The sequence below is a fragment of the Mytilus californianus genome, unplaced genomic scaffold (genome assembly GCF_021869535.1).
Source record: "Mytilus californianus isolate M0D057914Y unplaced genomic scaffold, xbMytCali1.0.p SCAF_7, whole genome shotgun sequence".
NCBI classification, from domain to species: Eukaryota; Metazoa; Mollusca; class Bivalvia; order Mytilida; family Mytilidae; genus Mytilus; species Mytilus californianus.
The window spans coordinates 87,670,343-87,742,431 of record NW_026262723.1 but is presented as its reverse complement, the minus strand read 5'-3'; the positions used below and the strand labels follow the sequence as shown (position 1 = coordinate 87,742,431).

The 72,089-nt window shown below is 32.7% G+C and overlaps 1 protein-coding gene across 1 annotated transcript; it reads right to left on the bottom strand.

Annotated features, from left to right (window-relative positions):
- Positions 1-25,079: 25,079 nt before the first annotated feature.
- On the bottom strand, positions 25,080-46,148 carry LOC127707869 (GTP-binding protein 10-like). The gene is made up of 9 exons (XM_052212615.1): positions 46,012-46,148; positions 40,516-40,718; positions 36,191-36,282; positions 34,826-34,970; positions 34,139-34,212; positions 32,818-32,870; positions 31,081-31,269; positions 29,374-29,497; positions 25,080-25,476 (listed from the first exon to the last, which is right to left on the bottom strand). Exons 1-9 carry the CDS (start codon positions 46,093-46,095, stop codon positions 25,244-25,246), a joined length of 1,197 nt encoding a protein of 398 aa, XP_052068575.1. The 5' UTR covers positions 46,096-46,148; the 3' UTR covers positions 25,080-25,243.
- Between the last annotated feature and the right edge of the window lie 25,941 nt (positions 46,149-72,089).

The window sequence follows — 72,089 nt, the reverse complement described above, 5'->3', positions numbered from 1 at the left end:
CGTTTGATGTCAGTTCTTCATTGGTTAAAATTCAATTATGATGTCAAATGTTCTTCCTTTCCTCTAAATTCCTTATTGAGACGTCACGAAAAAAAGTAACCATGCCTGATGACGTTATGTACAGAAAGAACACATCTTTTTGCAGATCGTTGGAAAAGAATGATCAAGTTTGTCTGCATATATATAATGTAAAAATCATTAGAAAATTAGATCTTACCAACAAATCTCGTGCAATACGATACTTCTCCGCACTCGACAGTTAAATTTAAATGATTTAAAACGTTGTCGAACCTTGCATTTTAACTTTGAAAATTTTAGAAATATTGTATTACACTTGATGCAGTGGTAGAATCTATATTTGTTTAAATATGCTAATGGTTACACCTTTCTGCCATTGAAGACTGTATGTTGATCATGACTTGTTCTTTGGTTTGGGATAAACAGCATTCCTTTTAATTCATCAAATAAAATACACCACTGTTAATCAACCGGTGCATTTATACATTAACATATAAATGGATTATCTGTTAATCCTTCAAAATATATCCAGGCAACTATGTTTGTAGTAAAACAAAGGAAGATAATACTTAAAGCACCGCTCTTCCAAAAAAGGTAAAAAAAATTGTGAGTAATTCATAAAACCATGACTAGCAACATCTAGATGTTTGTACTGAATGCAGAAGTCTGTGCTTCGACTTATTCTAGTCCTACCTTTGGTTTAGACTTTTGGTTGTTTTTGTTAATATAATGCCCTAAAAAGTTTTACATGTATTTCCGGGACAACTATTTCATATCATGGGGTTGGGTAAAAAGGAATGTTTAAACTGAAAAACAGGATCGAAAAATGATGAGGAAAACAGTTTAAGGATACAAACCTACATGGAAATGGTTCTCTTTATTCATAAAACCTATAAACAAAATCAAAATCAAAAACAAATTTAATAATATATGGTAGACGAAATAGAACGGCTTGATGATAGTCAACGATTTTTTTTACATGAAGGCGATGGCCATTATAAAAAAAAAACCAGAAACAGTACAAAAAAATATCAAACTATATGTCTAAAAAGTGTACAACACCCAAAATACTGTGCACAATAAAGTACTTATTTTTAGTTTTTCTAAGACAATTTAGCAAGACGTATACATATATTTTGTTAGCCTTGTGTGTTCACCATCGAAGCACGAACAATCGCAGAACATACGGGAAAGTATAACGAAAAAGTTAAAGAAAAAGCATAGCATGTAGGTGATGTTTTCTATTCAGTGAAGAAAAAAACACTCTGCTTAGTTTTGATCTGATAATTTAGAAACTTCTCGATCACTAACTGGGAGGAAATTATCTTCGTAGAAAGAATTATTAATCAATTCATTATTTAAGGAAATACAAAAAAAACTGGGCAAAACGACAAGTGCAAAAAGGTCATAAAATCCAATGAAACAAAATGTTAAAATTTACTTTTGTTATCAGGAAAATTTTATCATTTTTCATCTGGTAGAAATTATTAAATTTGAAATTCCTGTTGATGTCAGAGCAATAAATCACCAGCAGACACTTTTAATGACGCATATTTATCTTTGTAGAACTTACAAGATACAGTTGGTAGTGACGAAGACATCGTAATACCACAGGGAACATGGCACTGTCTTTGCTACTAAATCACTAATGAATATTATTCAATTTTTATTACAGATAATACTCACTTGCTGAAATTACCCACTACCATGTCGTATATTTAGTTTATCGGTTCTTGTTAGCATGAAACATATGCAATCCAGTTTATGAGTTTATACATTTTTGCACTGTTATTTTTGTCTGACCTAACTTAAGCTGAAAATAGTCATATTTAAACGTATTCGAGTTATACAACATGAGTGTTACCTTTGTGTACATAATTATATGTGTTAGACTAAAGACAATTATATTATGTTTGTAATTAAAAGTGATGATTGGGTTTTTAAATTAAGTGCTATAATTATCATTTTCAATCAGTCAAAAAAGTCCGAAAAGTTTTGCCAAATACAACTTATACAATTTGTTCCTCGGGGAAGAAAAAATCTTAGTGTTTCAAATAATTATTATTTTATAAACTGTAAATTTACAGAAAATGTACGTATTATTGATAATACATGTTAACACAAAAGTGCCGACTACTAGGCTTGTGATACCTTCGGAAACGAAACGTCCAACATCAGTGGCATCTACCCATGCAATGATTGTTAAAACTCATTTAAGATTCCAGGCTTTTAATTTGGTAAGTCAGACGCACATTTAGTCTACATAACATTCATTAGGAACGCTCGATTCAAAACTGTTGGAGGGACAAATCAAATACGAAGCTGAAGAAAAAAAATCCAAAAGTAGTGCTAAAAACTTCTACGGCCATTGATGTCAGTGGCTTTGAACAACCTTAGTGTTTTGAATAATCAAATATTTTATAAACAAATAAAGTACAAAGTTAAAGAACATTGAGGACCAAACATTCCGAAAGGTTTTGCCAAATATAGCTAAGGTAAACTATTGCTGGGATAGAAAATCCTTAGTATTTCGAACAATTTAAGGTTTTGTAAACAGTTTATTCATAAATCTGACAATATCAATGATAATACAAATAAACAAAAAAGTGTTTACTACTAGGCTGGTGATACCCTCGTGGAGGAAACCTTCACCAGCAGTGGCACCGACAGAGTGGTTGTAAACAAAACTCATCAAAGATACCAAGGTTATTATTTTGAACGCCAAACGCGCGTTTCGTCTATGAAAAAAGTAAAATAACAAAAATACCGATCTCCAAGGAAAATTCAAAACGGAAAGTCCCTCATCAAATGGCAAAATAAAAAGCTCAAATATATCAAACGAATGGAACACAACTGGCATATTCCTGACTTGGTACAGGCATTTCCTTATGTAGAAAATGGTGGATTAAACTTGGTTTTATAGCTAGCTAAACCTCTCACTTGTATGCCAGTCGCATAGAATTCCATTATATTGACAACAATGCGTGAGCAAAGCAAATAGACATAAAAGGTAAAAATGTCAAAAATTGGGGTACAGCAGTCAACATTGTGTTATAATCTTAATCACTACAAAAACAAACAACAATTAAAATAAAGAATGGAAACGGGGAATGTGTCAAAGAGACAACAACCCGACCAAAGAGCAGAAATAATGAAAAAGAAAACGGCAAAAAAAGACTCATCAGTGCCACTCGAATCAGAAAAGTTAAAAGGTAAAATAAAGTACAAAGTTGAAGAGCATTGAGGACCTAAAATTCCGAAAGGTTTTGCCAAATCCAGCTAAGATAATATATTCCTGGGGTGGATTTCTAGTATTTCGAACAATTCAAAGTTTTGTAAACAGTTAATTTATAAATATGACAATATCAATGATAATTCAAATCAATACAGAAGTGTTGACAACTAGGCTGGTGATAACATCGGAAAGGAAACCTCCACCAGCAGTGGCATCGACCCAGTGGTTGTAAAAATACCCAATCAAAGATACCAGGGTTATAATTGGGTTTACCAGATGCGCGTATCGTCTACAAAAGACTCGTCAGTGCTTGACGCTCGAATCAGAAAGGTTAAAAGGCCAAATAAAGTACGAAGTTGAGGAGCAATGGGGAACTTAATATTCCGAAAGGTTTTGCCAAATTTGTGCAGACTACTGGGCTGGTCATACCCTCGGAGAGGAAACCGCCACCAGCAGTGGCACTGACCCAGGAATTGTAAAAAAAACAGGGTTATAATTTTGTACTCCAGACGCGCGTTTCGACTACAAAAGACCCATCAGTGACGCTCGAATAAGAAAAGTTCATTGGCATGTTTTGCCAAATATAGCTAAGATAATCTATTCCTTGGGTAGAAAATTATTTGTATTTCGAACAATTTAAAGTTTTGTTAACTGTTAAATTATAAGAACGCCAATAATTTATATATACTAATACCTAAAGTATGCAATATCATTACCCGAAATAACTAAAATAGTTATTATTCATGTAATAGTTAATAAAACATACCAAAATCATTCATTTTTATAAACTGAAAGTTTCCCCATCAACCAATGTTTTACTAGAATTGATAGTTCAGTCTGTCAAAAGAACCATGAATATTCCAATCGACCAGTATTTGCCAATATTGACTACTTCAGGAGTATCTTGAGCAGAAGACGCTGTCGACACACCTGGTCTCGCTCCTTTTGAAGTGCTATTCGCTTAGTCTTAGTTTGTTGCTTTGATTTGTATTCTTAATCGATTAATAAAATATGAACATCGGTAAACTACTAGTGCATAAACTTTTATATAATTGTGTTAAGTTAATTTCAAATTGTTAATTTTGTGTCGTTATACAAAATTGCATTTAAAAAGCTCTGATCATACTGGACGTATTTGCGACGATCAGTTTTACAGCCTATGAGACCTAATAAGATTGATATCATTGATTAGTGTTTAGGTAACATTTGTTGAAAAAGATGTCATTATCAACAAATAACCATTCGTTTTCTACCCTCAGATGATAATGTTAAAATTATTAATAAAACCCTTTTACAGTTGAATTCAGAATTCTTTTACTGTAACCATAATTAACAAATATTATTGTTTTAAAGGCTGTCACTTAAAGCCTTTTTTTGAAGCTACACGAAGCCCTAGTTAAAGACCACGTAGAGATCCACATAAAAGTAAGGCATTAGAGTAAATCAGTACAAACAACATTAAATTTAATTTCCTGCCTTACACCGTTATCTTTTGATGTAATTAAAACTTAATCAACTGCAAAGAAGTGACAGCTCCATTTTATCAGTTCATAGTAGCAGGAAGCATGGTGTTAATAGTTTTGTAATATAACTGTATAAACATTTTATCTTTCTATACCTTTTATATTAAAGTACTTTCATTAGATTTCTATTATGGAGGAAATACGGTTTCCCTATATTTTGGATAATCAGTCAAAGTTCATGAATTTAGTATTCTGACAAAATGTTTCATTTGAATATATTTTTAATTCCTCAGCCTAAATGGGTACATCAATAAAAGCATGGTGTTAATAGTTTTGTAATATAATTGTATAAACAGTTTATCTTTCTATACCTTTTATATTAAAGTACTTTCATTAGATTTCCATTATGGAGGAAATACGGTTTCCCGATATTTTGGATAATCAGTCAAAGTTCATAATTTTAGTATTCTGACAAAATGTTTCATTTGCATATATTTTTAATTCCTCAGCCTAAATGTGTACATCAATAAAGGCTGAATTATAAGAAAACTGTATACACCATGAAAGGTTTTATCAACTTATTAGATAGTCAAAATGTATTCAAGAATTGGATGCTTCTTTTTGTAATTTTATTTTGGTGTAAAAGCGTTACCCGAAGCACATTTTGTATGAAGCGAGGAAGCGATTCATTTTATACGGAATTATAATATATAATTTTTGTACTACCTCTGCCAATCAAAATTACGGAATCGTATGAAACTTATGTGTGATGTAATTTTTGCTTTGTAAATGAATACGAAGATAATATACCTATATTAACAATCCCGTATACAAACAGACAAACATGGGAGGACAAAAAGTCGGAATTGCATTCATTCTAAAACGGAATGCGAGATGACTCGATGACAGAGTAAGAATCTACCTTCTTTATATGCATGACCTTCCATGCGAATCAAAAAAGAGGGACGAAAGATACCAGAGGGACAGTCAAACTCATAGATCGAAAACAAACTGACAACGCCATGGCCAAAAATAAAAAGACAAACAGACAAATAATAGTACAGATGACACAACATAGAAAACTAAAGGCTAAGCAACACGAACCCCACCAAAAACTGGGGGTGATCTCAGGTGCTCCGGAAGGGTAAGCAGATCCTGCTCCACATGTGGCACCCGTCGTGTTGCTTATGTTATTACAAATCCGGTAATTAGTCTAATTAGGTAAGTCACATTCGTGAAAAGGGAACATATCCGATATCATCTGTGAAACGGTTATTCCATAACGGTCAACCAACTCGTGATGGCGTCCGTAAAATTTACAAAGGGATGATTTCAACTTCACCATTTGAAAATCTTGGCTTAATAGCTTCCTTGTGAGCAGCAATCCTCTATCAAGGAAATCATGATAGGAAACACAAGCCCGGGAATATCGTATCAATTGGGAGATATATACTCCGTATGCAGGCGCTGCTGGAATGTTGCTACATAGAAATGGAAAGTTCACAATTGGGAAGCTGAAATCATCTCTTTTGTCGTAAAGTTTTGTTTTCAACCGACCCTCATTGTCAATTTCTAGATGTAAGTCAAGATATGAGGCAGACTTAACTGTATCTGTAGTATCCTTTATCTCTAGTTCGATGGGATGAATTCGTTCAACATAGTCACCAAATTTTGTATTATTTAGTGAGAGAACATCACCTATATAGCGGAACGTAGAGTTAAAGGATATTGCTAACTTCTTATCTTTCTTCCTAAGAAGTTCCTGTATGAAGTCAGCCTCATAATAATAAAGAAACAAGTCGGCAAGAAGAGGGGCACAATTGGTTCCCATTGGAATTCCGACAGTCTGTTGAAAAACACGTCCTCCAAACGTAACAAATATGTTGTCAATCAAGAAATCAAGCATCTTGATAATGTCAGTTTCAGAGAATTTTTTGTTTGAATCAGAGTGATTCTTTACAAAGTAGGATTTATCCCTCCCCTAGACAAGATACTTGTATCTACGTTTGCCATTCTTTTTAATGAAACAAAGTAGTACCAACTCTTTCAATTTGTCTTTTAGTTTGGAATGGGGAATACTTGTGTAAAGTGTAGAAAAGTCAAATGTTTTAATACTATTGCAAGATGAGAGAGTCTTAGATTGTATGTGCTCTAAAAGATCTTTGGAATTTTTTAGTATCCACATCTGATTCACGCCACCTCTAGAATAGGCAGTTTCACAATAACTTTGGAGCCCGGCTTTGATTGCTGATAAATAGATGTTAATAATTCAGAAAGAGGTTTCGTGGAGCACTTGGAAGATCCAGCAATATACCGTTGTTCGTAAGGACACTTATGTAGTTTAGGTATCCAATACAGTGATGGAAGATCCAGTTCTTCATCTTTGGTTGAAATTCCAAAGGAACATAGAACAGACCTATGATTATCCAGGATTTCCTCTTTGGTAAGTGTCGTGAGGATATATGTTGAGTTTCCAAGTGAATTGTCAATACCTAATTCATTTATCAAGCAGTTTATGTAATGATATTTACACACAAAAACGATGTTGTTTGGGGCTTTATCTTCGGGGACAACAACATATTTGTCATGGTGGTAGGACAAGTGTTTTGCAACATTTGGGTCTTTAAAAATTGATGTAGCGAGGGTATTGATATGCCCATTTAGTTTCTTAATTCGGATTTGTATCAACGACCTCACAGCCTTAATCCATTCGGAAAGAGTATCTACGTCTTCTTTCTCGCGTTTAGCCCATTGCCTTGCATAATCCTCGACTGAATCCATCAGTATTTTGAAGTTGTATTTCCAATTGATGGATTTAGGCTCACGATATTTCGGACCTTTGGATAACAAATTTCGCAGGGAAATCAAGTGTCCATTTACCTGACGTTAATCGATTGTTCCGACTTTTTAATAGTTTTAGTTAAATAAAGACTTGGTGATTAACGCACGATAACAATACAGATAGGTCCTTTTGAAATCATTACAACCACTTGTATCCTTTTCTCTGACGCCAGTCTTTTACTGTAGATTATTAATCAACAGTCACTGACAGTCGAAAAAGGTTAAATTACATTCTAGATGTTACCTTATTAGCTACTAAACCCACAAAAACGAATCTCACATAAAGGGATCGGACTTAGGCTTGATTTCGTCGCTAATCATCATGTTCTGAAATCAGTGTACTGCACAACGATAGGTTCCATGTAATGAATGTTTCTTTAACCTGCAATCAGCCGACTACGGTATAAATATCAAGTATACAAATACGATTTTGCTTTATTTGTACTTGTATAAATGTATCCTTTTGTTATCCTGTTTCATTCTTGAGAGAACGACAATGTTAATATTACTTAAACGTAACAGTTCATTTTGGGGTCCTCTCCTCGGTCCGCGTTTGAGCAAGTCACTTTTCATAATTGTGAACATTTCATTTCCATTTAGCAACATTCCAGCAACGCCTACATATGAAATATATATCTCCCATTTAATACGATATCTCAGAGCTTGCATTTCCTCTCATGATGTCCTTGATAGAGTTGTGCTGTTTACAATGAAGTTATTAAACCAAGAGTTCCATGTGTTGAAGTTGAAATAATCTCTTCAAAATTTTGCGGACGCCATCACGAGTTGGTTGACCGTTATGATAATTATATTTGTTTGACAGATGACGACGGGTATCTTCCAATTTGTCGTTATCTAAATCCCGTCCTCTTTTCCTAGAATGTGAACTATCGGATTAGGCTTATAACCGGGTTTGTACTTACATGAGCAATACGACGGGTGCCATATGTGGAGCAGGATCTGCTTACCCTTCCGGATCACCTGAGATCACCCCCGGTTTATGGTAGGGTTCGTGTTGATCAGTCTTTAGTTTTCTATGTTGTGTTAAATGAACTTTGTTTGTCTTTTAGTCGTTTTTCGTTTTTTTGTCATGGCATTGTCGGTTTGTTTTCGACTTATGAGTTTGAATACCGCTTTGGTATTTCTCTCCTCTTTTCTATAAAAATTTAATCCAAAAAAAATAAACGTTAAAAAATGGTTTAATGCAGCATAAAAACACTATATGTGCATTGTCGGAAAGTATAAAATAAGGAAGAACGACTAGAATTTCGGACCTCTATCACTAATTGGTTGATCGTTATAGTTTTTTTTTTAGTTTTTCAAATAACTGTTGTTTTTGCCTAGCCATATAGTTTGTTGTAATATAAATTGTTACTTTTTCCTTTGATCCTAGGGCGAGTTAAATGTTGTTAATCAACGAGGAATGCATTAACCAGACGCTTATTGCGTTATTATACTTTCCTTTATAAATTTTGTGAGTCTGAAGGACTTTTCTTGATTTACTTTCATCAGCAACGGTCAAAACAAAACCAAACATTTGAAAGCCAAGGATGTAAATGTTTCGACACACGTGAAGAGCTATATGATCAAAAAGAACGATTATGTTACTTCCTATATAACAATAGAGGTCAAAACCATCTAAGGTCAAATTTACGTAAGGGAGTTGGAACCTTAGTTGCTTAATAATCTTTTAATTCATAAAGAGACAATTTAAGAAAGGTATATTGTAAATCATGTCAGTGCTGAAACACTTACTACTGTGCTGCTGATAGATACCCTAGAGGATTTAAAATACTAATCCATACTTTCAACTCTAAGCTGTTGCATTTTGTGTTGTTATCGAACATTATCTACGTTTTAACACCATTTACGAATGCGCTTTTCGTGCATTAAATAAATTGATTTATAAATGGGGTGCTATATTATGTTTTATTTTTGTTGTATTTATATGTTATTACTGTATAAAATTTTGCTCTAGGACTTTTTTTGCTTCTTGCCAGCACAATTTATTTTATCAAAAAATTAAGACGCAAATGAATGTCTGATCTTTGTGCTGTTTAAGTGTTGTTCTAGTCAAACGACAAATGAAAGTCAATATGAATAACTTTGAATCAAAGCGTGAAGAAAACAAGTACATAAATATCGTGTAAATGAAAATAACGAATAAATGAAACACCCTGGCCTGTTAAATATCTTGTCAAATATTCATTATCACTGTGAATCTTTGGAAATGATAGAGTAAATCATCAGCTTTTTAAGCCGTTTCATTTCATACAACTGCCTTCCAAGTTGATTGACATATCTATTTTTGCAATTTGCAAAACGCATGTTTCGTGACAATGCAATCAGTAATATGCTGAGAATCAGGCATATGATTACGTTTTATCAAGTATAAAAAGCAACATGATGCATATCAGCATTCTTTATGATAAAAAGAACTTCTTGTCAACAATGCATTTATTAATCCTTGTTAGCAGGAGTCGTGTGATTTATATATGGGTGTCATCTGTCGTGTAGATGTGTTGCCATCCGACATAAATATATCTAAGGTCTATGTAAATCTGTAAAAAGTACGACAGTTTTTTGCCTACTTGCAATAATTTGTATTAATAACACACCTTAGTAATGCAGTTTGACGTTTTTACTTTCAATAATGTTTTATCTCATTGAACCATGTTCCTCATCTGAATTTTGACTGAATTAATCATGATTATGAAATATTTGCTTATTCGTATTTTTCATACCGACATATGTTCTATTTTTAACAAGGAAATTACCTTTACCTCAGGCAAAGTTGACTTTAAATGAATTCGGCTATTTTTTGACTCCCTCTTTGTCATATAGCTCCCCATCCATTCTGTTATTTATACATCCTTGGCTTATGAATGTTCTGGTTTGAGCATTCCTGATTAAGGTAAATCCAGAAAAGCCATTCGGACGCATGCAATAGACCAATTTTTATTTTCTATTGCTAAAAGCTAAATATTTGAAATGCATTGTTTGCAAGGAACACTCGTTTTCCTTTTCTTCACGGCATCACTGTACACTTAATATTGTCATCCAGAATGTTATAATCAATGCATATATATCAGTGTAAATAAACCTATAAACCAGATAACCATACCAAAAAACAAGACATCATAAAACAGTTGTACAAACAACCAACAAAGACTTAAACCAAAAATAAGAAATGCAATCTAAAAAAAAAACATAAAAAAACAGCGTTATCTGTCCAAGGGCAATAACTTACAAAAATCGTTTGGGTTCTTTTAACCTTTTCAAAAAAAAAAAATCCTTTAAGACATGTAGGCGTGAGCTCGCTCGTAATGTTATTTTCAATATAATTTCTATTTGCCAGGGGCATTAATTCTGCAGAAATAGTTGTTCGGCACTATTCCAAACCTTTCTGACATAAATTTTTGACACAAATCCGACAAGAAATATAGGTGTGAAAGTGCTTACAATGCGATGTTCAGTATTAATTACATTTCAAAGGGACACAAGTCCTGTAATAAAATATTTTATCTGCGTTACTTTCCGCACTCTTCCCAGACATTAGTGTTATAAACTTTTGATATCAATTGCATAACAATCCTACAAAAAATGTAGGTGTGAGTGTGCTCAGGTGTCATTTTCCATATAACTTATATTTCCAACAGGTATAACTCCATAAAAATGGTTGTTCAGGACTAATTTTCGAAATGGTCCGACACATTTCTAATATAAACCTCTGTTTTATATTTTTATATTTTAAAAAAAATATAAAAATCTGGCAAAAAAAGAAGTCTAACAATCAAATTTCCTATATATTGTTACATTTCCAAGGTACATAACTCCTGTAAAAATACATGATCAGCGCTAATTTTCGATTTTTTTTCAGACATTTCTAACATAAGGGAGAAACCATTTAACTTAGGGGGAGGGGGTATGGTTTTGTCGCGCAAAGTTTTTTTCGAAGCTATCAATCAAATGATTTTTTTCAAAAATTTAACACTATAGAATAAGGTATGGGGAAAATCTCGAATTATATGCGACTGTCATATAAGTGAGAGTTTTAGCTAGCTATAAAACCAGGTTTAATCCACAATTTTCTACATAAGGAAAAGCCTGTACAAATTCAGGAATATGACAGTTGTTTTCCATTCGTTTGATGTGTTTGAGCTTTTGATTTTGCCATTTTATTAGGGATTTTCCGTTTTGAATTTTCTTTGGAGTTCGGTATCTTTGTTATTTTACTTTTTTTGGCACTGATTTCCGAACTCATCCGAGAAACTGCTGCTAAAAACCTGTGATATAAATGTCATAAAAATTTGTAAGAATTGCACACCCAAGAATTTTTACCAGGCCGGACTGAAGGGGCAAAAGGGCGGGGGTGGCACGAACTGACAACCACTATCTTTATGACCTACGCACCGCTTTGTTCGGTGACAAACAAAAATTTTGGCACTAGTTTTGTTGTCAAGTGGTCGAAAATGTTGGATTTTTAGCGAAAGAGATCATTACAGTTAAAGTGCCTCAGATTTTTCGTGAGACATTAAAAACTCATAAAAGCTGCCCAAATCACGATTTGTGACCACATTACACCTAGAATAATACTTATTGATGGTAGATATACTCATGACGAATTCATTTCTTTGAATACGATAACCCCTTGTATGTTGGTGTAAAGTGGTTAGAACAACTGAATATTACGCCAGATGTGATTTCTAAATCTCTTTAACAGGTGTATCAAATATTAATTTTTGCTCTGACTGAAAATAAATGTAGTATTATAGTTGTAATACCACGTCCAAAGGGAGAAATACCAAATAATTGTACACAAAACTTTACACAGGAACTAAAGATTTAGCAGCACACACCCACCGAATCTCGGTTGTAAATCCTGAAAAGTAAGTCTTTTAAGAAATTTGAACAATGCATTAAAATTAAAAAAAAAAGCCTTTGCTTATTGGATTTGGAAATATATTTTCCGAATTTACAGCAAATAAAAACCAAACTCACCACAACCAACAACAAAAATACAAATTACATAAATAAGAAAGTCCTTAAAGTAGCCCTGCGTATCATGTGAAAGTCAAATATAAATTGTTATTGCGACAACAATGAACCTATGGACCTATGAAAACAACACTTTATAAATTGTGTGCGTCAAAATTGCTTCTCTGAAATTACCTTTATCAGACGCACTTATATCAACAAAAATTGAAAGCCAAGGATGTACAAGTGCCTGAACTTGTTGAGAACAATATGACCAATAGGTACTTTTAAAATAGAATAGCCAATTCATCAAAGGTAAACCTTTTTCCGGATGGGGTTGGAACCTAAGTTTTCTAAAATTTATTTCTGAATTTATCAACTGAAAATTTAAGAATCATGTCGAAACCTATATAGCTCTGACTGACTGGAAACCTAAACGATCATTTTAATGATAACGCAGAAGTTTTGTAAAAAAAAAATTGATTGCAAATTTATTCAATGCAACTTATATAACCGTTACGCCTTCTTTTGTAATGAACAGGCTATATACAAATTATGCTAGACATACTTACTGGAACTGTGCTGAAAGTATTAACGCTGTAATTGTTTTTCTCCTTTCCAACATCTATGTACATTTCGGCAATAAAGATTATTGACATTATACCTTGATAGCAACACAGTTTATTGCCAAACTCAGTAAAGATCCGTCTAAATTCCATTTAATTAGTAAATTTAACACCATACCTTAATGACTGTATTGCTTTCAAATCATCTAGAATTCTCTAATTATGCATTGGAAATTTTCTAAGGTGAACTTAAAATAAAAAAAAAAGAAACCAAGAATTGTCCTTTTCTAGATTTGTATTTCCGTTTCACACGAAACTTTCTATACAATAGATTTCAGACAGGTTTTGGACACTGTCCATACAGACGAAAATTAAATTCTGTCGACCTTCAAATTATATTGTAATGTTTACTAAAACTTATGTTCAGATTCTACGAAAGACTGGTAGGGACATTTTGTCATTAAAATATTTCATTTCAAACTTGATATTTCTCAGAACTAGCTGGATAGATCTTGTAGTAAGCACTTAATAAAGACAAATTAAGAACCTTTGAAAATAAATAACGGAACATGTAGAATTTTTTTTTTTTGTAATTGATCTATTATATATTTTATGATAAAGAAATGTGGTATGATTGCCAATGAGACAACTATCTACCAAAGTTCAGTTGACGAGGCTGTAGCAATTATAGGTCGCCTTCAAAAATGAAAAAAATCCATACCGTATAGTCAGCTATAAAAGGCCCCGACATGAAAAATGTGAAACAATTCAAACGGGAAAACTAACGGCCTAATTTATGACAATACAATTCACAAAAAAACAAATAAGACAGATATGAACCAACGACGACCACTAAATAACAGGTCATGTTTGTGAGTGCTCAACCTCCCCCCTATGTGTTTTTGTTATCGATTATCTCGTTATTTCAGAATTTAGAACTTTCCCTGTACCGATATTTAATTGTATGTTCTCTTATGAATGTTTTATAAGTTTACTGATCGAAAAAAAAACCAGGTTTAGATGTCAAAACGTGTTTTAACTCTGCCACATATGCATGTGCATGTTCCAAATCAGGAACAACGTTAGTGGTGGTCTCATGTCATATCTTAATTGTTTTTAGAGATTTTGGTGTTGATGGCAGATCTTTGCTTGTTTTTTGTTTTTGTTTGTTTAATTTATAATCCACTACCTGTTTAGATTCGTGACGATTTTGAGTTTGATATACATGTAATGTTTAGACACCGTCTCTTGGTTATTTTTGTCGTTAGATTGTAGTGTCATTGATTATATTCCAGATCTTATACAGCTGCATTTGAAAGAAAAGAGTAAGTTTTACAATTGTTTACAGTAAGGGAAATCATGGTTGTTAGCCATACCAGTTGTTAAGTTTTATCTCAGTGATTTTAGATGAGAGATTTTTGTGTGTAAGTAGTTTGACATACGCCAAGTGAGTCGATAACAGCTAGAATTACACGTTGGATCAGTGAGACGGATAGGTCCTAGGGTCAACAAAACATCCAAATAGATTAATAAAGATCTTAAAAAACAAAAACAAAAACAAAAACAAAACAAAAAACAAGACATAAAAATTAATGTCTTATTTAACAAAAGCTCTAGTTTTAAGTGTTGTTCTTTGTGAGTTTTTAAAATTTTTCAATGTTTGTTGTTTATACCGGTAACTGTCTCGGCTATTCTTTGTTATGCTGAAACGTGTTTCTATTTCATATTTTCACAATCAGTCAAGTTTCAGGGTTAAAACATTTACTTTACCGGTGATATTAATCTGGTGATGTCTTAGTGTTAGAGTCAATTACCAATCCGCTATTGTGTGATGCTTTATCACTTGATGTAACTTATCAACGTATTTTGCAGGATTAACACGACGAGTGTAGCATGTGGAGCAAGAACTGCTTACCCTTCCGGAGCACACGATATCACCCCCGGTTTTAAATGAAGTTCGTGCATGTTGCTCAGTCTTTAGTTTTCTATATTGTGTTTTGTGTGCTGTTGTTTGTCTTTTCGTCTTTTTTTCGTTTTTTTGTCATGGCGTTGTCAGTTTATTTTCGAGGTACGAGTTTGAATGCCACTCTGGTATATTTCGCCTCTCTTTTAGATATGTATTGAAACTTTATAAAATATGGAAAAAGCCAAATAGTTAAAGTTTTTCTTAGATTCTTAAATTCATATCAAACCAAATGATCAAAGGAAGACAACTTGATATTCATATTCAAATATGTATATGTAAGTGTGTAACTTGTATAAAAATTATGCTTTGAAACCGCTGATTTCAGGATCTAAACATTGACGGCTTTCAAGTCCACGATGTCTTTCCCTGGTTATAAAAATAAAAAGATGTGGTATAATTGCCAATGAGACAACTTTCCACAAGAGACTAAATGACACAGAAATTAACAGCTCTAGATCACCGTACGGCCTTCAACAATGAGTAAAACCCATACCGCATAGTCAGCTATAAAAGGCTCCGAAATGACAAAAGTAAAACAATTCAAACGAGAAAAACTAACGGCCTGATTTATGTACAAAATAATGAACGAAAAACAAATATGATATACAGCAACAAAAGACAACCACTGAATTACAGGCTCCTGACTTGGGACAGGCACATACATGATGTGGCGGGGTTAAACAAGTTAGAAGGCCCTCACCATAACCTGGGACAGTGGTGTGACAGTACAACATAAGAACAAACTATAAAAATCAGTTAAAAAGGGCTTAACTCATCAGATCGATCCAAAGCAGAAATACATCTAACAAAAACACAGAGTGGACGTGGCAGAGTACTTATACATCCCGACAACAAAAAGACACTAAGTACAGATCTGAGAGTACTCGCAGTTACTGACAGCTAGTTCAAAGCCAATAACAACTAATAAAAACAAGAGTGCACACGCTGAAATGTCTCGCCTTCTTTACTAACCATTGATTTTATGTCGATAGTCCTAAATATAAAGCTTTACTACAAGTAACACATAAACTTAACATGATCCAAGAAAATGAGGTCAAGGTCAGATAAACCAAACGAGAAATACATGTACACCTTACAATCATTCAATACACCAAACATAGTTGACCTATTGCTTATAGTTTCTAAGAAACAGTCTTAACTAAGAAAACTTAACATTGACCAATGAACCATGAAAATGAGGTCAAGGTCAGATGAACCTTGTCAGACAGACATGTACACCTTACAATCAATTTATGCATTAAATATAGTTGACCTATTGCTTATAGTATCTAAGAAACAAACTTAACCATGAAAACTTAACATTGACCAATGAACCATGAAAATGAGGTCAAGGTCAGATGATACTTGCTAGACAGACATATACACCTTACAATCCTTCCATACAACAAATATATTTGATCTATTTCTTATAGTTGAAGAAAAACAGACCAAAACACAAAAACCTAACATTGAGAAATGAATCGTGAAAATGAGGTCAAGGTCAAATAAAACCTACGAGACTGACATGTACATCATAAAATATTTCCATACACCAAATATAGTTGACCTATTGCATATAGTATTAGAAAAAAGACCAAAACTCAAAAACTTAACTTTGACCACTGAACCATGAAAATGAGGTCAAGGTCAGATGACACCTACCAGTTGGACATGTACACCTTACATTCATTCCATATACCAAATATAGTAGACCTACTGCTTATAGTATCTGATATATGGACTTGACCACGAAAACTTAACCTTGTTCACCGATCCATGAAATGAGGTCGAGGTCAAATGAAAATTGTCTGACGGACATGAGGACCTTGCAAGGTACGCACATATTAAATATAGTTATCATATTACTCATAATAAGAAAGAAATTAACATTCCAAAAAAAGTTGACTTTTTTCCAAGTAGTCAATGAACCATGAAAATGAGGTCAAGGACAATGGACATATGACAGACGGAAACTTCGTAACAAAAGGCATCTATATACAAAGTATGAAGCATCCAGGTCTTCTAGCTTCTAAAATATAAAAGCTTTTAAGAACAGGTTCCATAAAAGTCTGACTTGGTACAGGCACAATCTATTTCATTTGAACTTTGGTGGAAAGTTGTCTCATTGGCAATCATACCACATCTTTTATTTTTAAATACAAAATGTGTTCCGGTTAAACCAGTGCGCGCAAACAAACCTAAAAACAGTTATCAGTAAGATCCATTATTTAAGTCTTTATACCCCTGGCAGATATATCAGTTAAAGTCTCAGAAAAAGTATCTACTTCATCATTCTGATTTTGAAATATTGTTGTCATCTTATCACTAAAAAAGTCAAAGCCTGGCAAGAAGTGACTACATTGGATTAACATATATCGCAACAAAAGACAAAAGGGTCTTAAATGCCTTTGAGCTAACTAAATCCGGCAGCTTCGCCACCTATTTTCTAACTGCAAACTTCTATTCTAACTGTTTACGACTCCAAAACCTTAGACTCGACCATTCCCGATGAAAATTAACCCAGAAAGCACTGAAATCACACATTCACACCTATTTAGGTGTGTATTGTAGATATGATATTCAATATATTTACATTCTGTGCGATAACAGCCATTTTTTAGTTTAAAAAGTCAATATTCTATTTATTTTTAGATCTATTTCAATGCTTTCCAGAAAAGAATAATGAAAGTGAAAATACACACAAATGAAACTGCACTTTGTATGTGAATTTTGAAACGGACAACTTTTTATTCAACTCACAGGTATGCTAAAATCTATCAAAATTTTCAGCATTTTAATTTTTATAACATTTTAAAAAATGAGACGTAATGTTGTTAGATTTTCAGGGTTATACATAAATATTATATCAGTTAACGAAAATACATATTAGTTACAATTATTCACTCAAAATAGATCTCCAGGCTTCTTGGTTTTTTTTCTCAAGAAGTCCAAAAACTATAAACTGTTAAACTCACAACAAAAACAAACAAGCATATCTTTCTGTAGCTACCTTGTCATTCTTCAGTCATTTCTTGTCAAGAGCATACATTCAGAATGCGTCGTAGAGTAACTAAAACAAGCAAAATATCCAGTGAGCAAATGTTCAAAGTTTTAACTGTTCTAATTCTGCAACTATGTCATTTTGTTTTGTGTCACTATCTTGTATCTCTATGGTTGGTACCTTTTTATGCCATTCACCAGTTGCAGACATTCCTATATAAAACTCTACCGTTCGCCCACCATTTTCGGAGTTTAATTTGCTCTCTGGAATAAAACTAGTCTTCATCGCGGTAATATAAGTGCTTTTGCCGAGTTTTTCAAGATGTCTGAACACCCAAAGTCTCCTATTATCGGCCGTAACCCATTTTCCTTCCCTGTTCATAACAGAAATGGTCGGAATGTCTTCAACACTACATCTACCTTCCATGATATCGTCAAGGGTTCCTCCCACTTGTCTATAGCATCTGAAATTTGCATTTATTCTATTTTGACTGAAGTAAATTTCAGATGGTTTTAATTTGATATATAAATCAGGACATAACTCTGCCAAATCCATCACTTTAACTTAACCAAATTTGAGAATACGGAAATATAATATAATTTATATTTAGTCGGACGTTATTCTGAAAATTTTCATCTACTCATCATTACATAATGTTAACAGCCTATCTACAATGATCTACAAATCCTGATATATATAGATTATATAAAAAGTTTCGTCATATATATGAATTGGGATACCCAAGTTCAAAGGTAACTGGAAAATACATATGATTTCTAGAAAAGATCATTCATATCTATGTATTATATATACAGAAGGAAAACATTTGTAGACGTAATATTAAAGAGATCAGTTACAGATGTATATTCGAATTCATATAACTTTACTTCCTATTTCATCTGGTCAAAGCTAGCCATGTCAATTCAAAGCAAGACACACATACGTATAACCACAAGCATGCCTCCATTCACACTGGGTATTAGGATCTGTTACAAATAATACCATCTACAAGTATACAGCGTCAAGATAGATAACTCTAACGTTTATATATATAGGAAGATGTGGTATGAGTGCCAATGAGACAACTCTCCATCCAAGTTACAATTTATAAAAGTAAACCATTATAGGTCAAGGTACAGCCTTAAACACGGAGCATTGTCTCACACCGAACAGCAAGCTATAAAGGGCCCCATAAAATTACTAGTGTAATACCATTCAAACGGAAAAACCAACGGTCTAATCTATATAAAAACTTTAGTTCGAATAAAACTTTAAATATGAAATAAAAAAAAAAACTATGCATTGAGGAACAAATTTTTATATCTTTATATATATATATATATATATATATATATATATATATATATAATATGTAACAATGAAAACGTAAACGCACGGATTTTGTAAAATCCCTGAAATAGATTATTTTTTAATCACTAGCAGTTTAAAAATGCAAGTGGTTTTGTACATTCCCTGAAAATTTCAGGTCTTTTATATATTCACTATAAAATCACTTGAAACATAGCTAGGGCTTTTGTAGAATCACTAACCAGATGTTTAAAAAGTTAACACAAATCAGCAATATCTTTTTTAATTCGAATATAGAAACACAAATGTTTGAATCATTTTAGCACACATTACAGGTTCCTATGTTGTGCTAAAAAACCACTCTCCTAAGTCAGGAGCTTGTAATTTAGTGGTTGTCGTCGCTTGCTATCTGTCATATTTTCGTTCGTTTATGAATTGTTTTGACGTAAATCAAGCCGTTTGTATTCTCGTTTGAACTGTTTTACATTTTGTCATGTCGATGCCTTTTAAAGCCAACTATACGGTATGGGTTTTGATCATTGTTGAAGGCTGTAATGTGATCTAGTTGCTTAAATATACATCATTTTTGACTCTGGTGGATAGTTGTCTTTTTAACAATCATACCACCTCTCCTTATTTTTTGTCAAGCCTGTGACATTTATGCCACGAAAGCGAGACAAAGCGATACTAGAGTCCATCATCGACGTCGTAATCATTAAGGTTCAGTCTGTGGATTTTTTTAGACAGCAATTACTTTGCAAAACCTACATAGGTTAAATAAACTTTGGACAGAAGCTTGTTTATGACCAAAATACAGTATTAAGAGCAAAGTTTTGAAAATAATTATTTTTATTTTACTGTGTTTTATTGATAATTAGACTTACATTTTTTTAAGGTTAACATTCAGATTCAGTCTAAGGTTAAAGTTTTTCAGTCATCAATAACTTTGTCAAACCTTCATGGAATTACATGAAATTTGGACAGAAGCCTGTGTGTGATCATGGAAGTTAAATGATTCAATATGGAAGTCTTCCGAACCATTTCAGGACGGAGAAGTTTTTCTCAGTTCAATAGTCTTATATATACAGTCCTACATGAAATGACTCTGAAAGTCGCTGTTCTACACATATATAAGCCTTCATTTTATTTCCCTGTGCTTATTTTACATTACTTTTATATGTATGCTAGCATTTATCATTTTCTTTGCCATGCTTACTTTTAAGTGTGCTCCTCTATTTTTAGTTTGCTTGCATGATTATGCTTTTTAAATTGTTGTATATGTTTTTATGTATTCGGTTAAAAGCTCTATATAGCTTATGTTTTGTAGTTTGTAACTAGACCGAACCTTAATGAAGCTTTCGTATCATATTCGTATCCTTGTGTATTATCTGAGCAAAATTTCATGTTTCGTAGACTGCATGCATTATCATTTTCTGTCCTTCCATGAACGATTGCTGTTATATGTTTTGGAGTCTCCTTTTCCTCGACCATTAAGCGAAATCGGTATCAAAACATTATAGCCAATGTTGGCCTCCTCCAAACTTGTGTTCATCTGTCAAGAATGCGTTCTGTTTGTTTTTCTGTAGCTTAGTTGCATTTCTTTGCTTAAGTGTGAATTCCTTGTTTGTTGGAACATACAAACATAAAACAGATGTTCAATTAATACTTTCATCCCCTTTGTTTCACAGAAAATTACATGATATGTGCATTTATTTTCGTACTATTAGTCTTAGTTTTAAATACTTTTTGTTCATGAGATAATGTGGTTCAACACAGTTAAATTGAATATCGCTGGAAAAACTATTCACTTAGTATTGATAAACGGACAAGGAATGAAAACTGTCCACTTAAACCATAAAATGGAAATACAGATGATTTATATTTGTCTATATTTGATTTTTTTTATCAAACGAAGGATCTTTGTATTATTCGGGGAATTTGTAAAATAATTCTTAAAATTTTAAATTATTATGTAAAATCACTGGTCATTTTCAGTGATTATAATACATAATCACCAATGATTTTAGTGATTATGAACTCCCTGAAATATCAGAGAGCCTACATAATCCCTGATTACACAAATTTACTGTAACAGATACAGTATGGGTTTGAGGTTTGATACACATCAAACCTTCAGAGTTTTATCAAACTTTGGGAGAAGTTTTTTTATGATTAAGAAATTATGTCTGAAGAACAACTTTTAAATATTATTTTTCATTTTCAGTATTCTTCTGATAAATGGACTTTTTTTTACAGTTAACATTTACATACAGTATAATTTTTTTAATTTTTTTGACAAATTTATAAACCTTCATGTATTGTTATGAAACTTGGACATAAGCTAATCTTCATGATCAAGACATAGCACCTAACGAAAAACTTTCCTTTTTTATACAGTATTCTTTATTATAAATTAACTATCTTTTTACAGTCAACATTGTACTTTTTCATAAGCAGCAGTAATAGAAAGCGAAACACAGGATTCCATGGAACCCTTTTCAAATTTATATATATATTAGTATATTAGTATATCCATTTTGATTCACGGACTAAAAAAAGGCATGTGTACAGTTACAACGATTTACGATACTTACTTTTGCATGATATAGTTTCGATAGTGTGACACAGTTGCCATGCCTTACGTTAGCTTTAAGCCTATTTCATTTAGGAAATCATCATTTTATCATCAATGGAAGATACTAGTAGTTTGACTGCCTGACAAAAGATATGCATCTTATCAACTAACCTGCTTTCAGGATTATTGATTTAACAACAATGCTTTCATTGTCACGTCTACATTTATTGTAAAGTTACATATTAGATTATGACACAAACTCCCTACATGTAATTTTATTGCTGTTCTTCATCTTCGTCACTATGAACCTTTCAATTTTGGACAACCTCAGCCATCACTGCAAGTTCAAGATGGTCTGAAATACCTATTTGAGCAGACTTATTTCTTAGATATCGATAACATTAGTATATTAAATTTGTGCATTGACAAACACATCTGCAGGGTAATACTATAAACCATGAGGAAGAAATATACCATATATTGTAATAAAAGGATTTCGATGAAACAGTTGCATACTCTTCGTTTGCCTCTTTGCCCAAACTTTCCCACATTTTGACATATCAAAATCAGCATTTACTGTAGTTTCCTTCAAGGCATACATAATATCTTCAACTGATGAGTTTCTCTTCATCAATTTATTTTAACATCTCCAAACTTAAGAATTTTAGACCTACATTAGACAAAAAATTACCTTTCACTTACTTTACTTTTATCTTGGGAGGACAAGATCAGAAAATCGTTTATATTTTTCACAGTATCTGGTGATCTTGTGTGCTTTTATCCATATACATGTATTTAAGTATTACAGCATCAAAAATATCACCAAAGTAAGTGAACACAAGAACTAAATACTCAAGTTGATTACATTTTGCTACTAGGCCTATTAAAATGAAAGCCCAATACAAAGTACCCTCTTTTCTTTATTATTTCTTTGGTGGGTGATAGTCTTTCTGTGCAGAATACTAATTACTACAGTTGGAATTATATAAAAGATTGGGAGAGCAAGTCTTGGTGCTGGTTAGAAGCAACCAGACAGTTGTATCATTTGGGTAATACCATTTAAATTGGGTAATGCCATTGAAAATCAAATCAACTTATAATACAAATGCATAATATCTATCTTTACTGATGAAATATACTGAAAGAAATAGAATCTGAATGAGCTGTTGATTGTATGTACCTGTAACATATTTTCAACTGCATTACATGATTATTCACCCATGTTAATCTGAATCTAAATATTTAATAGATGTCATTTGTGAACAATATTTATTGACAGTATATATTTGTTGCACTAGATGGGTAATTCCAAGATTGCTGTGACTCTGAAGTCTGACTGCCTATTTTATGAGTTGCTGGGGCTGAAGCAAGTCCAAAATAGGCTATCAGGGGCAACATCAGCTCATAAAAAAGGCTGTCAGATGTAAGAGCCATCTCGGACTATAGATGGGCGTCTTTTTTTCACAGTCAGTATTTGGACACAACTGTACTAACGTATTACTTTATTTGAATGATACAGGCTTCATAAGGAACTAGCATTAAACAGTTCTTTTGCTATACAAATGGTGTTTATATATTGGTTGGGCCTAAAAGTTGGACCTTCCAAAGGTTGTGGTTCTCTCTGGGCACTTTGGCTTTATCCACCAATAAAAACTGACCGCCTAGAAATAGCACAATAATCCATCAATCTATATATTGGTTGATCCAATTTATCTCATTGAACATCATATTATACCACAGATAAGTCTGCGTCGTATCTTGAGTTACTTTTAGAAATCGAAAATTAGAACAATACTTTACAAAAAAGTCTATTTCAATTTCAGAATAGTGAACTTTCCTTTCCTATGAAGCAACATTCCAGTAGCACTTGCATGTGGAGTATTTATCTCCCCATTCACTAAGGGAAGTGAACCCTGAATGTTTTAACTAGTTTTTAAACACATAGTGTTGAACAAAATATCAGAAAAATTCTTTTACTTTTTGTATAATTGTATAATGTTGATGATCAGTGGCTTTATAAATGTAGTAGAAACAATATCTTTTTCAAACAAACAAAAAAAGACAAAATGGGTCTTATCATGGGTAGCACATGGATTATTCAATTTGGAAATTTACTGAAAAGAATAACTTCCTTTCCCCCAGAAGCTCTTTGATTATGTTTCCTTTCCCCTTTTCAACATTACAAATTATTTTCACATCTTCAAAGAGGCAGAAGAACCAATGGGATATTCAAAACTCACAAGTTGACGAAAAACTGGGATATAATTTAGAATATTTCTAGGATTTTGATTGGTTAGTGCACGTCATTAAAAAACCCATAGCCCAGGGTGTTGCTAACCCATATACCCTTTGTTGCTACCCCTTTACCCCAGGGAACTTCACATGCGTTTTCCTTAGTTCCATGGTTGTTCCTAGTGAAAAATTTAATTCTGTAGTTTATCCATGATGTCTGTAATTAGATATGTAATCCATTAACGATTTTATCCTATTATGCCGATCATTTGCATTCATTTTAGTAAATGCATCACTTGGCTGCCACATTATGAATGAATGGGACTACTGGTCTAGCTATGCAAACGACCCACGTTGACGTCACACCGTCTATTATGTAACGCTCGTAACATTGAGCGCCAAATTTGACTTATTCCAGTTTCTCTGTCTGTGGATTGAAAACGTCTTATATTTGACTACCTGTAAGGTTCTACCACAGGTAGTACCCTACACACCGTTAAAAATATGTCGCCTCATGGTGTACTGGGATACTTCAGGGTGTTAAAATATCCATATCTACGGATATGAACATAGATAACTTATAATAAACTCCCTTCATTTAAAAATAAAAAAACTCTAAGAATTATGAAAATCAAGATTGGTTGTTATTAGTCCACTGCTTAGAGAGGAAAAGATTTATAATAAGTTTAGAAGGGAAAATATATGCAAAGTAACAAGAAAAGCTTACACTGGTCCTCTGGGCCAGGTGAATTAGAGGTTTACCAACCCAAGGCAAAGGATTGACAAATTCAAAGTAAAAACACTGTATTACAAGCTCTAACCTGTCTCGAGACTGGTTGTAAAATATACTCTAATATCTTCGCTTGAAGGCCAGGTATTCCTGATCAAGACGTATGATAAGATTTAAACTCAGGATTTCATGACAACAATGGTTCAATGTAAACAAGGATGTGTTAATAATCAAATTTGAATTGGACATTGATCACACTGATCAGTTATCAAAACTTTAAAAAGAAAATAATTCTAAGCACTATTTTAAAAATAAACAATTTCATTTGAATCTACACAAGTTTCCATTTACTATGTTCTTTAGATTTTTCAATTATATGTGCTGTCTCTTTCATTTGAAGCATTAACTCAGTATTTCTTTGATCAGCATAAACATCTAGTAATTGACGTAATTTTAATTTCATATTATCAGTTCCCTTTTGGTCTTTTGCAGATATCACAAATATTTCATCAAATTTAACAAGTCTTTGTGGTCTTAATTCCTCTGGAATCTCTGATAATGAATCTGAAAAAGCACAAAAACATTGTGGTGTATCAAAACTTTCTTACACCAAAACAAAATAAATATTATAGAAACATAACAGTTATTAGCCTGTAATTCAGTAGTTATTGTTGGTTGCTGTCTGTCATGTTTGTTTTTAGTTTATTGTTTTGTCATAATCAAAATGTTGGTTTTCTGGTTTGAATTGTTCCACATTTTGTCATGTTCAGGCCTTTTATATCAGACTATATGGTATGGGTTTTGCTCATTGCTGAAGGACGTAAAGTGACCTATAATTGTTTTAATCCACTTCATTTGGACTCTATAGGATAGTTGTCTCATTGGCAATCATATCACCTGCTTATTTTATATAATAGTTGTATTGGATAAAAAGGAAGAATATGTTAATAAATTGTTTATTATTTTCTCCTGCAGATTAGTGCTAGACCTGAATTATTTTACTTACTGAAACAAAAGTATGAAATATCAGATACTTTATTACAGTTGATGCATTACAGTAACTAAACCAATGACCAAGAACATAGAAAATTCGTTCTTCTAATAAAAAAGTCAAGAAAATTAATAGTAAAACAAGCATTCTGTGAGTATTGCATGGCAATACATAGTCCCCTACCGGTTACACATTCATTGTAATGGAACAAAATTCTAACTTGATCTATAACATGTCATGGTGTAAACTACATAAAAATATCAAGTCAAAATCTTCAAGCATGACGAAAAAAACTGTTGAAAACTGATTATTTAAGTGAATTTTCTATGTCCAAAGACCATAACTCTGCACAAAATTATCAGACTGGAACAAAATTCCAACTTGATCTGTAACTTGTCATGATAAAACTATATACTAATTATCAAATCAATATCTTAGAGAATGACAAACAAACTTACCACTAAATTCTTAAAACAATTTACCAAAGAAAAGGAAAAAATTCCAAAATGTCATTTTGTATTTTAAAAGTCTTTTAAGAAATGAGTTATTTTCCTTTGAACAGAAATCTACTAATTAAAAAGTATTTCATGAAAAATTTAATTCTAGGGAAAGGGCTTTAACTGAACAAAGAGAAAAGCTAAAATCGTAAAAATTGAACTTGACCTGTAACTTGTCATGATAAATCAATTAACCAAATATCAAATGAATATCTTTAAGCACGAAGAAAAAAAGTCTGGAAAACTGATTTGCCGGAATGACAGATGGACAGACAGACAGATGGACAGACAGACAGACGGACAGAGTGCAAACCTAAAGTCCCCTTCCACTTCGTCGGTTTGGGGACTCACAATGCTGGTGACAATACTGAGCAAAATCTATTTCTAAACAACAATAGTACATTTGAAATAGACTATTTGTTTAATTCTGTTATTAGAAATATACATGCAAAGACACAATGTTATATGTTCATTATACTGTAAATTCAGAAATTATTGCGAGGTTTTTGTTAATGAAAATAATGCAAATGGGTGAGTATCGCAATAATAAGAACTCGCATTCTGATACCTGGAACATATATCTGTATGCAGATTTTCCCAAAATCGCAATAATAAATCTCGCATTCTTGTCCATCCTTCCAAAATCGCAATAATAAATGAACGCAATAATTTCCGAATTTTCAGTATACAGAGATAATTGCAATAGAAGTTAGTGAAACTGAAATTTAAAATTTTCATCTTTGCTGCATATTCATAACAAAAAAAACTAGAGGCTCTCAAGAGCCTGTGTCGCTCACCTGTATTTACTGATGCTTTGGAAATCATGTAAAATAAGGTTAAAATCATAATTAATAGTGTTAGATATTAGATATTATAATGATATCTAAGATAATAACAAAAAACTGCAAAATTTTTGTAAAATTACTAACTCAGGGGCAGCAACCCAACAACGGGTTGTCGGATTCGTCTGAAAATTTCAGGGCAGATAAATCTAAATCTGATGAACATTTTTGCCACCTGTTTTGCTCTAAATGCTTTAGTTTCAGAGATATAAACCAAAAACTGCATTTTACCCCTATGTTCTATTTTTAACCAAGTCGGCCATGATGGTTGGAAGGCGGGGTCATCGGACAAATTTTTTAAACTAGATACCCTAATAATGATTACGGCCAAGTATGGTTAAATTTGTCTCATTAGTTTCAGAGAAGAAGATTTTTGTAAAAGATTACAAAAATTTACAAAAAATTGTTAAAAATTGATTATTAAGGGCAATAACTCCTAAAGGGGTCGACTGACAATTTTGGTCACATAACTTATTTGTAGATCTTACTTTGCTGAACATTATTGCTGTTTACAGTTTATCTCTATCTATAATAATATTCAAGATAATAACCAAAAACTGCAAAATTTCCTTAAAATTACCAATTCAGGGGCAGCAACCCAACAACAGGTTGTCAGATTTGTCTGAAAATTTCAGGGCAGATAGATCTTGACCTGATAATCAGTTTTCCCCATGTCAGATTTACTCTAAATGCTTTGGTTTCAGAGATATAAGCCAAAATCTACATTTTACCCCTATGTTCTATTTTTAACCATGGCGGCCATCTTGGTTGGTTGGCGGGGTCATTGGACATATTATTTAAACTAGATACCCTAATGATGATTGTGGCCAAGTTTGGTTAAATTTGGCCCAGTGGTTTCAGAGGAGAAGATTTTTGTAAAAAGCTAACGACGACGGAGACGCCGACGATGACGGACGACGGACGCCAAGTGATGAGATAGGCTCACTTGGCCCTTCGGGCCAGGTGAGCTAAAAATGGAAAAAAATCATGTACATACAAAATCTAAAGATCTTTCATTTCAAAATTTTAAAGAGTGTTCCACATAGTTCCTTAGATCATTACAATTTCCCAAAATATACCTATTTTTCACATCTTATGTTTTTGAGTACACCAGCCTGTTCTCGTCATGTGAACTTTTAATATAGAAATATTGTCTTTTTAAGAATGTAACAATTTAAAACTTATGTCTGTGCAGGTTAGAAAATTAAAGATAAATATTTTTATAAAGAAGGTTACCCTTTAAAAGATTTTTACTATTTTTTTATACAATTTTATTCGTCTCGATTTCTGTACATGTATTTGCAGTCTTCTCGATCTATTCACATTCAATGTTTACATTGGGATAAGGTCCATTTGAGTTTGGTTAGTAACTTAACTTCAAAAGTGTTAATCTTTGTTAAATATCAATTGATTCCATTGGAATTTATTCCCTGAACTCCTCTGATCTAGCTGCATATATATATATATATATATATATGGATAATTGGTGTGTCCCAGAGAGGTATACAGCCAGTAGAAAAATAAATTGAAGAAGGTACACCAATAATCTATTCGTATAGCAACATTTTAAACCAATTTTAAACAAAGCTCCTATAGCCTGCTATACTCGTCGTTTGCTATTTTAGGAGACTATGATAACAATATATGAAAATGTTGTTTTCATTTCAATTTAATTTTACCAGAACATTTTCTTGTAAATTTATAATTAATAGTGTCCTTACTACAACAAGACAAACATTGAAACAACCACCATTTCTGTGTTTACAGAGTTGATATTGTCACTAGACTTTCCACTGATTAACAAAGTTGAAAACATAATTTTTCCTGTATGATATTCAATAATGGATAAGCCACAACATCAATGGCTGTGTGAATAAACATGGACAACCAACAATTTATGATAAGCCAAGTTTGACTTTGTCCTTCTTACTTAGCTAAAAATCATGGTTGTTTTTTTTAAAGTCAGAATATAACATATGAATATCTACAGGTATCTTTTTAAATACTAATTAAGTGTGTGTATTATTTGTTCCTGTTGAATGTAATCAAGAACTCAGCAGTAAAAGAATTATCTTCTGTAAGAATAAAACAATTATTTGTAACAGAGACCATGCTGACAGTTTAAGCATACCAGGTAGATTTTTGATTTTCTGTAAAACTTCCTCAGCAGCTTTGCCTTCTGGATCACAGTCAATCTTGTTTAGAGCTAAAACAGCTGGTTTGTCCAACAACTCCTCTTTGTAAAGCTCTAACTCCTAAAAAATAAAACATATACCAGTATATTGGAAACCAGATATGAGGATTGAACATTTTAACAACACTCACTTGAAATATCTGAATATAACAAATATATCAACACAAATCCCATCTATAGCTGTTCTACATCTTGAGTTACTGGAATGTGTACAACAATGCACTAAAAGAGATAACAATTTATAGTAATATCAAATGATCTCTAACCTATGAAGTCTATCAAATTCAGACCTGTGATTCTTTTGACAAGACACAATATCTCCTAATTTCTAAGCCCTTTTCCACTCCTCCTGCTAATCTAATTTTTGAAATTTGTTAAACATGTTAACTCTGAAAAACTGTAAAATGCTATTTTTTGTTTAACTGTCCATAACTCAAAGAAAATTGGATGTCATCACAGGCCTCTACAATAACTTTTTTTCCAACTTGTCCAGTAGGACAAGTACAACCCAAAACTTACTTGTCCGAATGAAATTGTAACTTGTCGAAAACAAATCTTAATAATAACCTTTTTTGCCTTATAAGTTGATCCAATTAACAAAATGAATTAAAACAATAGAACAGAATTTGATTTATATCTTTTGAAATACTTTTCAAAAATATGAGTCGAGAACAACTGAATCTAGTCATGTCACAGGGCTTAGGTTCTAGTTTTCATCAATGCCAAAGTCTCATCAGACTCTGCACATGAGGCACCGTCTGATAGGCCTGTCAATGTACACTCATTGGATTTGTATCCTGGTTGTTTAAGTTGAAAAAAGATTATTCAAATGCAATCAATAAAAAAAAGAAGATGATGTATGATTGCCAATGAGACAGCTCTCTGCAAGAGACCAAATGACACAGAAATTAACATCTATAGGTCACCGTATTGCAAGTATTGTTTCTTTCTACATATGATCAAATATGATTTTGTGAATTTTATGGTAAATAATTTCTTCATTTTAATTTAAAAAATATTTTTGTTAAAAAAATTACCGGTATGGTATTTATTATAAAGCAACAGAATAAGGTAGGAAAACGAGGTACTGATTTGTCTTGGTCCCGAAATGTCTCCTGCGTTGCCAAACTGTCTATTAATCATGTCTATTAAATATGTCTCCTACGGTGCCAAACTGTCAATTAAACTTAGGAGCCGAATCATTTCTGAGCTGGTGAAGAACTGTCTTGTAAAGTTACCTTTTCTACAAAGCGCATCGCTGATTCGGATCAGTAAAACTGGTTTCCGAGAATAGTATGCCTTTTACCTATTAAAAAGTACCTGACAAAAAACCAGTTTAAAATTATCGGTTTGCAAGTAAACATGTCAAATTAATACTTGTTTTTATCTTCTTTTCTTGTTTTTTGTTTATAATTACTTTGTTCATCAAAGTTGGATTAAATTTATTTTCTGCAGAATAATTTTACTTGTCCCGTCGGACAAGCTTGATCTAGCTTTTACCTGTCCGACATTTTTTTCCTCTGGTACCGGACAATCGGACAAGCGTTATTGTCGAGGCCTGCATCATTTCCTATCATTGACCGAATGTCAGTGTAACTTGAACCATGCAATCTTGTAGTGACTTACAGTTATGAACAAATTTACCTTATTGAGTAATATGATTGTTTCAAATGCTGTTCTGTGGAGGGTAGTATGAGGTTTCAACTGGAATCCAAACAGATCTACCATAAATAATAATAACTTAGTTCTTTCTATATGACGTAAAAACTTATGTCCAAGTCCATAATTTACATGGGCTCCCTCAATAAGGCCAGGTAAATCTGCAACTGTTATCTAAAGAAAGAAAAACAAACTAATAACTAGAATGATTTTGTTCTTATTTAACCTAAATATCAATAATTTCATCAAAATAACCAGATTTTCTTTTATAATTCTGAGATTTCTACTCAACTTTTGGATCCAAAAATTTTAAAACTGCTCCAAAGCAAAGTAAGTTATGATACCATATATAAGGTTTAATGCCAGATCATATAAATTCAATGTATACACATATTTTTAATATGTACCACCTTTGATAAATATTTAGTATGACGATAAATTTTCACTTCTGTACAACAAGTTCATTAATTTTGTAGAAATGTTTACTTCCGTACTCCTAACAACAAAATTATTATATTTAAATTTACCTGTGTACATTGTTTTATTTAACACCTTTTTGTCCCAGGTAAGAGTTGTGTTATTCACTCTTCCTACATCTTTTTTATTACTACCTGTAACGTCTATGTTATATAGGCACCTACGTTTTAATATTGTATTTATGTTGTGTCATAGATACTTATTCGTTCAGTGTATGTTTACTTGTTTTTGTTTAAATGTCTTTTTGATCAAGTTAAGCCATTGCAATTGATATTTTATAGTGTGTCTTTTTATAATGTAATGTTACACTACTGTCTCAGGTTATGGTGAAGGCTGAAGGTTTGCAATTGCTATTCAGGTTAACACATAAATGCAAGGATATGAGTAGGATTTAATAACCAGTCATATAACAAAAGATTACTGTAAATTCAGAAATTATTGGGTGCATTTATTATTGCGATTGTTAAGAAAAGGACATAAATACGAGTTTAATTATAGCGATTTCAGGAAAATCTGCATACAGATATATGTATCAGATATCAAAATGTGAGTTCTTATTATTGCGATACTCACCCAGTTGCATTATTCGCATTAATAAAAACCTCGCAATAATTTCTGAATTTACAGTAACCACCTCGGTGGTCTTGTGGTAGAGTGTTTGCCTCTAGTGTGGGAGGTTGTGGGTTCAAACCCCGGCCAGGTCAAACCAAAGGCTTTAAAATATGTATTTGCTGCTTCTTCGCTAAGCATGCTGCATTAAGGAGCAAGAGCAAAGACTGGCCGGCTTGGAGTCAGAATAACATGTCCGGGTTAGGTAGTGTGTCTTCCTGCAGACTGTTACCTTGTGAACTAGCATGTTAAAAATCTGGCTCAGCATGTAGGTCTAGTACAAAGCAGGATTTATATTGATATTACATTAACATGTTCTCGTCCTGAATATGCATATTAATTTGACGCTGGACATTAAGCAGCCGTCCATTATCATTATCACAAAAGTAGATTTGTCGTAAAGGTCAATAAGACCGCATAAGACTACATACTCTTAAAAAAAACTATTTTGCAGTATAATTTAGGTCAGATCCCTGTAAAACACTTATACATCCCCATTAATTATATCCAGTTGACCCTAAAGTCTTATTTTCCAGAACAATCTAATTTATAAAACTGACTCAAGAGATAGCTGTAATTGGTATTGGAGAACACTGACATCTTTTAAATTATGTTTAAAAAGTTTTGAAACAATACCTGTCTATGATCATTATATACCATTGTACCAATCTGTGGTTTTAATGTTGTAACTGAAAAGAAAAATTCTTGTAAAATATATATATATACAAACTGTATGCTATAAATTTTTATTGCCAGACAAATAGATATCTCATTTACATAATTTTTGAGAAACTGCAAAATCTTTGATATGAACAAAAGGATATGTTGGATACACATGAATAAAACAGTGACACAATCTAACTGAAATAGAAATCTAAGAGGTTCTCAAAGTTTTTATCACTATACAAATGTCCACACCAAATAACAAGCTCTAATGCATTTTTTATGATACATGTTGTTATGGCGCACACTATTTCAGAATCATAGGTAAATTGACTTCTCTTTTTAATCTGACAGGGTAAAAGTGTGACTTTAAAGAGAAGTGCTTGTTCCCTCATGCCACTACAATGTTTGGTTTTTACCAAATTGCTATTTTGTCATTTTGACCCTACTTCTTAGATTTTTTTTTAAAGGACAAATCCAATGTTGTATAATATGCCTTTTATAGGTGCACATAATTATACTTTTTTCCACTAGTCAGGTAACTGTTCGTGTAAATATGTTGTACTGTAGAAAATTCAAAGAATAAACAAAAAAAGAAAAAGATATAACTATATATCAATTGAAATTCATAAAGGAAATATATCTTGTTTATAGATATTCATTGCTTTTCTTTGTAGAAAAAAATAAATTCAGTAAATCTAAGTAATTTAAATTGATGAATTGATTCAATGCATTTGCCTGACTTTTTTCAATAACATAGATGTCAACCCCTTTTTTTTGGGTGCAATCTGACAGTAAAAATAATTGAGATGTCAGTAATTTGTGAATTTTTTTCAGTAATCATATAATTATTCATAACATTTTAGGACAAGAGGCAAAATAATGAGTAAATGATTTCCTTTATTTTATAAAAACTAAATGCAAAGTTGATAATCATCAAGGAAAGAAAAGGAATAAGAATTTGTTTGTATGTTCACTTAAAATAATTTTGAATAATCAACATCAACTACTTGTGTGAGAAATCTTCAGTCCTAATTCAACTACACATCATTTGGACTGAATTCAATCCCTATTCGGAGGTAGATATCTTGTTCTGCATCAATTAGTGTAAGTATCTATGAAACTACACGCACATCATCAAGACTTCTTTGAAAACACAGTGTATATCAAGAATTTTAGTTTTTAGAAATGAAATTCTTACACTAAAAACAAAACTGAATATTTTACAGTGGTTTTGATGATACTTTTAATCTAAATGTGGAATCTTTGTAAGAGCTATTAACTATTTACTTACAGGGATAACTAGCTACTTTGGGATTAGCTCTTGAAATTGCCGACAAAAATGTTGATTTCCCAGCATTTGGAAAGCTGAAAAGATAAAAAAAAATCACTCATGTTATTTTATTCTGTGTACATGAATGAACAATATGTGGGCATAAGCAATGAGACAGCAATTAAACATGTCATGTTTGTATCATAAGTTTTAAAAGAATATTCAAGGTTTGTTTACTGGTAGTGGGTTCACGATAGCTCTTCCTAGAAGACTAATGGGTGCTACGCACATCAATTTTACTCTTTACTGCCTTTTGTTGCAGTCTAAATAGATTAAAAAAGGGCTTGGAAAAAAATGTCTGCCTAGCTCAATTATTTTGGGGGAAGCCAAGGTATTGAATCTACCAAATTAATCTTGACAACATTTGGACACTTGATTGGTTGAACTATAATAGTCTTAACCAAATTGTTTGGTTCGAACCTGAGAGCTTTTCAACATTGAATTATGACAGTGAAAAAAATTATTTAACTATGCCAGTTCAGGTACCTATAAATCTTTATCATGAAGTGACAACAAGCTCTCCCTCTAATTTTCAATGTCATTAATAAAGTTAAAGTTTGAAAGCTGTGTTATTAAAGGCTATGTATAACTAGTTGTATTGGAATGCAATGTTTAAATTCAATAAAAAAAAATTACAGTAACAATTACCCAACAAGTCCTATATCAGCTATAAGTTTCAGCACAAGTGTTACACTTTTACGCTCTCCTGATTTACCAAGAAAGTTGTTACCAGGGTGACCACCAATACCACCCTTAGCAACTACAAACTCCTGTCCTTCTTTATTCAAATCAGCTGGAAATAAAAAAAAAAATATAAATAATCAAAAAGAGAGACTTCACTTGTGGAAAACACAGAGAATGTATACTTCTCATTTTTAATTCTGGTTTATTTTTATGTTTCTGAGTTTAGTGTAGTGTCCAACTCTGGGTGCTGGATTTTTTGGCTGCGTATAAGACCTATTGGCAGCCTTGAGCGTTTTCTGACTTTTTGGTCGGGTTTTTGTCTCTTTGACATATTTCCTGTTTATTCTCTGACATGATTACAACAAAATTAAGCATGAGCGACCCAGAAAAAAAACTTCATATGAACTTAGACTAAGGTCATGAAACACCCTTTGGTTGTTTTAGTATATGTGCAAAGTATCACTTGGAACCTAAAATCAATCAAAAGATATGGCCAATATGTTATTTATACTGTATCAGTTGTTCTCACATTTCACCATTTCCTTTGACATTAAATTGACAAATGATATGAACCCATGAATAGACCATATATATGCATTGTACATAAGAAATTAAATTACATAATCTGAAATACATTAATAAACTTCAAAGAGAAATGTGATGATTGAAATAAATCAACAGAAAAGAAAAACAAATATTCCATCTTAAAATTGTTGGAAAATTGTTTTTTTTAAATACCTTTTACAAATGTTTTAGCTTGCTTTAGACTGGATAAGGTCCTAATCCTTTAAACAAAATTTCCTTCCATTTTTCAAAATTTTCACAAATTTCAATGTAATAATAATACTTAAAATTGTATTTACACAAATCAACTTACATGAACATTTATACAAATCAACTTACATGAACATTTATACAAATCAACTTACATGAACATTTATACAAATCAACTTACATGAACATTTATACAAATCAACTTACATGAACATTTATACAAATCAACTTACATGAACATTTATACAAATCAACTTACATGAACATTTATACAAATCAACTTTGTTCTTACACCTAAACAAAATCTTATGGTGATGAATAATTAATTTTGGAATTATTTACTGCTATAAGGTTAGTGAGATTGCTAATGATCAGAAAAACTTATATATTCTCTTGAAAAAATCTTTTTATGTCAAAAATGTGACACCTATTCTCTGGTTTTATACAACTACTCATTTCTATGTTCTGTTAAATGTTGAAGTGGTAAATTTTGTTTTTCTTATATTTCCCTGTGAACACTCTTAGCCTTATGAGCATATTCTAAAAGTTATTTACCTAGCTCTCTACCTTCATCGCTTCTAACTATTATCCCTGCAGGCACCTCTACAGTCAGATTTTCGCCATTGTCCCCTAACAAATGGCGTTTACTGAAAATAAAACTAGAGGCTCTCAAAAGCCTGTGTCGCTCACCTGTATCTACTTTGGTTTTGGAAATCATGTAAAATTAAAGAACCTTTGTGAGCACACCCCATGCCCCCACATTGTCACTGGACAAACAAAATCTCACCAGATTCATAAGTTCAAGGACTCATAACTCTACAAAAGTCAACTGATAAAAATTTTCTTGTGGATATGCACATTTACATATTATGTCCTCATTAACTACAAAGTTTCATGAAATTCTGTTGTGTGGTTTCAGAGGAGTTTGATGACAAACTGTTGCAGTAGTATATTGTGGCCAATAAGTTCAAAGGGGCATAACTCCTAGAAAAAAAATTGAATCATAATTTCCTATCGATATGCACATCTACATAGTATGTCATTATTATATACAAAGTTTCATGAAATGTTGTTGTGTGGTTTCAGAGGAGTTGCGATGACAAACTGTTGCAGTGGTATATTGAGGCCAATAAGTTCAAAGGGGCATAACTCCTAGAAAAAAAATTGAATCATAATTTCCTGTCGATATCCACATCTACATAGTATGTCCTTATTATATACAAAGTTTCATGAAATGTTGTTGTGTGGTTTCAGAGGAGTTGCGATGACAAACTGTTGCAGTATTATATTGAGGCCACAAAGTTCAAAGGGCATAACTCCTAGAAAAAAAATTGAATCATAATTTCCTGTCGATATGCACATCTACATAGTATGTCCTTATTATCTACAAAGTTTTATGAAATTCTGTAGTGTGGTTTCTGAGGAGTTGCGATGACAAACTGTTGCAATAGTATATTGAGGCCAATAAGTTCAAAGGGGCATAACTCCTAGAAAATAAATTGAAAAATAATTTCCTGTCGATATGCACATCTACATAGTATGCCCTTATAATTTACAAAGTTTAATGAAATTCTGTTGTGGTTTCAGAGGAGTTCCTATGACAAGAACAGGACTGACTGACAGACAGACAGACAGACAGACAGACAGACAGACAGACGGGTCAAAAACATAATACCCTTCGCAACTTTTTTTCTATGGGGTATAATAAGGTTAAAATTATAATAGATAGTATTAGATACCCTAATAATGATTGAGGCTAAGTTTGGTTTAATTCAGCCAAGTAGTTTTAAGCAGGTCATCCCATTGTAGTCTTACAATAGTTACTGAAGACCCCTTATCATTATTTAAATTAGTTTTCAAGTTGTGACCATTTGAAATTGTTTTTTTACAATTTTCCCATAGACTTCTATAGAAAACCCCTATGTTCTATTTTTAGCTATGGCGGCCATGTTGGTTGGATGACAGGGTCATCGGATACATTTTTCAATCAAGATACCCTATTGAAAATTGTGGCTTAGTTTAATTCTATTTGGCCCAGTAGATTAAGTGGAGAAGATTTTTGTAAAAGATTACAAAAATTTACGAAAAATTGTGAAAAATTGACTTTAAACGGCAATAACTCCTGAAGGGGTAAATTGACAATCTAGATCATGCTGACTTATTTGTAGAGCTTACTTTGCTGAGCATTTTTGCTGTTTACAGTTTATCTCTATCTATTATAATATTCAAGATAACCAAAAACTTTCCTTAAAATTACCAATTCAGACAGGGGCAGCGGGTTGCTGCCCCTGTCTGAATTGGTAATTTTAAGGAAAGTTTTTGGTTATCTTGAATATTATAATTTGCAGACGGGTTGTCTGATGCGTCTAAATATTTAGAGCCAGATAGATCTTGACCTAATAAACATTTTTTACCCCATGTCAGATTCGCTCTAAAAGCTTTAGTTTCAGAGATATAAGCCAAATCTGCATTTTACCACCATGTTCTATTTTTAACCATGGTGGCCATCTTGTTTGATAGGCAGGGTCATCGGATACAATTTTTAAACTAGATACCCTAAGGATGATTTAGGCCAAGTTTGGTTTTATTTGGCATAGTAGTTTCAGAAGAGAAGATTTTTGTAAAAGTTAACGGACGACGACAACGGACGGCAAGTGATGAGAAAAGCTCACTTGGCCCTTTTGGGCCAGGTAAGCTAAATATGCATAAAAACATGTTAAAAGCACTTTGTATGAAATTTTGTAATATAATTATGTTTGGAATATGAATAAAGGTGTGGGTGTATGTATATGAGACAGCAAGCCAACAACAACAAAAAACATCTGGAAGTCAACAAATGATCTTCGACAACTGTCTTTTTATTATGTCAAGCTTTATAATCCAATGAATGGAATAACAAGGGTACATACATGTAGAAGAGTGTACTGTGCACAATGAATTGGTTCATAAAATAATATCAAACTTCAAACAGAATCTCAACTTTATAGTATTATTTGTTTTCAGCATTGAACCCCTTAATACAGGTATGACAGGTTTGAAATGTATAGGGTTGAATCTGGACTTTTAAAAAATGTTGCCAATTTCTAAATCAAAAACCACAGAATTGGTGATTTATTCCTTATATTCAGGCTGCTAGTGTTATTCATCCTGTGCATTTATCATTACTTTCTTGTTGTACCAAAACCAACATTGACTAATTACATTTTATTAAAGTCTTCAATGAGTTGAATTATAAAAAAAATATATCCTTTAATATTTATATCATCTACAAAGTACCTTATTTCCTAAGGGATCCCCTTCATGTTTTCATGGAGGTTTACTATCAACAAATGCTTTGATGAGTTAATTTATAGGAAAAATAGAAAATTGGGGAAGCTGATTGTTACAAATATATTAATTAACTGTATCTAGAATCTTCTCTGACAGAAATTTATCTTCGAAATTAAGAACTGACAGCATAGGAGAATGGATTTGGGATTCAGTTTTTACAGTATCATATCTTTTACCTATTGCGAAGTATGTTGCTGTTTTTACCAATCTTTAGATTTATATGCGGTATTTTATAGATTGTTGTTTGTCTGTTCTAAATTTGTTCATTTTTTGCCATGGTAATGTCAATTTTTCTTTGTGATTTTTTTATTGTCCCTCTAGTAACTACCATGTCTACTACCTCTTTTTTTACAGAAATTATAGTCAAATTTTAATTTCCTTTGGCACCATCTTACGTTGTTTATATATCAACTCATTTGCTATGCCTGTGTCTGTTGTGACATTTTGGATTTCAATGAACGTAATCTTTGTATTACTGGTAAATTATTTAGCCAGGGATTTTGTTACCACAGATTACTTAAAACCTTTACTCAATTCTTTCATAGATACAACGATTTGGTTTGGAAGTTTGGTTGAACCTGTAGAAAACTTATTTCAAACGGGATAGCACATCCCAATTTTTACTGAGATGTTGTTTACCGAACCTTGAAATTTAAATACAATCCGGGTAAGCGTATCGATCCTTTAAAAAACTTATTCTAAAAGGTTACCAATTCAGCACTTTTATTAGATCTTTAATTATTGTTTTTATTGGTATCAATAAATATTTTGTTATCAGTAAATTTAAATCAAACTAAATATTATTTTTATATACATATGCACACTCATGTCTCTATAATCTGTAGATACCTGTATCTTGGCATTGCACAAGGTCATGTTTTTCTCTGACTATTATTGACATCTTTACACTAAATCCATTGGATATTGGATGTGTACTGATTGAATTTTAGCCTTAGATGCATGATTTTTTTATTAGTTATTATTGGCTATGAACTGTCAGTAGCTGCGAGTACTCTCAGATCTGTACTTAGTGTCTTTTTTGTTGTGGGGATGTATATAAGTACCCTGCCACGTCCACTCTGTGTTTTTGTTAGATGTATTTCTGCTTTTTATCAATCTGATGAGTTGAGCCCTTTTCCACTGATCTTTATAGTTTGTTCTTTTGTACTGTTACATCACTGTCCTAGGTTAAGGGGAGGGTTGGCGCCGTCAAACTAGTTCCCGCCACATTCTGAATGTGCCTGTCCCAAGTCAGGAGCCTGTAATTAAGTGGTTGTTGTTTGTTGCTGTATATCATATTTGTTTTTCGTTCATTATTTTGTACATATATTGAATTGCTTTACATTTGTCATTTTGGGGCCTTTTAGAGCTGACTATGCAGTATGGGTTTTGGTCATTGTTGAAGGCCATACGGTGACCTAATGCATTAATTTCTATGTCATTTGGTCTCTTGTGGAGATTTGTCTCATTGACAATCATACCACATCTTCTAATTTCTTTATTTGTTCTACTCTGACATGTCATGTTTTATGGCTGTTATAACACTTTACCCGCTGTTTTTACCAGTCTGTGCTATAAACCTCTTCTCAGGATATTTTTCTTTGACTTTTGCCAGATGTGAACTGCCACCTACACAGCGCAGTGTAACATCACCTCCTTTCCCACCTACACCACCATATTTGGGGTATCCTTGACCTCCAGAGCCACCTTTTACATAAATTCTCAATGTATCAAAAAATCTTTTCTTGAATTCCTACAAAAAAAACATTGTTTTAAAGATTTAAGATATGAATGAAACATTTTACTACTAATTAAACTAAAGATCGTCTTAAGTCACTCACCTGACAAAATTATTTCATTATAGCGATTAGTTTTTTTTTTTCTTGAACTAAACGATTTTTTTCAAAAACAAAGCTTTTTTGAGTGTGCTCAAATCAAATCGAGGTAAATAAATTAGTTCTTCAGTGTCAGCTGGTTCAAATTAATTATTTATGTAATAAAATAAACTGTTATCACAGAGATATGTCTCGCCTTTTTGTAATTTTGATAATGCAAATGTTGAAATTAAAATAGCAATACTTTAACATGCAAGTTATGCAAATATTCAAAGTCGATGAACCATGACTGAAGGTACATGGTTTAGTAATCTCCATGAAATGAGATGTGCCAATGCTAATACAACTGCATACCAAATACCATTGACTTATTATAAGTCGTTCCCTTTAAACAAACCTAAACACAAACATTAACTTGTAAACTATGTAAAAGTTTCAAAGTCAATGAATCATGATTAGGGGTGGAGCTATATAATCTCCATGGAAACGATACTTGCAAATGCCAATAAATTTGCATACCAAATATCATTGACTTAACATTAGCAGTTCATCTTAAACTGATCTAATCACAAACTAATACATGTAAACTAAGCAAAAGTTTCAAGGTAAATAGACCATGACTGAGGGGGTGGGGCCAAATATTCTCCATGGAAATGAGATGTGCTAATGCTTATACAACTGAACACCAATTAAACATTGGCCTACCACTAATGGTTCCCCTTGAACTGACCTAATCACAAACAAATACATGTTAACTTAGCAAAATTTTCAAAGTCTATAGACCATGACTAAGGGGGCAGAGCCAAATAATCTCCATGGAAATGAGATATACCAATGCATATACAACTGCATACCAAATATCATTGACCTACCACTAGTGGTTCCCCATAAATTGACCTAATCACAAACTAATACATGTAAACTATGAAAAGTTTCAAAGTCAATAGACCTTGACTGAGGGGGCGGGGCCAAATAATCTGCATGGTAATGAGATGTGCCAATGCTAATACAACTGCATACCAAATATCATTGACCTACCACTAGTGGTTCTCCATGAACTAGACCTAATCACAAACTAATACATTGTTGACACCGCCGTCGCCGGAAACAGCATACCTATGTCTCGCTTTTTGACTCCGTCAAGGCGAGACAAAAATCATTTTTTTGTACTTCCACAAGGGGTAGAGCAATGGACACAGGGTTATGTTCTCGTACATGTATCTACCAGTCTTTAACATGGTAACAAAACACTTCGACACCAAGAATTTTTCCCTGTTCAGTATCAGGATATTTGTGACCAAGACAATTTGGCACCCTTTTTTTTAAATACCATGCAGAGCTCCAGATTAGCTGCGTATTTGCGTGATCACGCAATACAAATAATTAAAAACCCCATGCAGTTGCCCATTGCAGGGTTCAAAAACCCAATTCATTCAAAGGAAAACCCAATTATATGCCAAAACCATGAGTTCTTAACGCTTTTATTCGCTATTGTTTGTGTTATTTACCCTTATCTGTTTACAGTCGTCGTGTAAATCTATTTTTATAATATTTATAATTGGAAATGTCCTTTAGTTATAAAAATATAGCCCTGCATCAAGTAGCCGAAATGGGTCCCTGTTGGAATTTTCCATTGCTCAAAAGGTACACGTGTTTATGAAAACATTTCGATCTTCTCGGCATTTATCCAATTAGTGTTTGTCTTGTTGTCATATTTTTTTCGAATTGCTCGGGATTTATCATAACATACAATGAATTAAAACGAAAGTAAATATCCGATAAAAATATTGAAAAGAAGCATGTTTTCAGCTTCTTTTTGATACTTTAGGGAAAGTTATTATGATGATAACAAGACCCGTTTGCGTACCTTAACGAGAACATTGCTAGAACGATAAACACGGGGTTTTGTCAAGAACGAAATCAGTTGGAAAAAGTGAAAGGCCAAATCAATTATGACATGATATATGTAGTTGGAAAGCATCAGAAACCAAAAGTTCTAATCAGCTGGGACAACTTAACCCAGATTTATGTAAATTAAATTAATCAAAAACATTCAAGTATAATTTAAGTGTATATATTATTTTTTTCATTGTAGTTGATGAGTGAATACACATATCCGTTTTTTACATCAATATTGCATCTTGACACTTTCTTTGTTTTGGTCTTATTGTTCTGTATGCTTATGATAGTTGTCTTATTGGCAAGTGCAGTTTAACATTGTCATTTATTTATTTGATGTTGCAGAATTATTTGTAAATTAAACTCTATGAATTTAAGTTGAATGTGGTCTCCGTCATTAAACCTATAAACCTGGTGAAGGTTTTGGGGTATATCTTAAATCTGTGAACTACTTATTATTTTTATTAAAAAGTAGATCTGGCAAATAGGTGAAAGGACTGGCAAAACTTTCTTACAGCATCTAAATTTCACATATATTACATAAAAATCTAAACACTTAGCCACGCCTACCCCAACTAAACTGTAGGGTGATCATATGGGATCTAGAAAGGTAATTAGTAACTGTCCAACTAGTGACACCAGCTGCAGTTTATATAAGTTGTGAGAAAATACAAAACTGGCAGAATGTTTAAAATCGGACACAAATTAAACGTACAATTGCTCGTCAGTGAATAAACCAAATAAAACAGCTAGCATATATACAAAGAAAGAAACACATTTAAGATGGAAAAACATCTGCATGGGGTTGATATAATGTGATTATAACATGCCTAAACATTCAATATTGTGTTGATGAAAAAACCCAATACATTAAGGAGCTTGGTGGTGAAAAACCCAATTTGATATTTGCTTGAGGGGTGAATTGGAATTGATAATGCAATTTAAAAACTTTATCACCCAATTACATAAAAAAATGGTGGGTAAAAACCCCAATTTGTGAATTCTTATCTGGAGCTCTGACCATGTTTACAGTTTCTTTTAATTCATGTTGTCTATGATGAAAAAAGGAAACAATATTTGCAGTAAAATATCCTACACCAAACTTGATTATGTTGGAAGATATATATTCACATGTTATTATGAAAACATAGTTGATTGTACAGTTGTGCATTTATTAATATTCTAAGTACAAATGCTGTCAAAATAAGTTTTTTTCACAATGAAGATCTAAGTGCACTGCTAGTGTTTGAAGTAAACTGGACACCTATTGTGTTCACTTATCACTACACAAACAACAGGTATGGCCTAAATCTTGCAGTCAGCTTTCGGCTGCATGTCAGACTTAATCATTTCAGCGAGACTAGTGCATCATTGGTTTGTTTATTATGTATTATATAAACAGGAACTCAAACCAAAAAATAGCCAATTCCTATCCCTATTGATTTCTCAGGGAAATGAAAGATACCAGTCAGGGGACTTACTTATATGAGTGATTTTCTAAATCACTGATTCAAGTATTATTATGTCCATAAAGGTTGGAAGTAAGAGTCGTCTTTCTTTAATAATCACCTATTTAAGTAGTACAAATTAATCACTAGACTAAGTGATTTAGTTTTATTGTAGCTTTAAATATAGAATACTAATGATCCAGGGACTAATTATGTTGCTAAAATTATCAGAACCAACATCTGTGTTGATAGGATGACCGGGTCATCTCAGGTGATAACCTTGTACTAAATCTAGGATAATGACATCAAAATCACTTGTTTAAGTATCATTATTTTAATAACCCCTACTGATTTCAACACCCCTGAACAGTGAAATTTTGATCGCCAACAGTAGAATTTTATTACATAATCTATAAGATGAAACCTTGAATTTTATAGGAAAAATACTCCCACTACTGGGAAAAATCTGTTAAGAAAGTATCAGTTCATTATGTAAAGCCATTTTTATAGCATTTTTTTCAACTAAAATAGAATTTGCAGCTAAATGATTGCATCAAAGGCATAAACCTTGCTGCTTAAAAGAAGCAAAAAGTTCATTTTTTTCAATTTTACTAATGATAGGATATTATCTAAACCTATGTGTATAAAATTTTTGTAAAACTACAAAATCAAAATTTGTGACAAAATTTCGAATTTGCTACTTAAATAAGTGATTTAAAAATTTAAAAAGATTTCAAGTCCCCTGACTGGATACTGACTCAGTTTGTCAAGAATGTGATAACACTCTTATAGTCATTTATCTGCATTGCCGCCATTGTTTTTCAAATTTTATCACATAACCCTTGTTAATTGTGGATCGTTTTAATCCAATTATAATCTGTCTCCGCTATATAAATGAAATTAAATGTTCAAAAGATCTTAAACAAATCATTAAGTATTTGATAGAACAACTTATAAATACACTAATCGTAGCCACATGTACCAGGATTCAAATTTTATACACCAGAAAAATTTCAATATTAGTTTTGTATACAAAAGATTTATTAGCCATATCATGCTCTAATAAAAAAAGTTTAAAAGGCCAAAAAACAAATGTACTTCTCTTTTTTACGCTTAGAATTTTCAGTCAGATACAAAATGTAAGTCAGAGACATATATATCTGGATAAGTTTTATTTTTGTTTTCACCTACCTATAAAATAAAATGCAATGTGCATATTTTGAATCTTATACATACACCAGGGAAGAGTATACTATATATATCCGTTATATATTATGTCACAACATAGACAAATATATATTGTTTGAATACACACGGATCATATGTTAAAAAGTTAATTAATACATGTACCACAAAGATATATAAATAGCTTGCAGTATGGAGTTAATTAAGAAATACTCAATTATTTTGTGACATTACAATATCAGCATTTGAAGTCGAGTTGTCAAGAGTTCTTGTCAATATAATTGGTCAATTTTGTAGTGAATAGTTGAATTTGTAAGACTTATCCAATTAATACCAAAGTGACAATGGCTCCAACCCATTTCTTAGGAGCCTTACATTAGATGGAATGGCAGACAAGTTTAGTGTTTGCAGATGTTGTTTGATATATAAGACAAATTTGTCTTGGTGTGCGCAAGTGTTTAAAATTCTTATACCTCATATCACCTTTCATAATCATTGTTATTAACTTTCTCTTGTTATGCATTACGTTTTATTTACATTATTTGTCATGTTGTACACTTGGATTATGCAATGTCATATTTATCATATGTGCTTTATCCAATAAAATAAAATATTTGATTTGATTTATTCATCATAAAAGGAAATGCTATGGGAAAACAATATGTATGCAGTTGTTTACTTTACTGTCTTTCTTTGTAATGTTTTGCTTTACTGCTCTGGTACAATAACTACGACAAAATGCTATCCTTAATGTAATGAACATCTTCAACTGTAAATTTCTCGTGTTAGGAAAGGGGACAGCATTAGGTGTGGGAAGGAAGCGATGATTTGAATGTTTGTTCTGTATAAGCCTCCTTTCTGGAGGAGCACCACAATAATATATTATGTAATTATGTAATCGGTATACCTTTATCCGAACAGATTAATGTCAGCTTTTGTCTACCTAAACTTGGCAGTAACTGCCAGAAAGTTAACCTTCGCTAAAACATCAATGAGCACAAAAGCTCACCTGATTCGCTCATCCAGTCAAAATCTCAACCTCCCCTTTTTTGTATCTGACCAGACTCCATCGGCGTGCAATGTGTCATTGCTTAATACGCACAATTTCTCAAAACAATATATTATCATGTACCCAGAGTTTCCCTTTTCTATCTAATTACAGTAAATTTATGTACTAACTGATAGTTAATTGATAAACAGGAGTGGTTCTTTGCAAGCATGCATGGAATCAGATGAATTATAATCAAGTCGAAAATAAATTATCTATTAAACAAAATAATACTTTAGCCAAAAAAAAGTTAAATCAACTCTTCCATCTTACTGGTTCCAATGTAAACCTGCTGTCGAAATATGAAAACGACCCGGCAAATATTAAATATCACTTCATGACGTTTTTTACCACATAAAACAAAGTAGACGTTGCCCAACCTCGATCCCAGTTGAGTTTTAGCAAAGACATCATAGACTACTTCTTCTTCTTCTTTATTCTTCCCGCCACTATCTGGAATACAACTACATGTTTGTAGTGTAATACGGGTAAGCAACTTTGCTGTAAGCAACTGTATTTTTCTATAATAGCTATACTCCTTTTAAAAAAGCTCTGCATTCGGCAATATTTACATATTGTATTTTTTAAGAGCATGCAAATACGTTTCCGTTAAAGAGTAATATGTTGCAGTTGTATCACATAAAATACAAATGTTTAATGAATTCTCCCTTTAAAATAAGGATTAATCTAATATTTGTGCATTTCATTCCAACTATCATAATACTATATATCTAAAATTATTTATTACTTTACTATAAATCCTATTAAAAGTCTTACTATAAACTATTTCGATTTGTTGAAAAATATTATAGGAAAGTTTTGTTTCCTGGTTAAGGGTAATGGGATAAAGGTAAATTACCGGGTTAAGGGTAATGGGATAAAGGTAAATTACCGGGTTAAGGGTAATGGGATAAAGGTAAATTACCGGGTTAAGGGTAATGGGATAAAGGTAAATTACCGGGTTAAGGATAATGGGATAAAGGTAAATTACCGGGTTAAGGGTAATGGGATAAAGGTAAATTACCGGGTTAAGGGTAATGGGATATAGGTAAATTACCGGGTTAAGGGTAATGGGATTAAGGTAAATTACCGGGTTAAGGTAAATAACCGGGTTAAGGGTAATTCATGGATACGTGTATGACATGAGTTCAATATAGTTACCAAGCTTTGAATTGTTTAGTGAGACGACATAATCTATGTTGCGAAAAGTGAAGTTAAAAGATAATGCTATAGCTTCTTATCATTATTCATAAGAAGCTCATGTATGAAATCTGCCTCAAATGAATTTAAACGAACAAGTCGGCATGAAGAGGACCACAGATCGTTCGCATGGGAATGGCGATTGTTTGATGAAAAACACATTCTCCAAACGTAACAAATATGTTGTCAAACAAGAAATTAGGCATCTTGGTAATGTCATTTCAGATATTTTTTTGTTTTAATCAGACTTATTTTTTACAAAGTACGATTTAACCCTTCCTAAGGCAAGATTGATTAATGTATCAACGTTAGCCGTTATTCTTTATGAAACAAAGCAGTTTCTTCTTTATCAATTTGTCTTTTAGTTTGGAATGGGGAATACTTGTGTAAAGGGAAGAAAAGTCAAATGTTTTAATGCTGTTATCTAATGTAAGTACTATCTGATACGTTCAAAATTAGATACATGAGTGTAGTACTATCTGGACATGTCCCAAGTTATCTCAAGAAAGAACTATCGAGACACGTTCCAATTAGCTGAAGGAAGTCAACAATTATTTGGACACTTACCAAATTAGCTAATGCAAGTTCTTTCTGAACAATACCGAAATTATCATAAGGAAGGATATCTGGACACCATTAAAATTATCTGAAGGATGTTATATCATGACACGTCGAAAATAAAAAAAACACAATGGCCAATATATTTGCTTTGGCCAAAACCTGCTACTACAGCTAGGACTGATAAGTATTGAGGCGTATTTTGTATAGGAATTCAGTTTGAATAAGCAGCTGCGCCAAGAGCGTATGATACGGCCTTATTGTGCATATTAATTTTTTTTGCATTAATAAAAAGGGATATTTCGAAGACATTTAATCATATGTTCACCAGTTCGAACAATTACGTAATGTTTCCACTGAATCAATCAAACCAAATTAAAGTTATAGTACAATATGTGAAAAATTTACTAAAATCTGACAATAAAAGTCCAATAACTCTGGAGCGACAAACCTGAAAATAGGAAAAATAAAAAGAGCGCTTCCTTTCGTCAATCCCAACAATAAAGTAGTTTTGACGAAATAAAGCCAGGAATACAGGAGTTATTGGGCTTATTGTGAAGAATTGCCTTAAATTTCAATTCAGGAATAATGAAGTTACTTTGCTATTTATGAAAAATTGCCTTAAATCTAAGGGTCAAAGTTCCGTAATTCTGGAATGACAATTAAAAAAATAATTCAAAACAAACAAAAAACGAAAGGGAGCTTTCTTCTGTCAATTCTGATGTTGTGACAAAGTTATTGAGAATTGGTTTAAAGGTTTTTTTTTGTTTAATATCGTTTTTGTTGCTGACAATTTGAGTTGAATGCCCGAACTTTATACAGCATTATAGTGAAAAATTACATTTGATAGTTGAAATTTAAACTCTGAACACAGTGGGGGAGAGTCGCAAGTAGAATTATAATTTATTGAACAGTAAAAATCGTCTGTGAGAAGTGTTATGATATTGATTTTGTTTCGAAACTGTTGCTGGAGAAAAAGTTGACTGCATTTGTCATTGTTTTAATTTAAATACAAATTGCAGTTGATTGCAATGAAAAGCCAACACAATGAATTTGCATGAAACATGAAATATGAAACATGAAACATGAAACATGAAACATTTTATTTCACTAAAGGCCTCACATGAGGCATGATAGTAAAACAATATAACAAATAAGAAATAATGCATGAACAAACATATTTACAAATGCATGAATAAATGGGAAGGTAAATATCATTTGTAAACTGACATTACAATTTTTCAGAACTTAGCTAAGCCAACAAGAACAAATTTATTTTTGCTGTTCATTAAATCAGAGAAACTAATAGTATTCTTCACTTTACAAATATCTGCTGGTAAAAATTTCAGCCGTTCAGCATTAAAGAAAGTACAATCATATATGTAATGAATTTCATCTCCTAGCACATTTCTGTTACATAAATCACATATTCTTTCTGATCTATCAATGCTATAAAATCTACCACATTCAATACGTACCCTATGACTACTGCACCTATATTTACAGCTTTTGAAATAAAGTTATCCCAGTTATCTCCCGTTCTACAGAAATTGTCATTTTTTTTCAAAATATCACATTGAGGATATAACGTGAGATCCGATCTTAATTTTTCATTCGAAAATATGGTACCGCTTTATGTTTCTAGAGATTATATAGAAAGAGTAATTGATCTAAAACACATTTACATATTCTAAACAAACAAATCTGACAATCTAGCTAATCAGGGTACCCATTGAACCATACTGTTTTTGTTGTTGTTGAAGAATTCGATTAAATATAAAAATGACATAAGAACAGTGTTCCAATGTCCTCCGCGTAAAACATATTTCATCAATGCAAAGAAAATAATCCATTTTTTTTTACATCTTTTAACTTTTTTCAAAAATATCTTACAAGAAATGTAGGCATGAGATCGCTAACAATGTTATTTTCAATGTAAATTCTATTTCTAAGGGGCATAACTCCTGAAAAAAATAGTTGGTCTGCACTCTTCAAAGACTTTGATATAAATTTCATAAAAATTCATACAAATTTGACCAGAAATGAAGAATCGAGAGTGCTTACAATACAATTGTTTAATATATATTACATTTCAAAGAGACATTTCTCCTGTCAAAATAATTAATCATCGCTGATTTTCGGATCCCGACACAAGACATTGCTAATAGATACCTTTGATAGGAATTTCATAACAATCTACAAGAAATGTTAGTGTGAGAGCGCTTTCGAGACAATTTCCTATTTAATTTATATTTCCAAGGGTATTAACTCTATTAAAAATAGTTGATTTTCGCACTCGTCATTACTGATATAAACCTTGAAAAAAAATGTACTCATGAGAGCTATTACAATATCAAACGGAAGGACGGACGCCCGGTATTGCTACCCTCTCCCTCCGCATCGCAATGCGAGGTGACAATAATTTGTATTTCTAGTAAATCATTTGGTTAATGTCCGATATATTTTACATGCTAAAAATTTGAGTGTAAAATGTATAACTACTGTAAGCTAGTACGGGGCGCCGAATGGGACTTGAACTTTTCGTAATCACAAAATTAAATTCTGTCATAACAAAATCATTTTTGTCATACAAAACTATGTGATACAGACTTGTTTTATGAGAACTTCAATTTTGTAATGACAAAATTCTTTTTTGTAGACAAAATTCATTTTTGTCATGACCAAATTCAATTTTGTCAAAGAAAATAGGTATGCAAATTTAAACTTATTTGTATACAAAATTGACTTTAAAATTTGTTACCTGATATGGAAATTAAAACACAAAAGTCAATTTTGTGAGACAAATTTGTACGCAATTAACATGTTGATTAAATTTGCATCCTGTGATTTTGTAATTAAAATTATTTTTTTGTGTAGACAAAAATTGAGTTTTGTTAGACAGATGTGAAAAATTAACACAAAATTGACTTTAAATTTGTTAAATTTTCACTTCTGTTTAAAAAACTCAATTTTGTCTACACAAAAATAAAAATCTCAGTTTTGTATGCCAATTAGTTTACAGAATCCAAACTAAACTAATTTGCATACAAAATTGACTTTCTGTGTCGCCCAGTTTTCAAATTAGGTAACAAAAGTAAAGTCTGTGATACAAAAAATGAATTTTGTCATGACAAAAGTAACTTTTGTCCACTGAAAGATAATTTTGTATGACAAAATTTAAATTTGTAGTATGCTACAAATTTTGTTAAACTGAACTCATTTTTGTTGAACAAAACTCACTTTTGTCCGTACAAAATTGATTTTGAGTACAAAACCACAAGAGTCCCGTTCGGCGCCCCGTAGCTAGACTACATTACTGATAGTCCAGTCAATCTGCGCCAAAAATAGCCTGACCGAGAACTAATTGCAACAGAAAGTTTTTAAGGTGTCCTTAATCACATATTAAATATCGCCATAAATCCAGGAAGGCATTTAGTGATTTTTTGGGGTAGAAAATGTGGATTTTGAAGAAAAATCGTGAAAAACTGGAAATAACCTCCAACCCTCTCTTCTATCAAATACAAGCAGAATTGGTTACGTTCAATCGATAAAAATGTTGTTGTCTTCGCTTCAAACAGGATTGCTATCAATAGAATGCAGTATTATTGCAATTCTGGGTGAAAATAAGCTTTTTTGGCAAAAAAATCATGAAAAAATGGGAAATTACCTACAATACCATAAAGTTATTGATAGAAACCAAACTTGGTTAAATTGTCGATTAGAAAGTGGTGGGTTTACTGACTAGATGAAGGTGCAATTATTTTTGTATAAAAAATCGCCATAAATCCAAGAAGGCATTTACCGATTTTTTGGGGAAGAAAATGTGGATTCTGAAGAAAAACCGTGAAAAACTGGAAATAACATGTTCAACACTCTTCTTTCAAAATACAAGCAAAATTGGTGAAGTTAATAAGAAATAAACATTGCTGTCTTCGCTACCAATACGATTGTTTACTATCAAATGCAATATTATTGCAATTTTGGGTGAAAATAAGCATTTTTGGCAGAAAATCAATGAAAACTGAGATTTTCCCTTTACTCTCTTAAATTTAAAAGTAGACAGCAAACGTGGTTAGAATATGCAATATCGAATTAGAAACTGTATTTCCAAATTATTAAGTGATGCAAATTGATATGAAAATTCATTTGAAACACTTGTCTTATGTTAATATTGGCTAGAATAATAGGTAAAGTATATAAAAACATTTGTCAATACGCAAAATTCACCCCTGTCTCAAAATTAGTTCAGTTTACTAAATCTATTATATAAGTTGTTATTAATCTAAGAACTCTTTTACAAACAAACTTGTTTAATATTGTATTATATCAGAAGTAGTATTTCAATGCAAGAATCACGATAAGTTGATTAATCATCAGATTCTGAATCATAGTTCGGGGTACATCCATTACAACAAGTTGTGCCCCGGCATTCTGTACAAGCAACAGAACATTCAAGACCATGCTTCCTACAGTTACATCGTTTCGTATCACAGTTACATTTGCATCTACAATAAATTGTTTTCAAGAGTTCTTCGGGTGCAGGAGGCAAGCTAGATCTAACAGGAAGGTACATGTTTCCATCGATTAACCAACCCCAGTCTTTTACATTCAAGTTAACGTCCTCGCCAATCCAGACTTTCATTTGATAGAATGCTCTTAGAATATGGAATTGTGCTGCATTCGATGTTGGGGGAAGAGTGTGTACCTCTACAAATTTTGAACTGGTCATTACTTTCGATGTAAATTTTCTAAAGCGTAGCAGATCTAAGCCTTCATGCTCAACTCCACTATATAGACACACTATTACTTCTTCGCCAATTCTTAGTACTTCCTCCTTAGACATGGTATCGGTAAATGTATTTGCACATTCCATGAAATATGTATCGGTTTGTACCTTCTTCACGGCTTGTCCTTTTCCGATTCCAAAAAGTCTAGAGGTTGTATCGCATCCCGAAGTTGCATGGACAAACGGCAGAACTTTGCAGAACGCCTCTCCAAGAACTTTCTTTGTTTTCTTAAGGTCCCATACCTTGAACTTTTTAGTTGACTGTTTCATTTCAGATTGAAAGATAATGTTGTGATTGCGAGAGTTCATATGGTAACACAACAATACAAAAAGATCCGTATCTTCACCAATTAGGACAGTCGTTGTAGATTTTGCACTCTCAACTGCAGTTTGAACAATTAATACGTCGGCGTTGCTTTCTGCATGATGTGAGACAATATTTTGACTTTTGAAGCGTTCAGCAAGAAGTGTTATAAAGTTTTGTTTGTTTTCTACATTTCCTAAGAACTGTTCTTTCTTTGATTTAAAGGGAGTGTCTTCTTTTAATAGCACTTTGGTTCCAACTATACCTTTTGTTCGTCTTTGATGAGTGGAGTCTTTTGTAGAGGGTCCATTTCCATAGCCATCGAAAACAACAATTGCTGTGTGATATTTTCTACAGACGTGATCAACATACAAGTCAGCAATTCTTCCGAACGTTACACCTCTCGGCCATTGAATGCGATGCAACAAGGATCCACCATCAAGAACGTACTGAACATCAGTTGCAGAAGTCTCATATTCCGCTGAACAAACACCGATTGCCCACAAAGCTTCAGCAAGGTTTGACTTTTGAGATTCTCGCATGGCACCTGATGTATCAAACATCGCTGATGGAAAGTTACTCAGTTCGTATGAAAAGATTTTAGATACATCATCTGTGACATGTTTAGCGGCGGTAATCAATCTCTGAAAAAGTAGCTGAGAACTAACATTTAGTGTGTCACCTTGTGTTCTGATTTTTGTCTTTTCATTCAAAGTTTTCACTTGCATGCTTCTTTTAAATGATATCGAAAATGCATCCTGATCTTTCATCGATTCAATGATTTTTTTTCCAACTAACTGAGTGTTGTGTACGTTAACTTCATCGGTAGCAGTAACCCCAGTTTCTATATTTCGAAGATCTAAACTCTCAGAAAATGGATTTCTCTCACTTAGATACGAAAGAATAGTCAATACATCTTTGTTATCTCTCTCTTGTCTCCATTTTGTGCTTTCTTTGTGTTGTTCGTTAGTTGTATACTGTAAATTTTCCACTGTTTGCATAGCTGAATTGATACCTGAGCATGCTGGCATTGAAAGTAGCCATTGCGCCCTTTGCACTTCAGACATCCCTTTGCCTCTTGTCATTCCTCCACTTGTTTTAACGCTCCTCATTAACGTCTGTTCAATGGCCAAATCCGTTAAAATTCCTGCCCAATATCTGTTGCTTCTCCTTACAACGTGATATCCTTCACAAAACTTCGAATACATATCGGGATATTCTGTTTGTAATGTTTGCATTTGTTGAAGATAACAATAGGCTGACTTCAAATATAAGTTGTGTTTGGTTGCAGCAAAAAAGGGTAGCATTTCCTTTATAGCGTGCAAATGTAAAAACCAATCGCCGGTTCTCTCTGCCTTTATGAACAGTTTCATAATGTTAATCATGTCCATATATTGAATCCAGAGTTTTGCAGTAGGATACTTCGACAATCTATCAAACTCGTTCCCGATCGATTGATAAATGTCTTCTACATTTTCGTCGTTCTGGATGTTTTCAAATGATGTTTTGTTGTCTAGAATTTGCAGGAATATCTGCAGTGCAGATTCAAACTTTGCTTCCAGGGATGATTTATTTTGCTATGTACTAATGCCTACAATGAATTCATTGTCCACGGCATTGACTTCATCCATATTTTCATCTGTATTTCCTTCAATTTCAAGTAAGGAAACGTCAATCATGTTCGATAACAGCAGAATATATAAAGTACACTCGATTATGTTATGCCCTCGAACGGCTCTCGATACAGACTTTCCTGACATCATATGCTCTATTGTGTTTGATGCATAAATATTTTCTAATAACTCATAGAGCCCAGACGACTGCATGGTATGGCCAATACACCCCAGAAAACTCATCTGCATGTGAAAACCACCAAGGCGAAGAACAATAGATTTTAGTGGACTGTCTCTTGGCTCGTTGTGTAATATCATTAAGGCTTTCCAGTAGAGAGGTTGATCGAAAGTAATTGAAGGTGTAACTTGAAGGCGATTGGCTTCTTTGAAAATGAACGATAATGTGGAGAAAATGCATGAGAGGTCGCTAGGGTTCAAATCAATCATTGGTAAAAAGTGTATAGATGATTCTCCAGGATATGGTCCTTCTTGAACTGTCTGCATAAATCCCGACCAGTCTACACGTGGTGAATGAAGAGGCCATGATATCTTCAATAACGTCTCTAAGGTTTTCGTCCGGTCATTGTTATTCATGCGTCTTAGTTCCTTCAAATTAAAAGGGTGCATTTCAGCTGGTAATTTGTGGAATTTTATTTCAATTTTGCCGTATTTTATAATTTGTTCTGGTGTTGTATCTATTCTCGGAACGGGCTCTTTGAAAGTAATACCTGGTGTAACAGTAGTAATGATTCCCATACCGTGAAATGTGTCATTACCGTCTAAAGTATGTAAATTATGATCTACATTGTCGGCCGAAAACATGATCGTATGATCATCAACATCGTTTGGTAAATATGTTTCTTGGGAGACTGCCGCGCTGGATTCAAATTTCAAGATTTCGCCGTACGAAGAGCAGAAGCCAAGTGTATGAAGTACATCGATCAAATGTTTTGACGCAAAATGGTGGTGCAGTTGTATTCCTAAACCGACTTGTAGGGATGCCATAATTACTCTCGGTCTGGTGGCTTGCATAACAGCTTGTCCCACCGAACACATTTTTATATCAGATGTCGTACTCTTCAACAACGTTGTCAAAAATGTTCTTAAAGATGCCGGTAGAAAGTCTTGATTTGCAGTGATTGAAGACAATATGCTTGGATCTGGGTACACTTCTTTGTTTGTCGGAATGCTTTTTATGTCATTTAATATAAGTTTTGCTGCTGCTTCAATCAACCTATTCTGTTTCACTTTGATGTCTTCGTCTTTCGGTTGGTTATAAAATTCGTGAAGTATTTCTGATGCTGTCATTTTGAAAGTTACAACATCTGGTTTCCCGTTAATTTCTGCTATAACAATGGATGGCCCGAAATGATCAAGGAGTTTCCTTTTCATATACTTGGAGCTGTATGGGTCATCTTCATTTCTGCAGTATTCTTTCATTTTTGCAAAAAGATCTGCGATTGATAACGTTTCATCGTCATTGATTTCCAGATATGTCACCGTTTTCAAAAAATGCTTCCGTTTGTGTCCACATTTGTTGGCCTTCCTTTGCCGACTTTCTGCACTTTTGGACTAGGTTCTTGCATATGTTTTGGTATCTGTCTCATTGTTCTGAAGTTTGTGCTACATACTTGATGATAAACTGCATCAACCGCTGGTAAGTCTCTGCCAAATTCTATTCGTTCTAAAACCTGATGTCCCCATTTATCATTGCGATCTAAGCATGCGGCCCTAACAGCATTTTGAAAGTCAAACGTGCGCACAGGGTAACAATCTGCACTTCTTTTGTTGCCATTCTTTTTGATTGGTAGTGCACAAAACAGACAATGGTCACGGTAGGAAAAATTATTTGCAGCTGATCGTAACTGACGAGTTTTCTCGCTTAACATGGAATTATTTTCCAATTGTCTTATTTCTCTGTGGCGACAGAAATCCCTACGGCAATACTGATGTACTGTTTGACCAGGACGGGTTACAATAATAGTGTTCAGCACCTCATTGGCTCTGTGTATACCTTCACATCCTTTCTGACGAAGAATTACCGTTTTCTCACCATTGTCAAGGGACTGTTGGCAAAAAACGCATTATGGTTCCATATCAATCTGTAATAGTTCTTCATCTGAAAAAAAAAGATAAGGAATTATTAAATTACAAAATACAGAAAGAAGATACTTTATGAGCAATCTACATTCAAAATGTTCAAGTTACTTCTTTTTTTCATAAATTGGTCATGGTTTTATCTTATACATAAAGATTGTTCTTTTAAACTACTAGGAGCGCTTATCCATTCATCTACAGTAATGAAGATTTATATACATATATCATCAATTTTCTATCCTAAGCCTAAAAAACAAATACGTTTTGTATTATTGTGTTAAAAAGTATCCAAGATGTATATTTGTTATTCCTCTGTTTGGTTTTTAAAAGTCGATGACTGTTGAAATTGGTATCCTGTTATTTTTATGTGGTGCAGTTAGGTGTGTTAAAATCTATTTCATATATTTGTTTCTACTTTACCTGATAATTTTACAGAGGCAGGTTTACTCGAAATTTCAGATGATGCCATTGGAATATCAACATCAAGAAGTGTCTGTAAAAAATAAGTTTTTAAAATATTGTATGTTGTGTAACAATAATAACTACTAAGCAACATTTGTCCACTTAAAAAAATAGTGTATAGACAATTAAATGTTTGATTTGCCTTATTAAAAGCTCTTTAATTACAGTCAACTCCTCATAGTTCTTAGTTTGGGTTCCTTATAATAATTATGCTTTATTTCACGTAGTAAGCTGCAAAAAAAGTGAAAAAGAACAAATAAGAACTTATCCGCTAATTAGTATTACACTAAACAATTAGCAAAATAGAAAAAATCGCAAATATAAATTTTTTGACTTTATAAATGTTAAACCGGCGTTCCATAGATTAATTTTTCGTCAGCAACACCCCCCCTTTCACGATTTTAAAAAATTTCACATCATAAACAAGTTTCTTTTAATTAGATATGGTTATTTCATTAAATTACGGTTTGTAACTTATTAGAATCTCGAAAAGGTTTGGTATAAAACGAAATAAAAGGCAAATTTTTTGTTGAGTGTTGCATCTTGGGAAGCTAGCGTCTGCTAATTATAGACGCGGATTTAAACCATCTCAATCAGAGTTTATTGACACTAAATTGGGTTTAATTGAATCATAATCATAAAGAATAAGTTCATTGTATTGTAATACTTACAAAATTTCGTCTTTGAAACAATTTTCTTTCTTTCTGTCGTCATGTTTGACGTCATGATAAACAAAATTCTAAATACCGGATCGGCTATGGATCAGCGTTGGTGTCATAATTTAAAAAAAAATAAATTATAATGTATTATTTGTGAAAAACAGTGTATTTTGGTGGCGATTTTTTCTGTATTATATGGCAATGGAAGGTGAATATTTTAACGTCTTTATTTTGTCTGTTGCAATTTGTTCTGGGTCAAACGGCAATCTCACTAGACTATGACAGACCCGTGAAGTACGTCTTGCCGAGAAGATGATAGTCATTAAAAGACGAGATCGATCCATACAAAATCCTGATGTCATAGAGTTTTCTAGTACATTTTGACTGGATAGTTCAAGGGCGAAACGTTTTCAATGTCGCAATTTTTTTCTTCAGAATTTACAGTTTGTAAAAGTCGTATTTTATACAGGTTTGATTGATTGTTGATTGCTTAATCCCCAGTGACAAAGTTTCATGCATATTTAGGACGAGAACAATTTAACAATGTTACAATACTAGTATATAAGTTCTTCTGATATGAGTGATTAATGGTGACAAGGGACATCGACTGCAGTCAAAGGTGAACACGTTTCTTTCCAAAAGTCATATATGAACCTCCGAAAGAGTTGTTGCAATGTTCTTTATCACGAAGAGTGCGTGTTCTCTCTCTTCACACGACATCTGATTCAACGAGTTAACATTCCCATTGCGAACGAACGAGGCAGCTTTTTCATTAAGCATGTGTTTTACTGCCGGACAGGAAACGTCCAGGTTACCAAATGACTATACCCTAGTCCGCCTTTGGGTCATTTGTATACGAAAAACAATTTTATCTAGATAGTGGTAAATGATATTTTTGCAGTTGTATAAAATTATTTATTGACAAGTAGTTTCATTTACAAACATCAATTACTTATTGTTGAAATCATGATTTCCATCTTGAAATTGTAAGTGCTGGGTTGTTTCGCGCTCTCTCTCTCCCTCGTTTTCCTTTTTTCTTTTTTTAATTTTTGCGGGAAATAACTTTTTGATTGACCACATACTTGCACAATTTTTTTGTCTATGAAATTATCCAGATTTGTGGAACTTTTATCATATGTAGGTAGTTTGCTATGTGCATTAAATCAATACATTTTTGTAACCATGGTTCCTAAATGTTTAATTCTCGTCATTTGATAAAAAAGACAGGCCCTCATAAAAACATTCCTACAGAATCCTGATCATCTCTAAAAAATATACATATTCGGTGAAACATCATCTTTGTCTTGTAACTTTATATGCTTTGAGGTTTTGCAAATAATTTGCATTTATTTTCCATAGGAATGCATATTGTGTGTTGAAAAATCACGTCTACCAAACGTAACAAATGTGTTGTCGATAAAAAACCAAGCATCATATCACTTTATTATTTCTAACCTCTTGTATAAAACACTGCTTTCTATAATTTGTCCGTTCTCTTAAGGTAATCAAGTTATTTGTAGCTTTGTTAGTAAATTTCGTGAAACAAAGATGAAATTATTCATAGTAAGGGTAGAGAAGTCAAAAGGTTGGAACATCTTCCCTCTATACTATGAATTACTCGTTGTACATTTTACCTCTTTTTATCATTCAGTATTTTTTCTTGGTCGAGAATTTGGTGACCTAACTGCCTGAATGTAAGGTACGCAACTGCAGATGAGCTTTAAACACTCGGTCACCAAGACCCCAGTCACAGTCGTTGATAGAGGATATAACCTACATAGTTTCTTTTATTTCAACTATTTTCAATGTAATAAACCTCTAAATGACACGGATATACATATTTATCCTGCAATCGACTTTTCTACTAAACTAATACAGGTGTACAGATAACACGAAGCGATATACGTATACAAGACTTATACATAAAGTCTATTGGTATCCTGCTTCTGTTGCGAGCGAACGGTTATGTCAAATTACTGTTTACGTCACAGTTCAATTTGGGGTCCTCATTGCGGTCCGCGTTTAAGTCATGTCGTTTTCTTTCAAAAACAAATTCAACGATTGGGATGGAAAAAAATGTACAAAATTAATTGCAGGATAAAGACAATAACTGTTTAGTGTCTATAAATATCAGCTGTATTTGTACTCGACTCGAAACAGGAGTAATAGCTCGCTGAAGCTCGCATTACACTGTTTCTTAGCCTCGTACAAATACAGCTGATATTTAAAGACACTAAACAGTTATTGTCTATGTCATTTTTATTCTATCTAACCATCAAGAAAACGCAAAACCGTTGATTGAAACAAGAAGTTAGAAGTGCAGACTCTATGATATGGTAATATTAATAAACTAAAATTTGTTTTTTCTCTATTGAATAAAAGCTAATTGTATGTACTTTTAACAATGAAATGTCCTGTGCGTAGTAAGAAATCGTGATTTAATAAGCAAAATGTCTCTTTGTCGACGTGGAAAACGTTAAATTTAGCGAATAAAGATATTAACTTGTTGTCTTAATTTACAAGATTGTCAATAGTAGTGTAAAATTAATTTACATCAAGTGTTCTTTATAGAATCATTAGGACTTTCTGCCTCCCACTTATGTTTCCTGCTCAACAAAACAATAACATAATACTATTAAGGACATGCTAACACTGGTAAGTGCATTCATAAAGTGTCCTTTCTTGTTTACATTGTCATCCTTATGGAAAGGATACTAAAAATTAAAATAGCATCATAAATTGGGTGTGTCAGAAGCGCATTTCTGGATTTAACTTAAAGAAGAATCCTCAACCCAAAAAATCTGAAAGTCAAGACAGTATTAATACTTAGGAACAAAAGGGATTCTAAAAAGAATATTATTAACGTTACGCACGCTGTTCCTACAACCCATAGGATAAAATATGAATCTTCGACATTTCCTCCGCAAAACAAAAAAAAATGTTAGCAAACACTAACCACTACAAAAACAAATTCAGTATATGTTTTCAATAATGTTCTTATAGCTCTTGGTCATATGCTTAGTAATATCTAGTATATTTGAGGATTAAAACAACAAAGCTATATGTGAAAAAAACGGATGTCCAACGTTACATTTTTGAACAACTGTTTTAACTCTTATGTATAGTGATCCTATTTCTTATTCTCTGATCTTCCTGAAACTTGGCGAGAACAACGACATGTGTCGGTTCTTTGTGACAATTAAGTCATTATTTTGTCAAATTTCATTTGACTCGGCGGCTGCATATTACGCTGGAATAAGAAAAATGTCCAACGACGTTTTACGTTGACTCAACGACTGAAAGTGTATTTTATAAGTAGATATAGCAGACAATGTATAAAAATTGTAAGATAATAATAACATCTACCAATAGTACAAATATTTGCCTCATTGTTCGTGAGTTCAAATATTGTAGATTCTATAAAATCTTCTCTTAACAGTCGTTTTTCAAGCGGTAGTCATTTTGTCCAAGTTGATATTTCATTTGTCAAAGCAATTAATGCGGGTTTTTTACCTGATATTTCAATAAGTTATCTATAATTTATAAAAACAAAAGTTAGATACACGAAGAGTACACAATGCCTAGATTTGTTTTTTATTAACTACATGCTTGGGTATGAAAGGAATAAAATGCTACGAAACATTGCAAAACGGTAGTCATTTTGTCCGAACGGGTGAAAACGTCGAAAATCCGAAAAACGCTTATTTTCGACCTTGCATGTGCTAAATTTGTTTCAATTAAATGTTCCTGATAATAAAAAACAAATCGTGTGGTGAAATTTGGAAAAAGATATTGAAGGTTGTCGAAAAAAGAATAGTGCATATTGATAAACTCGGAACATAGATTCGACACAGATTAAATTTTGATATTTTATAACCATTTTTAGCTTTTAGTGATTTATTGTTGCTAGAGGCAAATGTTTGATTCAGAATGCAAATGATATGTACAACTTTTGCAAAGACAATTTGGAGACACCAAGACAGTCCTCTATATGTTAAAGGTGAATTTTTCGTTATGTTGCGGAAGTACCCTGAAATAGATATAGATCATTTAAAGTCGCCCCTTCAGTAAGGTACATTCACCAAATTAAAAGTACAAGTACTCGAAAAGTTTTAGTTCGCGACTTGTCCTGCAACTCATGTTATAACTGTCGTACTGAAACTAACTCATGTACTAGCGAAGCCGGACCTTTTCGTCAAAATAAACTTGTGCATGAAACGGAGGTAACTGAAAGACTAATTGCAAACATCAACGAAAACAGTTTCATTGAAATAATACAACCCGGAATTGTATTACCCGTTTTTATGGACGATTCAGGAGAAGATTTCTAAAATTTAAAAGTACATCAGACGTTAGAAAACTTAAGCAAGACACTATAGATGACTGGGGAAATAATTTTGAAGCTGGGGTTCAAATAATTGAAGGGCTGTATTTCGACAAATTGTGTGTCAAGGAAAGCTAGTACAATTCATTTCAAATTAATCAAGGGTAAAAAAAAATAATTTACTTGCAGAGTGTCGGATATATTTGTATTGGGGTTGAATCAAGATATGGAAATTTAACAATGATATGGAACGCCAACACTGTCTTGTTATGAATATTTTCATTATATGATGTGCATTTACCTTTATATGATGTGCACTTGTCATTATATGATGTGCAAACACCTTTATATGATGTGCAAACATCCTTATATGATGTGCAAACATCCTTATATGATGTGCAAACATCCGTATATGATGTGCAAACATCATTATATGATGTGCAAACATACTTATATGATGTGCATATATACTTATATGATGTGCTTATATACTTATATGATGTGCAAATATACTTATATGATGTGCAAATGTACTTATATGATGTGCGAATGTACTTATATGATGTGCAAACATTCTTATATGATGTGCAAACATTCTTATATGATGTGCAAATGTACTTATATTATGTGCAAAGATCCTTATATGATGTGCAAATATACTTATATGATGTGCAGATATACTTATATGATGTGTACATATCATTATATGATGTGCAGTTACCATTATATTATGTGCAAATATCTTTATATGATGTGGTTGTGTCATTATATTATGTGCTTGTAATCTTATATGATGTGGTTTGGTTTACTTCATTATATGATGTCGAAACGTCATTATATGATGTGCTTTCATCGTCGTTATGGTCAATGAACATGATTACGATTAGAATGATTACTGTCTACGTCATAACTGATTCCGATCTGCTTCTGTAAACTATAAACCCAGCTCAAACATGTGTCTATCGCTAGCGAGAGTGCAATTAATAGGAAAAATGAGACAATGCAATTTAACAAAATCAACGTTTCAAACATTTCGGAGGGAGATTAAGATCAATTAATACAGGAGCTAATTGGAGAAATTTGCGGCTGTGGCGAAAATATGATAAAACAAATTTTGAGGCTCTTTATAGCTTGCTATTTGGGTTAAGCAAATGCTACGTGTTGAAGGTCGTACTTTGACCAATGATTGTTTACTCTTACAAATTATGACTTGGATGGAGAGTTTTCTCATTGGCTCTCATACCACATCTTCTTATTTCTATTCATTGCAAAATGCACCATTGAACTCACAGTCAGTTTTAAAAATATTTCACAACAATAGCTATAAAATTATCTACTCGTGCATAATATGGCGAGATGGTGTGTTTTATAAAATGTTATTGAATAATATAAATGGTAAGATGTATAATGTAGTGTTACTCCTACAAAACCATACAAAGTCGGAAATATTTGTGATATGACGTATACATGTAGTGTTTTGTACTTCCTTAATTTGTCTTTGAAACAATCTTTTTTCCACATAAAAAGCCAAAATATCCCAATTTGGAGACCGCATGCTTAGTCCACGTACTGCCCGCGAAATGCGAAATGGTCAGGTTGGGTAATGTTCACATATTTCTATATACAGATTGTTTATTTTCAACTTATTTTAATGGAGATTTTTTTAATTGCTAATACAATTCTGCAACTTGAGTATGACAACAGATTTGGAGTGGCGTCAACGATTTCTGAGATACAGAGGGGTTGATTCCTGGTGAAGTGTTTTGGATTTTATTTTTCATCCGATTAGATGGGATTTTTTTCATTGTGTACTCATTTTGATCCTTTTCGGTAATGTCAAAGGATTTTACGTAGTTCATACGGTTATTTAGTTAAAAGGAAAAAAAAAACACTGAAAATCACACTTTGCCACACTTTTTCAATTTAGGGTATTTGATATTTTTATTTTCCAACAGAGATGAATGGGGTGATGCCCGTCTTTTGCATTATGTTCCTCGTTTTCGTCTCTTTAAAGAAAAAGAATTAAATGCATTAAACGTGTCTAAATCCTTACTGTGTCCACCTTATTACTGTGTCCACACTCTTTGTTTCAACACTTGCCCAATTGTTCCGCGCTTTCGCTGGCATCTTCTAGTAATTATAATTCGAAATACTTTGTTTGCTTGTGACAATGGTGTTCGACAAGGAGTAAACTTATCACCTTTTCTATTTTCTTTACTTTTGATTGACTAAAAAAAATTCTTAGTGAGTAAAAATATTACAGGACTTAACAGAACTATACCAGAAGATCTGGAAAGAGAATTAGAAATATATCTTAAATTTTGTATACCTCCTGACTAAAGACTTTTGAAACCTCTCTCTCTTGTTTTGTATATATTGTAAAGTTATTATTGTTATCTCTGTACTGATGTCATACATTGATTTTATGAGAATAAAAATATAGATTTAGAAGCCATAATTATACCGATATGGATGATTGATTGATTAATTTGTTGATTGATTACTTTTCCGCCACTTTCAACACTTTCATGCTATTTCGTGGCGGTGAGTTTATATTGGTGGAGGAAGCCGAAGTTCCCAGAGAGACCACCCAACCTTCGTTTGGAAAACTGACAATTCTGGTCAATTAAGATAGGAGTCGAGCTTACCTGCCACATGCGGTATTCGAACTCACACACCTAAGTGTCGACAGACAAGTGATACAGTAGTTCGGCTATTCGCACCACTCGACCAGCGAGCGCCCATCTCTTTCATCCGAAATGCTTTAAAGGAGATATGGAATGAACTTCAACTCGGTGTTTTTCATTTGCTTTCAGCTTTTTATTATGTTTTCGTGCATATATTTCACAACTTCAATATAGATGGTTATGGATGGATGCTTGATGTGCAGCGGCAAATTGATATGCATATTCGTACAAGAATATGTTACAGCTATTTTCCTGATGTACCACGAAAGCACCACCACATGCAGTAACCCGCAATATAAAAGGTTTTGTGGGAAGGCGCTCATTTTTTGGTGAGGGGGTTTTGGTGATGGCAACATTTTGGAAAATGTTTGATTCCAAATTTCTTGAAAGATTTTATATTTTCAGAATGGGAGCTAAATAGTTTGTTTTCATTTTAAATCAGGGAAAAATAAAACAATAATGAAATTAAAAAAAAAATAACCATGTTCTTTTTTATTAAAGTCCATCAAGGAAATACACGTGCTCCTACCCACACTACAGCCGGTGTCTAACAAATGATTAATATATAATGTACAGATCATCTGTCTAAGGTTTGGTTACAAGGATCTGACAACACTTCGTTTTACTTTCTGTCCTGGTTAATATTACATCAGCCAATAAAATTTCAGCCTTCATATTTTTGAAGGTGTGGATCAATCCGACAAAACCAGAGAATCCCAATGGTCTTGAATTGAGCGTTTTCAGATCGGCGTAAGCAAAGCTTGAACACACAATACCTGTAATCTAATCAGATTGATGTCTAAATGAACTTAAACACTGCATTTATTTATTGTTTACTGAGACCTGTTGTTCTCTTACAGATAGAGAGTTGTATTTTGAATTTTTCAAAGTGAAGATTTACGGCACCGGCTTTTAATATTTTGCGTTTATCCTGGAAACTATAATAGATTAAAAAAACAAATAGTGCAATGTGTCTGAGTAAACTCTATAGTAAAGGTCCTTTTTGGGCAATTTTGGCTCTTCAGAGTTTTGTTGTTTTATTGGCTATTATCTTGATAACTTATCTATAGAGAAACCTTTTCTTGAAAACTGGTATAGACAAGAACAAATATAATCAAAGTAGTGAAGTACTGATCATCGGATGACCGCAAATTCTTGTGGATGGTCACAAGCACTTGTCCCAGAAAAAAATCATATCTGTACCTGAAAGTAACGTTAATGTACAGAGATATATTTTTTTTCTGAGACAAGTTCGTGCGTGGATGATTAAATGTTCGGGAATTCAACCTCACCGTAATAACTATTATATTGTAGTGGTACAAATTATATATTATTAATATGTGATCTAAAATAATAATTTTTTTATGAGTATTCATTGAAGAAATAAACTTATAACAAGCGATAAGGAATGTTATTTTGCACTCTATAATGTCCGTACTTATAAATCGGTTACCAGTCAAAAACGAAAGCTACGTAAGTAGAAATCTCTTTGGTAACAATACATCGGAATGTTAAAATAAATAAATAAGTAATAATTATGGTAATATTTTCTTTCATTGGGGGTGGGGACGTGTGAGGAAACAGTGGAATTTCTCTTAATTTTTTCTCAAGTCTACACCTTGAAGAAGGAAAAACAGTCAATAAATACCCCCTTTTCCAAAGACCTACAAATTTCACCCCCCCCCCCCCACCCCCCTCTTCCAAAAAAAAATAGCCACCACCGGACAATTACACACAAACGCACATACACACATTTTCAATACCTTTGTTCGTAATAACAAAATCAAAGTACTGAAGTACTGAACATCGGATGACCACAAGTTCTTGAGGATGGTCAAAAGCACTTGTCTCAGAAAAAAACAACATATCTCTTTACCTAAAACTGAGGTTAATGTACAGAGATATATTTTTTTCTGAGACAAGTTCGTGCGTGGATGATGAATAAATGACAGGAAATTCAACTTCACCGTAATAACTATTATATTGTAGTGATACAAATCAGTATACACTGAGTTGTTGTTTATATTATATTAAAATAACAGTTACATATATATATGATTTGAATCCATTTGTATATCATTCTATTCTACTATTCTAAAAATAGTGCAATGCAAGTGCATGGTGGACACTTTTCTGTAAAAATTCGATTTTTCTAAGATTGGATACGAGTAGGCATTCATATTTTCCCGCAAAATCAATTACAGAGTTACCGGTCCTTGACGGTATTTTCACAAAACGTTCTTTGAGATATACTTCCGCATGCTTTAACACAATTTTTCGGTACGTGTGCATTGATATTATCAATGATTTTTTACTTATATATATATATCTAACTACAAAACATTTTCATATTATTAATTTATGTTGTAAACAAAAATATTTTTATCAGTATTCATTGAAGAGATGTATTTATATCAAACGATAAGGAATGTTATTTTGCACTCGTTTATGTGCGCGTATTTATCATGTTTATAGATCGGTTACAAACCCAAAACTAATTTACACAATGGAAATCTAGGCGATAGCAATACATCGGGATGACCTCAAGGTCATCGCGATGTAAAAATTGTATTAAGTTTCTAAATGCATTATAAGTTTAAAATATTGCGTCAGTAGTGAATCTAGAACTTCAAGTGTGGAAGTTGTTTGCGACTTCACGAACTTAATTCAGATTTGCCGGTTATGGTCTCATTAATATTTACCACACCTTCATTCGATATTAGCTTCAGATGAAACATTTTCTGCTAGTAAAATTGTTGAAACTAAGGATTCAGGTTTTAACAATTGAGGCGAGCGGAACCAGGCGTAAAAATTGATGCTTACGAATTTTGAAGACATCGCCATAACATTATACCGCAAATCTATAACTATATAAAATTGAATGCACATTTCCATTAAAAAAATGATGAAATTAAAGGCCCCTTTTATTTCTTCCTATCCCTCTTTTTGGGGTTACAAATGAATGGTCCCTTATATAAGCCATTACCCTATCAAAGTTCGATTTTTTCCCATTCTTTTGTGTCTATCTTGAGAATATATAAAGAGAAACTCGAACAGCTAAAATAATCAGCAAGACAAAATTTACATTAATGTACATACTAGGAATTCGTGTATTAACTTCTTATAGATTATTTTTTTTTATGGTGTACAGAAATTGACAAATATAATGCCCTCCCTTGTTAAAATGAGCATAGAGCATGAAATAAAAGAATTATTTCTTAAATTTAATTATTTTAACCGTATGTTCATTATTGCAGACTCCGTATGTTTATTATTTTAGACCAATCGATTAAAACAAAACGTCATATATTTTGACATTTTTCCAACAATATCTTACATCTTAAAACGAGGTACTAATATGCCAAGGTCTATCTCTTTTTAAATCTCAACCATTTTCCAAACGACAGCTAAAAATTTTAGCCAGCTGATTAATTGTTACTTCGCAGAAGCAGATCGAGTAATCGCTTTAATCGTAATCATGTTTATTGACCATCAGGACGATGAATGCACATCATGATAATGATGTTTCGACATCATGATAATGATGTTCTGACATCATATAAAGATGTAAACCGAACAACACCATATAACGATGTTAGCACATAACATAAGGATAAGTTCACATCATATAAAGAAGTTTGCACATAATATAAAGACATCTGTACATGATATAAGATAATTTGCACATCATAGAAGACCATTTGCACATCATATAAGATAATTTGCACATCATATAATATAATTTGCACATCATATAATATAATTTGCACATCAGATAATGTCAAATTGTCATCATATAAAGGTGATTGCATATCGTATAAAGGTGATTGCACATCACATAATGCCGTTTCTACATCGTATAAGGAAAGCATCACATAATATAAGGACTCAATCACATAACATAATGGAAAAAGCACATCATTTAATGAATTGTGGACATGATATAAAGATGTTTGCACCTCATTTAAATGTGTTTGGACAGCATATAAGGACAACTTCACATCATATATTGACAAGTGTACATCATATAAGGACAAGTTCATATCACATAATGACAAGTGTACATCAAAAAGGATAAGTGCACATCATATAATGTCATTTGCACATCATATAAGGGTAAAATGACATCATATAATGGCAAATGAACATCATATAATGAGAAACGTCATAATAAGACAGTGTCGGCGTTCCATACAATGACATATGATATGCACCATAAAATTTTAAACTAAGGTTTCAACTCGCTCAGGCAAAGTTGACCTTGGATGCATTAAACTATTCTGATAATGTCGTTTTGGTTATATAGCTCCTAACGATGCAGCGTATTTACACATCCATGACTTTTGGTTATATAGCTCCTAACGATGGAGCGTATTTACACATCCATGACTTTTGGTTATATAGCTCCTAACGATGGAGCGTATTTACACATCCATGACTTTTGGTTATATAGCTCCTAACGATGAAGCGTATTTACACATCCATGACTTTTGGTTATATAGCTCCTAACGATGCAGCGTATTTACACATCCATGACTTTTGGTTGTATAGCTCCTAACGATGCAGCGTATTTACACATCCATGACGTTTGGTTATATAGCTCCTAACGATGCAGCGTATTTACACATCCATGACGTTTGGTCATATAGCTCCTAACGATGCAGCGTATTTACACATCCATGACGTTTGGTTATATAGCTCCTAACGATGCAGCGTATTTACACATCCATGACGTTTGGTTATATAGCTCCTAACGATGCAGCGTATTTACACATCCATGACGTTTGGTTATATAGCTCCTAACGATGCGGCGTATTTACACATCCATGACTTTTGGTTATATAGCTCCTAACGATGCAGTGTATTTACACATCCATGACTTTTGGTTATATACATGTAGCTCCTAACGATGCGGCGTATTTACACATCCATGACTTTTGGTTATATAGCTCCTAACGATGCAGTGTATTTACACATCCATGACTTTTGGTTATATACATGTAGCTCCTAACGATGCAGCGTATTTACACATCCATGACTTTTGGTTATATATCTCCTAACGATGGAGCGTAATTACACATCCATGACTTTTGGTTATATAGCTCCTAACGATGCAGCGTATTTACACATCCATGACTTTCAAAGGCTTATGTTTGAGTGTTCCTGATGAATGTAAATCTAGAAAAGAGCTTTGCACGCACTGAATTTATAAAGTGTCTATTTCATCTATTAATTTTTTTCCACTATCTGTCCAGGTAAATTTAAATTTCGCATATAGTATGTCGTGAAACATATCTGGAGCTAAAAGGTAATTGATTTCAAATCAATGATATTGTAAAGTTTATCACGAAACATTAATGTGATATGGGGGAATTTTAAATAAGCAAATGTTATAAAAAGCATGTCAGTACATGTCAGTGCCGAAGCACCGGCTTCTGAGCTGATGATACCCCGATACAACAGTCCACCAGCAGCGGTATCAACTCAGTGCCAGAAAATGAAATAAAATCTTGCAAAATTTAAATTTACCTGGTCAGAAAAAAAATAGATGAAATAAACACTTTATAGATTCGTGCACTTTTTCTGGATTTACCTCCATCAGAGCTAAAAATCTAACCTCCATCAGAGATAAAATCTAAACATTTGAAAGCCAGGGATTGGTAAGTATACTGCAACTCTAGGAACTAATAGATGGATAAATGATAAACATAAATTCAATACTTGTTCTGAAATTTATCCCAAAAATGTAAGATTAGCAAGATTTGAACCCATGCTTCTGTGACATTCTAAGCGACTATCATACAAGTGAGAGGTTTAGTAAGTTATAAAACCAGGTTTAATCCATCATTTTCTACATAAGAAAATGCCTGTACCAAGTCAGGAATATGACAGTTGTTTTCCATTCGTTTGATGTGTTTGAGCTTTGCCATTTGAAAAAGGACTTTCCGTTTTGAATTTTCCTTGGATTTCGGTATTTTTGTTATTTTACTTTTTTCTTAGAAACTCATCCTGCACTTTGTCCAGCAACCTAGACCATTCGGACAACTAGGCTGAAAAATATAGATTTCGTTAGGTAGGTTATGACTACCTCGTTGGCTTTACCTAGGTTGTAGCGCAGTACATGATGTATGGTTGAATGTAGATGAAATTCCTTAAGGATATTTTATTTTTGTCAGTCTTATTGAATGATAAATATTTACCAATCAGTTACATCATATGTATTAATTTTATTCGTCTAAATGTGACAACTCGACTGGCCTATGGCAAGCCGTTTTACTATTTATTCTAACTTCAAGATATCTAATAAACTTTATATGATATCTCACATAGTTTATAAGATATCTTATATAGTTTATAAGATATCTTATATAGTTTATAAGATATCTCATATAATTTTCTTTATAACATATCTTATAAATCATATAAGATATCTTATAAACTATATAAATCATCTTATAAACTATACAAGATATATTATATACTTTATAAGATATCTCATAGAGCAGATAAGATATCTTATGAATTTTTTTTTTAGATATCTCATAAACTTTATAAGATATCTTATATACTTGATAAGATATCTTATATACTTGATAAGATATCTAATAAACTTTAGAAGATAGCTTATGAAGTATATAAGATATCTCATAAAGTATATAAGATATCTTATCAAGTATATAAGATATCTTATAAAAACTAGATTATAAAAGATATCTTATATATTATTGAGATATCTGATATATTATATGACATATCTTATATATTTTATGAGATATCTTGAAGTTAGATTAAATAGTAAAACGGCTTGTCATTCTGTCCTTCCACATCAGAGACTGCATTTGTTTGCACCTGTCATAAGTCAGGAACCTGATGTTCAGTGGTTGTCGTTTGTTGATGTGGTTCTTAGTGTTTCTCGTTTCTCGTTTTTTATATAGATTAGACCGTTGGTTTTCCTGTTTGAATGGTTTTACACTAGTCATTTTGGGGGCCCTTTATAGCTTGCTATTCGGTGTGAGCCA

Excerpts from the sequence above, each read along its gene's own strand:
- LOC127707869 (XM_052212615.1), bottom strand. The coding sequence starts at position 46,095 with ATGTTCATTACATTAAGGATAGCATTTTGTCGTAGTTATTGTACCAGA. Across the intron at positions 36,283-40,515 it reads CAGACTGGTAAAAACAGCGG|TAAACGCCATTTGTTAGGGG; the intron begins GTAAAGTGTTAT and ends TTTTATTTTCAG. Across the intron at positions 34,971-36,190 it reads CGATGAAGGTAGAGAGCTAG|CTGATTTGAATAAAGAAGGA; the intron begins GTAAATAACTTT and ends TTTTATTTCCAG.